General features: G+C 45.0%; 5 protein-coding genes across 6 annotated transcripts in view; 2 read left to right on the forward strand and 3 right to left on the reverse strand.

The window, feature by feature from the left end:
• Positions 1-584: 584 nt before the first annotated feature.
• On the forward strand, positions 585-3385 carry grxcr1a (glutaredoxin and cysteine rich domain containing 1 a; the record flags this gene model as incomplete). Its single annotated transcript, XM_080007828.1, has 4 exons — positions 585-989; positions 1995-2234; positions 2337-2402; positions 3206-3385. 4 exons carry the CDS (start codon positions 585-587, stop codon positions 3383-3385), a joined length of 891 nt encoding a protein of 296 aa, XP_079863954.1.
• A 2592-nt stretch (positions 3386-5977) lies between these two features.
• On the reverse strand, positions 5978-18352 carry slc30a9 (solute carrier family 30 member 9). The gene is made up of 18 exons (XM_080008684.1): positions 18291-18352; positions 17745-17883; positions 16992-17189; positions 16672-16719; positions 16186-16285; positions 14559-14651; positions 14307-14389; positions 14040-14098; positions 13537-13604; positions 12747-12905; positions 11979-12114; positions 11846-11885; positions 11692-11763; positions 11334-11441; positions 8721-8886; positions 8086-8215; positions 7740-7853; positions 5978-7603 (listed from the first exon to the last, which is right to left on the reverse strand). Exons 2-18 carry the CDS (start codon positions 17845-17847, stop codon positions 7559-7561), a joined length of 1722 nt encoding a protein of 573 aa, XP_079864810.1. The 5' UTR covers positions 17848-17883; positions 18291-18352; the 3' UTR covers positions 5978-7558.
• A 956-nt stretch (positions 18353-19308) lies between these two features.
• On the reverse strand, positions 19309-28447 carry gsr (glutathione reductase). 2 transcript variants are annotated; one of them, XM_080007596.1, is made up of 13 exons: positions 28347-28447; positions 27156-27315; positions 25899-25925; positions 25655-25743; positions 24491-24560; positions 24147-24294; positions 23893-23947; positions 23703-23802; positions 23343-23597; positions 21884-21995; positions 21538-21669; positions 21104-21237; positions 19309-19965 (listed from the first exon to the last, which is right to left on the reverse strand). In XM_080007596.1, the coding sequence occupies exons 1-13, from the start codon at positions 28436-28438 to the stop codon at positions 19816-19818; spliced, it is 1524 nt and encodes a 507-aa protein (XP_079863722.1). In that variant the 5' UTR covers positions 28439-28447; the 3' UTR covers positions 19309-19815. The 2 variants fall into 2 exon arrangements, with proteins under 2 accessions (XP_079863722.1, XP_079863723.1); XM_080007597.1 differs by lacking the exon at positions 28347-28447 and adding an exon at positions 28181-28304.
• Positions 28448-56681: 28234 nt separating this feature from the next.
• On the forward strand, positions 56682-65126 carry znf518b (zinc finger protein 518B). The gene is made up of 2 exons (XM_080007879.1): positions 56682-56808; positions 61570-65126. Exon 2 carries the CDS (start codon positions 61639-61641, stop codon positions 64099-64101), a length of 2463 nt encoding a protein of 820 aa, XP_079864005.1. The 5' UTR covers positions 56682-56808; positions 61570-61638; the 3' UTR covers positions 64102-65126.
• A 317-nt stretch (positions 65127-65443) lies between these two features.
• Positions 65444-71228, reverse strand: part of clnk (cytokine dependent hematopoietic cell linker) — a 19189-nt gene continuing 13404 nt past the window's right edge. Inside the window, exons 9-16 of the mRNA XM_080008750.1 lie at positions 66878-66899; positions 66747-66771; positions 66597-66663; positions 66428-66453; positions 66227-66321; positions 66010-66087; positions 65697-65852; positions 65444-65621 (exon numbers count right to left, since the gene is read on the reverse strand). Coding sequence (XP_079864876.1) covers positions 65469-65621; positions 65697-65852; positions 66010-66087; positions 66227-66321; positions 66428-66453; positions 66597-66663; positions 66747-66771; positions 66878-66899 — 622 coding nt within the window. The 3' untranslated portion in view covers positions 65444-65468. The remainder of the gene's footprint in view (positions 65622-65696; positions 65853-66009; positions 66088-66226; positions 66322-66427; positions 66454-66596; positions 66664-66746; positions 66772-66877; positions 66900-71228) is intronic.

Raw genomic sequence — 71228 nt, forward strand, 5'->3', positions numbered from 1 at the left:
TAATTAACGGCAGTCGAAATAAACTTGACTGGGACAACGGAAAGATGGAAGGAAGTAACAAGATACATTTGACAGGGGGTCCAACCATATTATAACGGCGGTTATAGTTTACAGACCATAAACGTTATGAATGGGTCACATTCATTGTAAATAAATAAATACACACATTAATGAGTCACTACTTTATGTTGCACCTGACGTACCAGGGCGGAGCAATGCTGTTTTTTCTACTTCCTCAAATAATGTGGGGCCGTTAAAGCTCTTTTGTCAAACTTTTCGAGAAAACTACGTATGATCTCATGAATAATCCAAAAGCCGCTATCAGTTTACTTGAGGTTGGCTTGCTTTGGTTACCATGGCAGAAATGCATATATTATTTAGTGCCTCTGTAACGCCGACTGTAAGGCAGCTTAGGCTCTCGGTCGTTTTTAGAACCGTTCAAACTGTGAGGATTAAACACTCCCAAGTAATCCATGGGAAGAAAATAGTTTGTCCGTCTGAGCCTCTGCGTTGAGCTCCGAGCGAAGCCGCGAGACTGGGCAGGGCGGCTGCTGCGGGCCATGTAATCTGGGGCCGGTCTTCCGATGGAGGGGACGACGGGGACCGGCGCGGAGGAGAAGCCGCAGAAGCGGGTGCGGTTCCGCGTGGCGTCGGGGAACAGCGGCCGGGTCCTGAAGGAGATGTTCAAGGACGAGGGGCCGTCGGACTCCCTGGACTCGGACTGCACCAGCGGCTCGGACGCGGACCGGGCCAGCACCCCCTCCACCGGCGGAGACATGAACCCGCACTCGTTCGGGCTCCTGGGCTCCGAGCTGGACGACAGCGAGAGCGAACCCGATGAGCTGCTCATGTACGCCGGCGCCGCCAAGGACCGGACGTTCACCGCCAAGAGGGTGAACATCCTCAGCAAGAACGGGACCGTGAGGGGGGTCAAGCACAAAGTGAGCGCGGGGCAAGTGCTGTTCGAAAACCTTCCCAAATCCAGTTCGGTGAGTAAACTTGAATGGATCCCCGTTTGACCCTCGTCCCACAACAGGGCTTTTTTGACAATTCCGTGGAGGGGTGAAGCTGAAGCCAATGACAATTCATTGTCGGTCAAAATGTCTCCCGGGAAAAGGGAGCGTTGAGTCTCCTTGTCGGAAACATCTCTGCGTCGATGATCTAATGCAGTTTCCCTCCTGATACCATTCCACTCGCAGCGACATGTGTCCGACGTGTCGCACGGCGCGACGTGTGTAAGACCGGGCGCGGCGGAGCACGAAAAGAGGAGCGGGTCGCCGGACAGTCAATGATTAATGATGCATTCCGTTAAGTGTTTCAGGAGAAACTCGTCGGGCGGGTGAATTCCCAGCACTTTGCTTTCTAGGTTCCCTTTGACCGAAGGCCCGGTGGCCGTTCCTCGGTGACACTGAGCGTCGCGTGTTTGCACAGGCAGAGAGGGGATTTGTCGGGGGTGTATCCACCCAAAATCAGGATCCAAGTGGAAACGGCCGGCGGCGTTTCTGTCGCTCCATTTCCTTTGGGGACTTTGCCCGTGTTTTTGCCCGACTCTGCAACACCAACGGGACGTTTTCGTTGGGGCCGAGGGCGTTTCTTGAGACTGATGACGACGACCGAGGCTGCCGACAGCAACACGGAGCTGGGGTGGGGTTAGAGGCTGATCCATTAGGGTGGAACGTGTCTCCCGACCGAAAAATGGGTCGTGACGTTGCGCAAGTTTCACTTTGGATACCCGACCTACATTGACTCTCAATGTGATATTGGGGGGGGTTTTGCTCGGTGGAACGTGAGGTACTTTGCCGGAGCACGATTTTCTCGGGACGTTTGTATTTCTAAGTATTAGAATATTAAGTCCATATAAGTATTCGTCACTGCCTTTCATAACGTGTCATAACACACACATGGTTGCAAGGTTTAAAGAAAGGCGTTCAGGTGTCCTCGGGGGAGAGGTCAATGTCGGTCCTGTTAAATTATTTACGATCGTCTCCCCGCAGCAAGAGTTATCCCTGGAGTTTGGGCGGATGGTGATCTACACCACCAGCTTCCGCGTGGTGAGGACCACCTTCGAGCGGTGCGAGCTGGTGCGCAAGATCTTCCAGAACCACCGCGTGAGGTTTGTGGAGAAGAACATCGCCCTGGACAACGAGTACATGAAGGACCTGGAGGAGCGCTGCAGGCGCGTGGGGGAGCCCCCCTCGCTGCCCGTGGTGTTCGTGGACGGACACTACCTCGGGGTGAGTCCGCTCTCCCCCCCCCCACCCCCACCCCCCACACACCCCACCCCCACCAGGGCTCCAGGCGCGAGTCATATCGAGAACACAAATTATGTCTTTCAGGGTGCTGAGAAGATACTGGGCATGAATGAATCGGGAGAACTTCAAGATCTCCTCGCAAAAATCGAGGTAGGTGTCGATCGCCGCGAGGGCGGGGATCGCCGCGGTGAATAACTGATGTCGGGTTATGTGGGGAAAATTCATGGGCTTGACGGTTGGCAATCTTGGGCAATCTGCTTTATCGCCGTCTAAATCCTTGCGCAGTCACACTTGCGGCGTCCAAAAAGACAAACACATTGAAGTAAGCGCAGTCATTGTCCCATTCCAACCAGAATGCATCTTTAGAAGCACGCTTAAGATGCATGCATCGACGTGTATATATGAGAACAAAGGACACGTTTCTCCAGAAACATCGACGCACCTCACTCCCAACGGCGCTCTAACTAAGATCTGCAAACAGATCCCTTTTAAATGAGGCGGCAACGCTGTTCCGACAAGCTACGCCTTTGTCCTTGGGAGATTAGACCCTATGATAAATCTTCAAAACGGAATATAAAACAGTCTGCTGGCATTTAGGCCGCTCCTTCCATCCAGGATGCAACCCTAAAGGGCCATGGTTATGCTAATCTTGAAGAGGCAAAATGAATATGCGATGTTAGTATTTCTTTGCGATTATGCTTCCGAAAAGAAGGCGTAGGTGTTTATGGATGTAGCTGAATTGATAAAGTGTTTCCTCATCTCTAAGCAATTTAATTCCAAAATGATCTGGTGAATATTCATTTCTGAGCCAAACATTGTAACCAAAAGGGCCTTGTTCATATGTTCGACACGTTTAAATCATTTACCATCATATGTCGACGTTTCTGTGACGTAGTCCCTAAGAAGTTGGGTCCACAAGTATGGGACATCATATGCACGTACCTCCTTTCCAGCGGGTTCAGCACCCCCACGCGTGCCGGACCTGTGGGGGCTTCGCCTTCATCCCGTGTCCAATGTGCCATGGCAGCAAGATGTCCGTGTTTCGCAACTGCTTCACCGATTCCTTCAAAGCCCTCAAGTGCACTTGCTGCAACGAGAACGGCCTGCAGCCCTGTCAGAGCTGCAGCCGCTGAGGGATTTAAGTGCCTGACCCGTCACTCTTCCTCCCCTCAGGCCCCCACAAAGGTCCCTGCATCGCACTGCATCACAGTCAGCGGAATAGAGGGCGTGCACGCACGCACGCACACCATGGCATTTTCTCCATGGGCACTGTAAATAAAACAGCATTTGTAAAAAAAAAGAACAAAAAAACATATTCTAATTTTTTTTATTTCCCGAAAGTGTAATTTTGTGATGACAAAGACTCGGGTGGTTCAACACTTCGTGATTTCAATCCGGATTTTATTGTTCCTTTCCATAACAAATAACAGTAACAAGGGATGCCTTTTAGTTTACAGGGAGGTCGTAAAATGATCATAAAAATGGGACTTCCCTACGAAGGGCACAACCATGTCTCACCTATTCGGTGTGTTTTACCGGTCGCTCGCAGGCCCGGTTCAGGTCAGCTTAAGCTTGTTAGATAATTAGTTCTGAGTAGCAGCCCTCATTAAGAATGCTCTCATCACTAATCCCGCATCAGACAGAGGACACCGCACAGGACAGACAGGGAAAGTTTCCAGCTCGGTTTGCAGCCTGTGCAGGACACGAAACGGGATCTTCGTCCGCCGAGGACCGGTTAGCGTCAGTAAAACGCTTGACAAAACATGGAAAATCCGTCAAACGGATCTTTAGCAATATATTCCCACAGCATTAATTGAAAACCAGCTCCGAGGCAAGGCAACCCCATCTCCCAATGCATTACATACCCCTGGATAAAGCAAACCTAAGAGAGAATGGATTGTCTTGCACGAAGAATAGGCAGATCGTATTTCAAGCACATTATTTACAGTATCATCATGTGGGTCGTTTACACTGTCACACCGTCCACTTTGCACTATTTGGCGAAGGCAGTGATAGAATTTGCTGGATGTGGTCCAAGGGGTCCAGAAGAGGCTCTCTCTACGCTGTCATAGCCCTGTACAATGCTGCTTGAACATGATTCGACAAGGCAGCACTGTAAAGAGGCTAAAAGCGCAGAGCATGGGAGGGTGGTGGTGGTGGTGGTGGTGGTGGGCGCATCGTCCATCGGGCCTCCTCCTGCCACCGAACCGCCAGCGCCGTCCTCCCGGCTGTCTCTGCACCTGGGGTTGGAAACAGGACGGACACTGTATGAAACACGGAAACACATCTTGGATGATGTGACTGATGTGGGTGATGGGGCCGTTGTCAGTGAGTTTGCGGTGCACGGCGTGTGAAAGGCTACAACAACAGCAACAACAACAACAACAACCCCCAATGCATTTGACAAACGCACATCACAACGTCGGGAGGAGGGTGATGTGTGTTGTAACCATGGATTGCTGGGGGAAGAAACCCCCCCCCAAAAAAAACCAAAAAAAACCCTGGAGGTCTGTCTCCTGCGCCCCCATCTGTAGGGGGGGGGGGGACAATAAAAAGGAGAAAATGTACATATTTAAAAAAAAATGAAAGCATGCAAACTCTTGATTGAAATGGTATTTCCAAATACAAACATTAATGTCAGAAATAGATGAATGCCAATAAAGCCAGGAAGACAAGGAAAGCCTAAAGGAGGTGGAGGTTTTTTTTTTTAATCTTGGTTGCATGGTCACCTCCACATTTGACAGCTTTAGCTGATGATCCACATTGGGAGCAAAAAAAAAAAAAAAAAAAAAAAGCTGATCACCCAGTGCACAGAGACAGGGCTCGGAAATGGAAAAGGAGACGACATGGGCACACACTGACTTGGGAACGGCGACGGACGAGACATGACACCGATATGTGCGCAACACCCAGATGGCAGAACAACATGGAATGGGGGTTTAAAAACCTGCAGCGGACGGAGTGCGTCCCCACCCGTTAGTCCCTCTCTCCCTCTGTCTCTCCCTCTGTCTCCCTCGCCCCCTCCTCCGGGCTTGAAGAAACATGACATGTCGCGCCCGCCTGGCTCTGAGGCGAGGCTCGGTCCAGCGGTGCCGCGCGTAATGTGCGCAGTGGCGCTCGGGAGCGCAGGCTGCTCGGGGATGACGCGCCTCGTGACGTCACCGCCGCTCCTCTCGCCGCCGCGACGGGCTCCATCTAACGGGCTCCATCTAACGGACTGCGCCTCGAATTCCAGGCAGCGGCACGGCGTCGAGGAGGTGGGGGAAGGCTGGGCGGATTCATTCCCATACAACGCGAGATAACAGATGCATTTCTCCACCCAAACGGACAGGGGGGGGGGGGGGGGGGGCTCTTGGTGTTGATCGAATTGGGCAATAAATGCTTATGTTTATTATTCTCATTGTACAATATTCCCTATTCGGGGCGTTCAGTGTCAAGAGAAAGGGTAATGTTAAATAAACAGCAACAAACACAAATCAAATCCACTTTTGAATCGAGCATGTGGGTTTCACATTTAACCCTTGGAAGTGTCGTGCTTAAAAAATAAAAAAAATAACGTTTTTTGTTCTGCATTAGACTGGGCTTTCTGCAGGCTGGGTTCATCCACAAGTGCAGTTCCAATTCCCAACTCGCACGGTCATATATATGTATTTCTATTCGACAAGATGAAAAAGAAAGTCACCAATCACCAAAAAACGATTAAAAGCAAATAGTTTAATAAATTAAATGAAATTTATTCAAAGTCCTTCAGCATTATTATCACATTGTCATAACCAAAGGGAAAACAACGCCTTTAAAAATATAAACCTGGATTTCCACCCCACTGTTCCTGCACCACTTCAACAGGCTCATCTTCTGTTCCAATGGGCTTAGCTTGAAGACCATCCCAGGCAGCGACGCCCGAAGGCCGCTCTGCGACTCGGTGAGGACGATGCGGCGCAAAAAAGTAAAAACACAAGTCACCCGATGTAATGCAGAGATCAGCGGGAACGTCAAAGACTGACGCGGGTTCACACTGTACGGAACGCCGCGCGTCAGAATGTTGATCTTTCCGCACGCCAGAGGATGACTGAGGCCACACGACTGCGTTATTTCACTACATATATGTACGCTCGTATGTATGCGTGTGTGTGACAAATAAACATCTTGATCTTGGTTAGTATGTTTGTTTCCAGAATTTCATAATTTTCTGTCCACCCGTTTTGTGGTATTTAGCAAGCTGCCCCAGTGCCCAAATAATGAAAAATACAATTTAAATAAAAGCGTTCGCTGTGGGTCTGGGTTATTTACATTGGAAAAGGGGGCACAGCGGCTCGCTCCGTGTGGATGGGCGAACTACGCACTTCGTCTTTGGAACCATACAATCAGTTCGAGATCAGTCCTTCGCTTTGGAGTACGCGGCAACAGTGCTCAGAGAGTGACAACAGCTTTGTTTCGTCCACGGTGCGGGCGCGCTGTTTCTTATTCAGTACCAGTGTTTTTCTTCACATCGTCTCCTTGCAACATAAAGTGCTTCTCTGTCATCGACCGGGTGCCGTGAAGTGCTATCTTGGTTTTCTCAGCACATTTGCATACAATTCCATCATAGGTGCTCCTTTACTCACGCTCAGTCGGTTCTCAACTCTGTCAACTTCATCTAATATAAAGATTAAATGATAATAATGATTTAAAAAAAAAAACAACAAAAAAAAAAAAAGAACAAGATTGCATTTTCTTTTTTCTGTAATTGTAATATAACATGTTCATGATTAGTTTGTGGCTTAAGGGACTTTTAATACAGCTTGCTATCTAGAGTCCACTAACAATGGAAAATATCTTCCTCTTTTCATGTCATAGTCTTAGCACAACCCAACATGTAGAAGAAATGTGGAAAATGTGGTAATAGATTGTGGTCTCCCGTTGGACTTTTAGGAAGTCACCGTTTCAACCAAATCCAAATCGCGTTTGTGCTGGAATGTGAATGAAAGGCGAAAGAAAACCGATTGTGCAATGGCTACCGGCCCAGTTCAACTAATGAGAAAAAAACATTGAAACGTAGAAGAACTGGTGGCGCTCGGGACTGTTGCTAGGGCCTTACCTGTGGCTTTATGAGGTTAATGACAAGAAGTTGAACGAGCGCAAGAGGAAGCTAAATCTCTTGACCAACACTGTGCTTGCACGGTATTCCTACTATTCTACAGTAAGACTGGATGAGGAGCTGCTCGGAGGGGATCGCTGCAGGTGGAGGCGGGGGGTCGCAGACGGCCTGGCCGTCCCTCCGCCCGTTCCCCCGCCAAGAGCTTCAGCAGGACGAGCTCCAGCGGAGATCAGAGGATCTCCAAGTCCACATGCCGGACCTCGGGGTTCCGTTGCTACGGAGCAACAGGGGAAACAGAAACAGTCAAATACGACGTGGAGTGATTTTCCTGCCGCTAAGGTCGCAACAACAAGTGATTCGTTAAAGGATATTATCACCATGGAAACAGAGAGGTCACAGTGTTTCCATACCTTCAGCTCTTTCTCCAAGCGGTCCACCTCGGCTCCCAGGGTGTCGATGATGTTCTCCCCGTGCTTCAGCATGAAGTTCTCCAGCTCCTCAGGGGTCTTCACCTGCTGAATGTCCTGCGCACGCACACACACACACACACCTTACTAACTTATTATTATTACTTATGACCTTATCTTACTAACAATTTCTTCTGAAACTAAATCCATCCCTTTTTCCCGTATGCACTTTCAAACTCGATCACAGGAGCAGAATGTGCCACAGAGCATCCGCAGCTGCTAAATATCTCAAACAGGTTGCGGGACGTGAGGTAAAACACGATGCAGATTAGAAAGACTAAAATCCTACGTTGAGGATCTGATCGATGTCTTGCTTCTCCAGGTAGGACCGCGTCACCACTCGGCCGTCAAAGTCCACTTCGGCCTTGAAGCGTACTTTGCTGAGCCCTATGTCGGTGGCCTTCACGTCGTGGATGGCCCTTCATAAAATGAAAACATCTACGTCAATATCCTCCTCTCTCTCTCTGCGCTTTTAGGAAGACAGCAGTGCATCCATCCACAGCTGCAGTATATCCACGTAACCTTGACAACAGTAGCGCCATGAGAAGTTATAAATGATGGGAACCAACATTTTAATAAGGCCTCGGTTGAAAAATAGCGAACCTATCCTTTAAGGGACGCCAACATTGCGACACATCTTGTTGGTGTGGATTTCCCCGTGAAAGGACGACCAAATTGACAGCTGTATGTAAAAAACAATAAATACCAGGCTGCTGTATTTTAGGCTCGAGTGCTGAGCATAAACATTACAGCGGCCTGGACTGCTGCCACCCGGCTGGCTTTGGGGTGATGGGGGTGGTGGGGGCAGGTTGCAGCAAGTTTTGGGGTGGTGCGTGTTTGATCCAGACCCGACAACAGGACAAGGACCACACAGCATGTGACAGCCAAGAACACGTGAGGGTGCACAGGTGCGGTTCTGCTCACCTCACCGCCGGGTCGTTCTCCAAAAACTCGGTGAGCTTCTGAACGTGCTCTGCCTGGATTGAGCGTCCCAGCAGGGCCTCTGTGTTGGTATAGATGAGGAAGGCCGAGACGGTGCCCAGTAGCGTGCCCACGCCCAGGGAGCCCAGACTGTCGTAGTAGGGGTTACCTAGCAGGGGCCAGACAGAGGAAAGGAAAATAATAAAAAAATAATAATAATAAAAGAAAGAAAGAAAAAAATAAAATAAAATATAAAGAAATATATATATATATATATATATATATATATATATATATATATATATATATATATATATATATATATATAAAAATACAGTATTAGACAGACTCCTGACCAAGTCCCTCTTATCCAAGTCACAAGTCTCAAATCATTTGGTCCAAATCTCAAGCAAGTTCCCAGTGATTTTTCTTTGGGCAAGTCAAGTCAAGTCAAGTCAAGTCGAGTGCTTAGTTAAGGCAAGTCAAGTGATTCTTCTATCCCAAGATACTGCAGTTCTTAGGTATTAGTACCCGTTTAACAATGACATTATGGGCCCATCTAACCTGTTCCACAGGTATGACAATGTACGTTTTATGAATCAGCTAGTTTCAGTTAGTTGCTCGATAGGAATTAGGTAAGCTATCCGGTTCGGTTTAGTAACTTTTGTGCATAATCTCCGGGTGAGTTGCAAAGACATTTCACTGCATATATGTATGAAAGTATGTATATGTATGTGAAAAATAAACCTCTTGAATCTTATTGATATTCAGTGAAATAAATGTAATCTAACAAATCATTTTATAAAAGCTTATATATTTCTGAATTTCTCCTCAATTCAAAGAATATTCCCTCCCCATCACTTTGAGACAGTGAAATACTGACAGCTGGACTTCAACATCAAACATTGCTGCGCCCCCGTCCGTCCGTCCGTCTGCCTGTTTGCAGAATATCTCAAAAGTTATGAACAGATTTGCACAAATAGATGCAATTGAATTAAGTTATTGAATCCGAAAATGTTGACTTTTGGCCCAGTCGTGGCTGCCATGATGATATGATAATACAGTGTGTGTGTGTGTGTAACCAGTGGGAGGGAAACGAGTGCTTCTCGTTGATAAACAAAAAAACGTAATTTAGCGAGGAGCTTGACTGACAGGGTAGTTATCCAATCTTGACAACGCCCATTGTGCGCCGGCATACCACATTACGTTCCACTGACACTTTAAATATATATATATCTCTCTCTCTCTCTCTCTCTCTCTTTTTGGAGCCCGGCCGATGCCACATTGTTAGGTCCGATGCTAATCCCAATTTTGGAGAGTCTGAGCCCAGCGATCAATTTGAAAAACATTTTTATTTAAGTTTCTCTCTCTCTATATATATATATATATATATATATATATATATATATATATATATATATGAGAACATTTATCTTATAACCAAACAAATAAATAAACACACAAAGAATTTTTTGATTGATAAAATAAAAAATGTGAAAGATGATATAAAACAATTATATTTTTTTCCGAGTTCCAGTGAACGCATTGCTTCCAAAGCAAATTAGTTTTCCGGGTTTCCCATGAACGCAGCATCCCTTATTGCTCTGAGAGCCGTGTCTTGTCTAAATGCGAGTGTCAAATAATGATCGATATTGGTCAGACTTTTATATAGTTTTTATCACTATGTCGCATATCAGCGGCAAAACTGCTTTATGGCAATATGTGACCGGATTTGGAGTCACTATGCTTTACGTTATCTGCACGTGGGGAGGAGCTTGGTGCTTCAAGGACCAATCACGGCGCACATAGCTTCACACTGAAAAGAAAAAATACCGTCCCTTGTTCACAACTTACAATTTTCTAAACACCAACTTGTATTTGATAAGGAATTCTCAAATTGCACAATGGCAACATTCATGGATGACTACAGCATCGGTCCGTATGCAACCGAGCCGAGACAACATAAGATGAGGGGGACCCAGCCCAAACAAAGTAACTTTTCGTTTGAGCAATTACAATAGGGTCCAGCCCACAAAGCGACCATGCATTTAAAGTGCAGGTGCAGTGTGTATATTTGTGGAATGAACTTGGCAGAAATATATAAAAATATAATATTAAATTTGTATGTTTTAATTGGTGTATAATCCCGTGAAAATAATAATGGTTATGTTGGCGCTACCTTAGAATGAGCCGTGAGATCTACATAGGGAGCAGGTACGCTTCGCGGAGGCCGCCATGTTTCTTCTACAGTAACCCAGAACAGACAAACCAAACACTGGCACTATAGAAAGGCCTTTAGGATTTTTCGCGAGGTTCGCGGCCGCAAAAATAAATACAATATCCTATTTCATTTTTTGGTCATCAATCTGGACCGAGACATTGAAGGACCACAATCATGTGATGAGCCACAGATTCTTTAATAGGGACTCTTGATCAGTAGTATCAAACAGATGATGTGCATCAATATTATCTAAATTTTTTTATATTTAAGGTGATATACATTTCTTCTGTCACAAGTTTGAAAACCATGCCGTGTGAGAAGATTTAAAGAGGCCTGATAGTGCTTCTCTGCAGAGGTCTTATGCCCTAGTGTTGCCTGTATATGGTGGTGTGTACCTGTGAGGGAGGTGAGCCCCATGCAACTTGCAGCCATGATGACTCCTAGAACAGCAGCGGCGTCCTCCAGCAGAACCACGTTGGTGCTGGGGTCGCGACTCTGCATTACTGCACACACACACACACACACACACACACACACACACACACACACACACACACACACACACACACACACACACACACACACACACCCCAAATGTAAGTCACAAGGCAATTCTGTCATTTTCCCAAACAACGATAGATAAACAGAATACCCAGTTATGATTAACAAGATATTTACTAGATGTGAAAGACTTGCAGCTGGAAGCTATTGACCCGGTAAAATTTTACCTGGAAAAGTAATGCAGTAACATACCATACTCATAGAAGGAAACTTCTTGCTGTTGTGCGCTCTTTTTGATCTCATTGATGGCCACTAGCAGTGTAGCTGAAAAGAAAGACAGTGACACATCAATATCTCTGAGGGAGTAAAACAAGCTGCTTGAATGCCAGTTGCACTTTACACCTACCTCCTTCAGAGACCAGAGAGCCGGCCAGAATACAGTAAGCCTGCGGGCAGGAATAAATGGTTCACTGATTATCAAATGGGCCACCGCCCCTTCAACTTCCACACTTCAGACAAGAGACCGTGCAGCCACTCACCCACAGGAGAGACTCCATGGGCTGCGGGTGGAGCAGCCCCATGATGCCGTGGTACCAGGAAAGACCAGCTCCCATCATGAAGATGCCCACTCCGCTGATGAGGGAGGCGATGTAGCGCATGTTGGAGAAGCCGTACCTAAAAAGAATGAAGCCAGTATTTCAGCGATATTTAATCCTGTTGATGTGTACATACCAAAGACATACAATTGTACATTCAACACAAACTTTTAAGCTCAAGGTCTTGATTTGTGGCCACATTTGTAAATAACTAAATTTGTCAGAATGACTAAGAAGCTCTCCATACTATGAGAGAAACATTAAAATAAAGGACGCTTTTGAGGTTTACTGTAACCTACTTAAAGTAGAAATCCATAAAGTCAAACGTGTTGGGTAGATTCAACTGCAAGTCCCAGAATCCTATATCGACAAGTTTGCTAATCACAACTAGCTGCTGGTTTATCAAGTTCACCACAGCTGCCTTTTTCTTTTTGCATGTGGTGGATCCCGCCACCAACAATGGAAACAGCATATAGATGAGCACATGCATAACGTTAATACATTGAATAAAAGTATGAAATATGAAGAGTGAGATTTTTTTAACCTAAATAATCTTATGGATGAACACCCTCAGCCCTGATTTTAGAACTGTATACCCTCGCTTGCCCTTTAACTCCATGCTCTGACCCTAACCGCCCCTCCAGGACCGGCACTTTATTGATCTTATTACACCATTATTGCCGTAGTAGGAGAAATGTCTCCTGTGCTTACGGGTGCACGGCATCCGGGTTGCGCACAGACTGGCTGATTCCCAGAGCGAGCAGAGCCTGGTTGCAGGTGTCAGCCAGCGAGTGGATGGCTTCAGAAAACATGCTGGCGGACCCAGTGTAGACCCAAGCCAGGAGCTTGAAGAAGAAGTTCAGCCCATTGCTGAAGACAGAGGCAAATGTTAGATCAAACAGCTAACACACACACACACACACACACACACACACACACACACACACACACACACACACACACACACACACACACACACACACACACACACACACACACACACACACACACACACTTCTCTGATTAGCTTGCCATTTTTTTTCCCCAATTCAATACTTAAGGATTTTTTTTTAATCCATATTATATCTTTTTGACAAGCTCTCCGCCTTAGTTGGATTTTGGGCGCCTTGCGTTAAGTAGGAGGTCAATGTGGACGCACACAATGTTCTGCATGTGACTGCTTGTGTCTAACTCAATCATCCAACACAGGAGCCCGCTGAGCCTCATGTGACCAAGGACTTCTTCACATTTTCAAATTCAAGTGTTCATTTGTCATCTATTCTACCATGTTTTTAAAGGTTGATTTGGTGTATTATGATACATGCTTGGAGAACTTGTAGGAATCATTGACATCAACTACCAAAATTGTATATAATATTGCAATAGAGTGGCATCATTTAGGCCTAGATCCAACATGGTTTTGTTTCAGTGTAATCCCATACAGGTTATGCTGTATGAAAAAACGTTATAGAAAGCATAAAAGCAAAGTAAAAATACTTACATGCAAATAGCAACCATCACAACTTTCCCGGGCCCCTGTAGAAAGGTTGCCCTCTTGCGTGATCGAGGCTAAATCAAAACGTGAAAAGAAACAGTGGAGACATTTAATCTTTATTCTAAGAGTTATTGTAATATCATGAGCAATCAGTGGCTGACAAGCATGCTTCCTATCAACCCACTGTTTTGATTTGAACGTTTCATCTTAAGCAAACACTATAACCCATATCTGGCACAAGGAGACATGCTGGCTAAAACAAAACAAACAACCCAACCACTGTATAGAGTATGGAATTCACCAAAACATGCCAGTGAAGAGTGGAGCTATGCTGTATGGGGGAACTGACGTTGCATGGAACAGAGAATGACATTGTCATGCTGATGAACTGACAGTCCAAACAATCCCAGAGAGGGATAAAGGTGGGGACACCAAGGGCGGTGCCACAGGATGAACACAGCAGGTTGTTGCTGGAATTTCTATGTTAATATTAACACTAATGCGCTTACCTTAGTGTTTCCCCAGAAATCTTTGTATTCTTTCAGCAGTTGCTGATTTCGAAAAATATCTGCCAAGAGGGGTAAAAACGGGCATTATAGTGTTAGAGCTAATTTAGAAAAAAATATATGTACATCACAAAGTTTGCGTGATGCAATTTATTCGTTTGGGTTTTTTAGAAAAAACATACACTACAATAAGACATGGTCAAAATGATCTGACGTTTGGTACAAAATGACAATTAATGGAAATGTGAGGAAAAAAAAACCAAAACCTACTCTCTTGGTACTCTCTCTCCACCTCTTTCCTGAGTTTTCTCTCCCTAGCGAGAGCTTCAGGGCTTCCCCACACATCCAGTGCTCTGAAAGCCACAGATAAGGATTGACATGAGGCTCAATAAATATTGTTTAAAAAATAAATAAATAAATAAAAAATAAATAGGTATTTGTATTCTCAGCTACAACGGCTGACACTTGAATGAAATTGAGCAGCGTAACTCTCAGTAACAAGCAGAAGAATTGAACACTCACTTGGCTTCAACATCCGACCGCAGGAACACAGTGAAAGCCTCTGTGTCGTCGTGGGGGCTGCGCCTTCTGATTTTCCTCAACTGTTCCAGGTCACTGAGGCCATATTGGGGGGGGGGGGGTAATGCAGTTTAACATCCAGCATCAGTGGCTCTCCAATACAGCTGTGTTTGCTAGTCCTACTTGAGCTAATCAATGTGGTGAGTTTACTTATTAACTCATTAAAATTCCTGCTGTGGTTTTGCTCTTCCTGCTTTCTAAACTAGCACAAGCCTAAAACCAAGCATCTGTAATACCATAGCCCCAGCCTCAGGTTCCAACAATTGTTTGTTTGGTCAGAATTGAGTAATGCACTGATGGTAATTTCCTTAGCCTATTCCAATTTCTGATTTTTTAATATTGCCAATATCGCAATCGGCAAGCCGGGCGATACTGTTTTTCATTCAATTATATGTCATTATAAAACATTGACTATTAAATAACTTTTACATTGTCGTCCGGTCATTTTGAGTTCATATTCGTGATCGGAGAAATCCCATTTTCTTATCATTTGTTCTCATTGTCTATATCCGCTGTATGTCAATGACAAACACATTGCGTGATCTGATCACGCTAACATGATAGGACAGCTGCACATAAGGACTACAGCTGCAATTTTCAGTTACCACAATAGTGAGAATGCTGATTTTGACACTGTGTGTTTATTATTGTTCATTTTTCACTATGGAACAATAGTAGAACATGAAAATGTCCCTGAGCTCCAATAAAATAAAATACAACATGGAATGCTCACTGAGCTCCAATAAAACAAAATACAACATGGAACGCTCACTGAGCTCCAATAAAATACAATAATGCACTGTCACCAAGTTTCAGTATAATGCGATCTATAACTCTCAATGAGTTTTAGTAGGACACAAACATGGAAATGTACACTTCAGACTTCAAATAAAAGTCTTCACTTTTAAGTGCAAATATACCTTTCTGTTATATTTGGAACATGCCATTCCAAAATAAAAAAAATAAAAAAAATAAAAATAATAATAATAAATGGCCGACTCTTCTCACTCTCGTTCACTGGAAGTCCTCCTTCGCTTGCCGTACATTTGACCAACTGAATCATATCGAACGATTCATTTTACTGAGTGACTCGTCAAGAACAGATTCTCAAAAAGAAGAGAGGAAAAAAAAAAAAAAAAAAAAAAAAGAGTCAAACCTTTCATCATCAACTGAGCTTCGTTGTTGTGACAGCGATAGATACTGCAGTCTGCACAATTTTGGAATATTGTCGGACGATAAATAATTGATCTACTCTTCTATCTTTACCTTTAAGTACCTCCAAACAGCCGACATTTTCTTTCTCTCTTTTTTTTTAACATCAACTAAGCATTTACGTTACATTACGTTGGTATCGGGTTTGAGTAGCTGAGCATTTCTACGAGTATGAGTAAGTGTACATGAGCACTGTATCGGGTGTGTAGAATTGACTGGCACAGAATCGGATATATCTGACACTGATCATGGTCACCGGTCATGGCCGATTAACCTGAAAACCGGCCAATTGAGCCGTGCATCTCTAACTAATACATTGGGGATAATAAAGCAAACAGCTTTTTTTAACAGGTCCCACCTTGGCTTGAGGCAGAACTCGTTCATGGCTCTGACTGCAGTTATGAAGTTGTTTTGGGTGTACTTGGATCCATACTCGCGTTTCTTCAGGACAGCCCGCACTGAGCATTAAGAGGAAATGGAAGACATGAGTTTATCATATGAGGTTAACATTTCTATCGCACTCACGTTTTGATAAATAAAACCCATTTATTATTCTTGTGACTAATAGTGTCATCTCCTTCTCAAGGAGTTGACATTGGTGTCCAATTATTAGAGGTTTGCTCCTGGTCATTATCTCCTGCAGTCATCAGATCCAATGTTCGGCAAGGAAAGTTTGTTTATATAGCACATTTCAATAAAGAAATTCAATCTGCTTTACATAGAAACCCACCCACATTACAAATTGACCGCGCCTAACAGATTTAAAAAGCAACACTGAAAAGCTATGTATGCCATCCAGAATATATATTTTAAATGATCAGAAGAGGATACAGCTCAACATTACCTTTCACCTGAATTGTCTCTGCTTTAGTTAGCCCGTGTGGTGCAGAACCTTAAAAAACATGAAATTAAGTACTTTAAAAATTCAGAAATATGTCCAAGAGATATCTAGATTCAATACAGACGGACAAAATAGCCAGCTACCGTTCCGCTTGGGCTGGCAGACACAATGGGACAGAATGCATTTAGGAAATTACTTTTGAAAACGCCAAGTATCACAAGGAGCACATAATAAGCACATACAGCCAAATATCCCAATAAAAATCTAACTCTGTGACAATGCCAGCATTACAGACAGTGATTAAAATTTGCAAAGACTGTTACCTGATGACATTGAGGAGGGTTTTGTCACCGCAGACAGCAAATTCTCTGCGGTTGGAGTGTCACCTGGCCCTTGTTTGGGGGTACCGTTTTTACCGGTGCCAGAGGTAGAGTAGTGCTGGACCTGGGCCAACCCAAGAGACGCAACACGGCAGTCGGGAAGGCTGAACCAGAAGCTGTGAAGGCCACCACTTTGCCAACCTGTGTAGGAGATGAATGATAGGAGTGACGAAGTCATACAGGTACAGTGCAGTGAAATGATAAAAGGGCAAATTCGACAGGCTGTGCAAAACAAAGTAAACAAAATAATGAAATAGCAAAATTATATATGGTACACAAAAAGAAAGAAAAACATAAGCAAAAAATATAAAAGCAAAATTGAAATGTATGTCGATACATATGTGTAGGGTTCAGCAGGGAATACATAGTTACAGTTTGTAGGGGTGTTATCCACAGATGATGCAATGATGTGCAATTTATATTGAAGAACAGATTAATTGTAATTACATAGACTTTAGACATTATAATAATTTTGTAAACTTGGACCTGCTTATTAGTTATCAGATTAGTAGATCAGTATCAATGTCCATATTATTGTATTTAGACCTTATAGAGCTTATTGTGCGTAATCACCGGGTGTCATGACATTTCACTGCATATATGTAAGACCGTGTGTACGTGTATGTGACAAATAACCTCTTGAACTTGAACTGATATTTATTATTCCGAAACAGAACATCCCATCTATCTTCGTACCATGCTGGTGGGTCCAGGGTGTCCTCTGGGAGAAGCAGGCTCTGTGCTGCAGAGAGACCCTGCAGAGGACAGTCCATGGTCTGTGGACCAGGCCGGCGATCATCCTCACTGTGGCCGGGCTCCGTGCTGGGGGGTCTGGCTGTGGGAGGGCAGCGCGCACACGCACACAAACAAACAAACAAACAAACAAACATTCATACAATTTAGCCTCACTCGCGACTCGCCCGCTGAGAGGATCTGACGCTATCTGAGGCAGGTGCTACTGTCAAACAGTTAATGTGACACATGGACCCAGTGGATCCGACGGAACCCGGTGACTTGAAGAGCTACTCCTCGATGCTACGAGCTAAGCTAGTACATAACATTAGCTCGCTGCGGTACAACCCGGAACGTTAGCTAGCACACTGAGCCACATTGGTAAAACCAGGGAGGGCGGAGAAGGGTCCCTCCTTCTACCCGCGTCGGTATGCGATGAAACGAAAGCGGGAGGGAAAAAACCTAAAAACAACGACGTTCGTTTGGAAGTATTGAGGGGGGAAAACCGACCTTTCTACGGCAGCGCTCGCTCCGTATAATCCGGCCCCATCCCGAGTGCGCGGCAGCAGCCGGGGCAGAGCCGCTGTGACGTCACATGGCCATTCGCGACGACTCGCGACAGTTCTCGCGAGACCCCGGGAGGGACCGCGGGGCCGTCGTCCCGTGCTGCGTTCCGGCGACCCTCGGGAATCGGCCGCGCCGCCGCTCACCGTGTCGAGAGGACGTCAACATCTCCGGAGGGGGGGAAACCTTACGTCGCAATTAGACGCGCTTTCAGAGGAAAACCACTGCGAAGGTCCCGTGCCGCGACATCAGGTGTGTCATCCACCCTGAGCGACCTGTCCCCGGATTTCCGACGTAAATGGCCTCCGGTTGCAGGTCGGTGTTTTCCGAGTTCCGACGTGGCCGGAATGCAACACGGCAGCAGCTTGGACTCCGCGTCAACCAAGTGATTTAAAAAGATAAATATTCTAATTGGGACGTTTCCGCCCCTTCTGCCGCAATCTCACGATCATGCAAAACAGGCGAATGGGAAACGCACATTGATTCTCCGGCGACGTGATTAGACGTATGAAGCAGCAACATGTTGATAATTGGATCACGGGACAATCATAGAGCCTCGTTGAAACTCGTCTGTGGCGTTTGGAACCAACCGAGCGCAACCAACTGTTAATAGTGCATCTCGGCAGGTGACTCTGAACTACCTCGGCGCATTTCTAATTATTTGGCGCACGCTGTGTTTTTGTTTTCCGAGACAGGAGGAAGCCGGGCGTTGCCCTCCTTCACCTCCACGCACCTTGACGCGACGTAAACGCGGAGCTTCGACTGGACGCGTCCCCCCGGCCGGGTCCGAGTGGCCACACTGCCCCCTGCTGACCAAACCGCGGCACTACATTGTCATGTCAATCTATTTATTTTAAATACTGACAATGGCCTGAACCCCAACCAACCAAATACCAAGTAAGCTTTGAAAAAAATATATATAATAACAACAAAATTTAAAAAAAAGCACATTCAGAAACGTAAATTAAGAAAAAACAACTTTAGGTTTATTGAATCTTTACAACAGTACAGCAGATATAGTGTGGCCTGGCATGGGCAGCAAATAATGGCAGCAGTGTTTGCACTGTTGATTTGACAAACGACCAACAAACAACGAACCGTACACATGCAAACCATCGACCATCTCTTGACCACCTCATTTGATTACTTGACAACACCCGTCGAACCACCACCTCCATTTCACAATCACCAACAAAGGAAATTGAATATTTATTAAAAATGTCATATTTTGCTTCAAAAGACCCATGGTACAGTTGAAGAAAACTCAAAGTCGTGCCTTAATCCATTAAGGAAGGGAAAAATAGGAAAAAGAGAAATCAAACACTGCCTACATATCAGGTCACTTAAATGAGAGAAAATGGAAGTAAATAGGTTGTGATATACAGCAAGTCATCAAGCTGTTGCAACTCCGTCCTAGGACACTGATTAAAGTCGCTGGTGTTACCGGGAAAAACAGGGCTTTATCTTTGCATTAACGCATCGTGACAAACTCCTCCGATGAGGTGGGATGAATGGCGACAGTCCTGTCAAAGTCTGCTTTGGTAGCCCCCATTTTTATTGCCACGGCGAAGCCCTGGAGCATCTCGTCACAGCCTATGCCCTGCATGTGCAGACCCACCACCTAGGAAGGGACATGACGTAAAATGAACAAATTACAACAACACATCGGTGAAAAACGCAGGCGAGGGAATCTCATTACATCTACGGTCCTTAAAGCGTCACCAACATTCAACAACACATTGAATATGAACATTGAAAGCCTAACCTCTGGTCGAACACAGGTTAGGTCCTGTATCTGACTGGCTGACAGTGCCAAGTGATGTCCATGGATCTATCAATAGAACCCGATGAGCGACAACAAAATGGGCGCCTTATCATTTCAATGGAAGTTGTTCACCCAGTGCGCGAGCCCCTAATGGGGCCAATCATTTCCCCGCTCTGCTGGATGTCTCAACTCATAGAGATGTTGAGTGTGTTGGCAGCTTGTCCATGAACCACCATGTGAAAGGAGCTTTTCAGGGGACAGGCAGAGCAGCCTGCTGCTCTCATGAAGTCAATTTAAGGATCACCTGACACCCCTCCATACTTCACATACTACGCTCATTGTCAACATGAGAGCATTTTCTTTTTCTCCTTATGGCATTAATATTCAAATAATTTTAACATTGCTATAATGTTCGCTTAAGGAATGTATGATTCATGATGTGTAACATTAGTATTCGCTGAATCACTAACATTAACTGGTGGTAACTGTCATTCTACATAATGCTACTTATCTCCGTTCTCCTTTGATAAACGCTATAAAAGCTGCACAGCGGCTTTACATCACACACACAACTTTGCTTTTGGATTACCTGAAACTTGCCCCAATGATTTAAAATGTTATTCAATTTAAAAATACTTTTTTTCTTTTTTCATTATATTGCATTGCATTGCATGTACAATAATGGATTAAGAGACGCTTGTTAATGTGGCGTCTATGGGAAAAATGCTTTTTGGAAAGTGGAGTAAGGATTCGATAAATGCCAACATCCACGGAGGAGGACTATGAATTTGCCACTTGGAAAATGGCTGCTCAAAATCACTCTTAGGCAATTTGAAGAAAAAAAAAACCCAAACAAAAAAAAAGTCAAATAATGATAGTTTCAAACCGCAGTGATGAAATGCAGCAGTTCCGCTTAGAAGAATAAAGGCTAGACATATGAACCTTTGACAGTCATCTCATTAAGCACTGCTTTTAGGAAAATAAAGAGCCCTACCTTCTCCTCCTTCCCCACACACACCAGCTTCATGATGCACTGGGTCTTCCTGCTCATGATGCCGTAATACATGGGAGTGAAGGAAGTCTTGTAACACTTCACGTTCTCCTTTCCTCGACTTTTAATGGCTTCCTCTGGGAAATCCATGAAACCCATAAAAGAAGGTTAATATTGCCAGTTCTTGTGCAAACATTTCGTTCAATGAGACATCCCGTGCACTCCAAGGACCCTCTTATATAAATATGACAACTAAATAACTGAATGACAGTATTCCCTGTTATGAAGATGTAATTCAGTGCATGGATGGAGGAGTTCGGTTTGCCATCTTGACATTAGAACGTGGTCAGCCGTGGCAATACAGCAAACACCATCCATTTTAAACATGAAAAAGGGCACACAAGACTTGGGTACTTCTGTCATTAAAGCAAACTCACCTTCTGTGAGGCCCACGGTTCCGATGGGGGGGTGGGAGAACACGACGGTGGGAATGGTGGTATAGTCCATTTTGGATTCTGGCTTGCCCTCAAATAGTCTGTGCGCCAGCTTCCTGCCGGCGGCGATGGCAACTGCCCAAGCACAGCAGTATATACATCAATTCAATGGTGGACCAATTGTAATTCAAACATTAAACGACGAACATTCATATAAAGCTTTGTGCAAACATACAAGGCTAGATTGACCTCTTTTGAGGAAAAGGCTCTTTTGTTCTTTTTCTTTTTAAACAAACATCACATAGTTAAACATTTAGACTTGTCTTCTATTTGGGATGCCACGCCCTACCAGGCGTGAGCAGGGCCTTGCCGCACACATCTCCTACTGCGTAGATCCCCAGGCGGCTGGTATTCTGGAACTCGTCCACCACGATGTGGCCCTTCTCATCCGTCTCAATGCCCTGTCAAACAGATAAGACGGTGCATTTGGGCGGGCGGAGGAAGGACGTCAGGAAGCGGAGCCATGAAACATGGCTAACGCGGGACACTAGCGGGCTCTCCGCGTGGAGGAGATCCGCTTCCCTCCCCCCGAGGAGGAAATCAAGCTTCCACTCCCGTCTCTCAGTGTTTCAACGTAAAACCGGCCTCATCGAAAACGTCCGGGGGATTCTTCCCCCAACGACGCCAATTACTGTAATCACCGCCACCCACAAACTATTTCAGAGAACCGTTCAAGTTTTGTTTGCGACAGCCCCCAACGGATACGATCCAGAACGTCCTCACGGCCCTTTCCATCCGCGGTCACAGATGTCCGCCCGGCAGGAGGTGCTACCCACATCAGGCGGGCACGCAATTAAAAGCCCAATTCTACCTTTAATGCACACTCCATAAGCTGTCGATACTGAAACCAGAAGACAAGGAAACGTCTCTCACTGACTTCAGGGCGACGGGCGGTCTTTGATCAACTTTTTAGGCCTGGTTTGAAAAGGTAACAATTAAAACCTAAACTTTGATGACCCTCTTTGGCCACGTCTCCCTTGCTTTGCTGTCCTCGATATAAAGTGCTTGGGTCCTCGAGCTGATCACTGTCAATCTCATGACGCAGCACGTCGTCTGTGGGATTTTTATTATTTTTTTTTTTTTAAGCTCCCCTGGAGCTTAGAGGTTGGTTGGCAGAGAGACGGAGTGCGGGCGAGGAATGGGTCAAGGTGCGACGGCTTTGAAGCGAACTGAATACGGCTGGGTGCTCTGTCCGAGCGATCACGACGCGACGCAGGGGAGGTTCACAAAATGAATCTCAGCACGGCAGAGCAGTGTCGCCGAAAATGGATGCATGCCTCAAAGGAGAGGGAGACAGAGAGAGGGAGAGAGAGAGCTGGGTGTATCCCACAACTTTGGCGCCCAAAATGGGACAGAGCGAAGGAATGCAAAGAATGCGCATCTGATAAGGAGCCTCTGTGCCCGTTGGTACCTTTCAAAGGCTTTATCTCTGCCACACGCACACACACACACACACACACACAAGATGCAGACACAGTAATGGGGTCATTATGGAGCTTTTAAGAATATTATGTGAAGCGTGTGGATATTGATTATATAAGTGAGAGTAAAAAATAAAGGAATCTGAAAATATCTCCTCCGAGTCCTTCCTCAAAGCACTTCTGTGCAGCTTCCGACGCAAGGATCTGACCGTTTACGATCGCCTGCTGAGCAACCGACGCAAAGAAAAAAAAACAACAACAACAACAACAACAACAACTGTTATTTCAAACGCCAGGGAGCGAAATAAGGAGGGGAGCGGCGATCACCATTTGGCTGACGTTGAGTCCCGACGTGTTGGGTTCTCTGCCGATGGCCCAGAGCAGGCAGTCCACCTCCTGGATGGTGCTGATCTTCTCCTCGTCGTTCTTCTTCTCGGGGTCCTTGGTGACAAGGACGACTTCGAGGCCGGCGTCCGTTTTGCTCACCGACTTCACCTGGGTGTTCTTCCACAATTCAATCCCGGAGTTTTGCAATTCTTTCGTGCAATTTGCGCTTATCAAACTGTCGAAGTTCCTCAACACCTGTAGCCAGAACACGCACGGAGGAAAAGCACGTGCGTAATTCGCAGGGACGAAGGGTAGTATCATAAAAAACATATCCGCCTCAAAGGGGATTTTGCTTCTCACCCCTGTCTGTCTAATTATGAGGGACGTTTTTGACCCCAAAGTTGATAAGATCCCTGCCATCTCCACTGCGATATATCCTGCACCCACAATGACACTGCGCCTGGGGGGAGAACAACGGGTAAAATCACAAGGGTAAAACCTGCGCAAGGCCAAAACAAGAACCGGGGCGGAGGTGGGATGAAAATCTTACTTTGGAAGGCTTTCAAGTTCAAAGAAGCCGTCGCTGGTGATGCCCAGACTCGCCCCTGTATTTAAAAAAACAACAACAACACGTTACGTTGGACACAATTTTCGTCTCCCAAAATCTCTATCTGATAATTTCGTGAACAGGTCTGGGATGATGACAATGATGAAGTTTGCACATTCAAACAAATGATGTATTCACACAAATAAACACTTTTAATTATGGGTGTGATGGACGAGGATTCGTTGATCAGGACTTACCTGGAACGTCAAGGTCACTCAGGACGGAGGGGCGCCCCCCAGTGGCGATAAGGATGTGAGGCGCCGTGTACTTTTTTCCATTGACCTCCACGGTCAATTCAGGATCATCCGTAAACCTGGCATGACCGTGGATTGTTTCTATTTTAGCCTTGAAGAGATCAGCATTTATTTCACTAGAGATTAACAGCAAGTCGGGCATAACTGTACCAGTGCATTATACTTACAAGTAAAAAAAATATATACAAAAAAACAAAAAACAAAACTTAAGACATTTGAATTGGATCAAGATGCTCCACCTGATTTCGAGTTAGAAGAAACAATGAATGATATAAGTTGGAACACACCTTATCAAGGTTACTGCGATAAATGTGATTCAGCCGACCGATATAGGCGTCCCGTTTGCTCTTGAGAGTTCTGTAGGCAAAGGACAACAAAACTATTTAAAGGGGACCTATTATGCAAAAGGCAGTTTTTCAGTGCTTGTGCACATACATTTGGATCTCTTATGGTCCTACTAACACACACACACACACACAAACACACACACACACACACGCACACACAGTGAAATAAGACAAGCCAGTCGGTTTTTTTTTTGAGAGCTGTGCATTTCAGAAAACATGTCCTAAAACGAGCCATTCAGCTTTGCTGCCCTAATATACGTCATCGCAGTAATATATGCCACCTCAGCAGAATTAGAGCCGCCCCCCATCTGAGTAACTCCACCCACGCCTGGCGCTCGACCGGACCCGCTAGCATCGAAGATAAGGGCTATGCTAACACTTTGTAGTGTGCTGATAAGGTGAAATCAGTGAAAGTTTACAGAGAAATACAGCGGAATCCGGAGTAAAGCTCAAACCCCATTTGCTCGCATAACCTGGAACTCGTGCTCAAACCCCATTGGCTCAGAGAACCAGGGGCCTCAGGACGGTGGCTCCTCCCAATTAAACAGCCCGTTTTCCGACAGGGTGGATTGGACGCATGTTAGAATGGCTTGACCTATATTAACTTGGTAATAAGGAGCATAATAGGTTAACAAGGAATGTTATTTAATTTAACACCAAATATTTACTGAACTCTCATGTTCTTCAGCCGAGCCGATACAACCACATCATTCTCACTATTACCATTAATCTACTTCTAGCCTACTTGTTTTTTAAATAATGCCTTTATGTCTTCCGCAAATCACTCTAGATTGTCCTTGTGTATGAAATACACTATACAAATAAACTGCCTCATCTTGCCTCGCCTTAAACAAACAGTGCGGGGATTAAAAACTGCCTTTTGTTTCTTCCTCTTGAACATCGACACCCTTCCCTCATTTCTATCACGCACAAGCCCACTGCGCTGAATGCTGCAACCAGTTTAACTGCCCTACATCAAGATAAGAGAAGTAGGCTAAAGGGAAGCAACAAGATAATGAAATGACATCATGGAGAAAGAGGGGTAAATACGGAAATAACTTTCGAGTCCAACAGATTGTCATTGACTCCCTGGAGGAAACTTACTCCCAGCTGAAATGAGCATGTGCACCTTCAAAGCCATAGTCAGAATGATCATGGAGAAATTCTGCATGAACAGCTGCATTCCACATAACCTACGGGAAAAATATTATACATGCGTCTCATTTGACATTTCATAGATTTTTGTTAAGAGAAAAATAAAATTAAAATAATAATCAATGAACTGCTCTGTCTTTACAATGAGTTTAACATGCGCTCTGCACAATAGGGAAGAACAAATAAACTTTACCTTCTTAGGGACACAGCCAACATTGACCTTGAGGGAACAAAATACAGATAAAGAGCAAATGAGAAGAAGAAAACAATAAGATTAAGCAAAGAAAGAGCATTTGAAAGACAGTTGCTGTTTGTTTACAAGCATGTGATATGACGCTGGGCAAGAAAGAATAAATGAAGCGTCATCGGAGACAACACTTAGTCGGGTGCCTGGTTTCAGTGGTGGAAAGTAATGAAGTGTTTTTTTTTAACCGTCCTTTCGAACATTTTTCAACGATCTGTACTTTGCTACGTATATTCAGTTTCTGATATTTTACACTTTCGCTCCACTACATTTTAAAGCAAATAGCTATATTTTTTAGTCAACTACATTTCTTACAGTCACACTTCCACATTACTTGAGCTTTATTTATTATTATTATTATTATTATTATTATTATTATTATTATTATTAATAATTATAATTATTATTAATTATTATTATAATTTATTTAATCAGGGACTGGATCTACCTATTTCTTTGTAAATTGCAATGATTCGCAGAAAGAAATTCAATTTAGCCCTTTATGCCACATTGCAGGCTCTGGCTTTGACAAGTACTGTTAATAATTTAAGTACGAGCAAGTTCCTGTGTACCTTTACATAAAGGACCAGTGTTGAAGATTTCGTCGCATCTAGCGGAACGTACTTGGAAGAAATGGAATATAATACTAGTAAGTATGTTTTAACCAGTGTATAAACCCAAGAAAATAAGAATCGTTGTGTTCTTGATACCTTAGAATGAGTGGGTTTTTTTTTTTTGGTTTTTTTTAATCACCGTAGGGTGCGGCACCTGCACGCTTGGTATGGAGGGGTCGTTCAGTCACCGCTGGACGTCACTAAATCAGACCCACTGGTCCCGCAGACATGCCACCTGCGCTACACTGTCATTCCAGTTACTTTGTGTCGGGGTATTTGTGGGTTAGAAGGTCTTGAGCACTCCTCCCACCACGGAAACCTTGTGTCAAAGAAAACCCTCCATGCATTGTTGCCACAAACAGGACTGAGGTGGTGCGGTGCCAGTTTCACACACACACACACACACACACACACACACACACACACACACACACACACACACACACACACACACACACACACACACACACACACACACACACTCTGGGGGCTTCTCTGTTTACCTGGAAACACCACCACATGACAATGCGCACGGGGGAGCAGTTTAATAATAGCTCGGGACTAGAGCCAGGATAACGTTTGTTTTACTCACGCAGGTACCTCCGAGTTTGTGGCTCTCGATCACCGCGGTGGACGCTCCGAGCTCCGCCGCCCGGCGCGCCCCCGCCAGCCCGCCCGACCCGCCGCCGATCACCACAAAGTCGAAGCGAGTCGCCGCCGAGGCCATTCTCCGACAGATAACCTTGGGATTTCTGGCGGAGGGGGAAAATAAATCAAACAAAAAAAAAAACAACAACAAACAAACTAAAACAAACAAACAAACAAAAAGGAAAGACCGCGGGGAGTTAAAGCGACTGGGATTCGCGATCCGGGGATAACGTGATTTTTATGGCCATAACCAGGAAGCACGGCACACCCCTTTGTGCGGGCGAACGGGGAGGGTCCGATGAAAGCCACTGCTGTGTCATTATGAATTGGAACAATGGTTTGCAAATCCCACAAACCGGTTCGGACAATAGTCACAGTGATCACTCACACGGGCTGGCGGCGTGAGGCTACAGTAACAAAATAATGTCAATCAAAGGCTTTGATTAACATGTATTACTATTAATATTACTGACTTATTTATGTGAGTCAAAGGCAGCGACGTGACGAGGTTAATAAATCAACCAGCGGAGAGAAGGATGTGTTGTTGTGAAATTGGAACTCGGGCGACTTTGGAGGCGCCTGTGATCATGATTAAAACTATTAATGACTATGATTTACCAGAGACGTACGCCGCGTTCCAGTCAAGCTCGGTAACGTCTGCTTCCGAGCCGCTATCGCCCACGTTCCGAGGCGAGTGACCCGCGTTCCGTCGCCTAAGCGCGGTGGGAAGCACGGACGCCCGCAGTCAATGTGCGTGAGCCGGGCAAGACTGTCCTTTCTACCAGCTACAAAACGAACGCTAACATAATTTATCAGGCACGGTAGCTTGGGTCGAAGACAGGCATGTTTTATTAGATTAAAATAATAATAATAATAATAATAAACCTTCCAGCGGTGCCTGTTCGCCGCTGCCGTCAACGCCGCCCGCTGTTGAGACGTCGGGTGTGTAATCTTTGGGGAAACGCGCACCTGAGCGACCTGCCCCGAAATGACCCCCTTCAGTGGCCGCCGCTTTGCACCTTCCCCGCGAAGGTGGGATTCGTCCGACGAACTGCCTTCGAGCGCACAGGGGCCGGCAAGCCGCCTCGACTGCCGGGTTCTTGTTATGGCGTCGCGCAGGTTATACACCGCTCACCTCTGGGTTCCAGGGATCCGGCTGCAGAGCCCCCAGAACAGCATGGTTACCGCTGTGTTTACATGCGTCAAGCCGGGGGTTCGTTGTCGCATCCGGCGGATCGAGCGCCGGACAGCACGCCCCGAGGGTTGGATCACTTCCGGTGCAGGCAGCGGGGTTTGGTTTGGTTTGTTTTGTTTTGTTTTGTTTTTTGTTTTGTTTTTTGTTTTGTTTTGCCTTTTGATTTTTATTGAATGACGTCCCGCAAAAGAACCGTGTCGTTTGTCGCTTCAAATGACAAATGAATACATTATTAAGATGATCAGGAGAAACCAAGACGATAAAGCCTAACAAAGTAAAATGGGGAAGAGAGGGAGAGAAACAAGAAAAAAAGACAAAGGAAACTTGTGGATAAGTTGATAGAAAAGTTCGTATTTACTGCATTTTGTGCTAAGAGATGTAGAAATCATGCTCCATTTCCTCCAAAAACGAAAAAAAAACAACCAAAAACCCCCAAAACAATACATTTAGGGTTTTGGTTAATGAATTTGCATTAATGTTGATGGTTAGTAAGTTTGGACTGGACAGCTGGATGGAGGAGACAAAGATAGCGATTATAAAATGAGTATGCACACAGGGGCGTGTTCATGAAGAGAGCCTCGATCTCTGGGTAGAGCTGGTTATATAGTCTCTGTGGTGACCTTTACTGGCATCTGTCACAAAACTGTATGATAGCGTAAAAGCCGAACATTGCTTTGTGACACAAGTTTACGTTCATCAAAGATCATTATGTTCGGGAAATTCTGGGGATCATCGCTCTGTCGTGGAAATTCCAGCCACTCAGGTGGTTGATGCGTGGGGTGAGATAGTTCAGGTTAAACAGAAAATACAACAATTGTCACTTTGCCAATGTTCATTGCATAGAAGATTAATCAGCGGGAGGCACTTTACAGATCACACAGAATAGCAAAGAGTGTCTCCACCGAAATAAGTTGCTCGAGGGGTTATATCAACTACGTCACATGGGCCGTTACTTCAAAGATGCCTGGGTCACGTCGACAGTTAGCCTGGGTTCCTGTCTAGAGGCCTGTCTGTCTGTAGGCGCAATGTTTTTTGAGATTTACATGTAGATAGGCTGCCAGTTGTCTGAGGGCCCCCTTGATGAAATGTGGGCCATTATCTGAGGAGATTTTCTGAGGAATCCCCCACCTGGGAATGATGGCCGTAATCAGTGCTTTAGCTACCGCTGGCGCATCGGCCTTGGCCGTCGGGAATACTTCTATCCATTTCGAAAATATGTCAATCACTACTAGGCAATGTTGTTTACCTCGGCATGGGTCTAGGGTGACGAAGTCCATCATCATGTGGTCGAACAGTGCATCCGGGACCGGTGTCGCGGACGGTGCCGTTGGTTGGCTGTGGCCAATGTTGTCAGTGGTACAATTAAACATTTTTTACAAAAATTTGTAAAGTAATTTTTAATTCCCCCTCCCATTATGTCCCAATGCTTCTGTATTTCGCCCACCATTCTCCCCTTTGACACATGGTCCTTCCCATGCATGTGTCAATTTTGCATAATAAGGGTACAAACATTTTGGGAGGAAGGGCTTACTATTTTGCCCCTAACATATCCCGTTTACCAGGGTGCCCTTTTTCTTCCATGTGGCTCGCTCTTGTTTCCCTGCGTTTTGTTGGAATTCTTTGAGGTTTTCCCACAAGGGGGTAGTTACTAGGGCCGGCACCTGCAGTGTGTGTGTGGTTGCTTTTTCTTTGTGTGGCATGTTTAGCTGCTTTGTTGGCCAGGTCATTCCCTATGGCAATTGGATCAGTCATCCTGGTGTGCGCCGTGCATTTGCATATGGCCAATGGGGTCGGCAAAGCGATGGCTTCCAGGAGAGCTTTGACCATTTTTTTTCGTACCGGGTTACCGTCTGATTTGAAAAAGCCCCTTAACTTCCACATGGCACCAAAGTCGTGAACGACCCTGAAAGTGTATTGGCTGTCGTGTAGACAGTAAGAAAATGTCAGGCCGCCATGGTGCAGGCTCACATCAGGGCATACAGCTCTGTCTGTTGGGCAGAGAAGTGAGGTGGGAGTGGGTTTTGATTCTACCAGCCCGTTATCATGGACTATTGGGTAGCCTACTTCCGCCTTCCCTGTGTCTGGGTTTCGGGCAGACGAGCCATCCACATACCAGATATGATCACTGTTGGGGAGAGGTGTATCCAGTAAGTCCGGCTAGGGCGTCTTTTCTGACATCACCACTGCGTCTGTCATGTGGTTCTCCATCCTCCTCTGTAGGCAGGAGGGTGGCTGGATTTAGCATAGTATACCGTTCCAGGGTGATATGAGAAAGATATGAGTATGATATGAGTAAGAATAGTGGAGCTGTCTGGTCAGATGCAGATGGGCTGTTTTTTGTTGAAGTAGTATGGTTGTTACCGCATGTGGAACTAATAGCCCCAGAGGGCTGTAAGGCACTGGGCTAGCAGATGCTGTGACCGCTGCTGCTGCAGCGGCTACCGACCACATGCAGACAGGCAGAGCCGTGCTACTGCATCCATTTGTTGAGAGTAATAGGCCACCGGCCTTAATTTGGCTCCATGGGCTTGCATAAGGACCGCTGACATAAAGCCCTCCTTCTCATCCACAGTCATAGTGTATGGTTGGTCTGGGTTTGGGAAACCCAATGTCGGCGCCATGCTGAGGGGCCCCTTTCAGGTCCTCAAACGCCGCGTCTGCCGCGTCAGTCCATTGTACTTCGTACTGGCCCCTCAGGTCATGTCCTGAAGGGGCTGTGTCGGTCTTGCATAGTCAGTTATCCAGCGCTTGCAGTAGCCAGTGCACCTTAGAAATGACATTAACTGTTTCTTAGTGCTGGGACGAGGTATTTTTAAAATCACCTCTACCCTCTCGGGGCCTATTTCCTTCCAGTTTTCTGAGAGGCCGTGACCTTCATAGGTCACTTCTGAACAGGCTATTTGTAATTTTGACCTGCTTACTTTGTGGCCATTTTTTGCAGGATATTTTAGCAATAATACTATGTCTGCCTTACAGGCTTTCTGGTTAGGGGAGCATATTAATAAATCGTCTACATATTGGGTTACTGTACCAGCGTGTTTGAACGTGAAACCATCAAGGATTTCGGCTATTGCCGCACTTAATACTGCTGGAGACTCCGCGTACCCCTGGGGCATGCGGGTCCAGGTGTAACATTTACCTTTAAATGTGAACGCAAACCACTGCTGAGACGTTTCTTCCACTGGTATATTAAAGAACGCGTTTGCCAAATCAGTCACAGTAAACACCTTCATATCGCCGAGTATTTGGGCCAGTATGGTAGTGGGATAAGGGACCACTGGGACACGGCAATGAACAGCATCATTTACCCCCCTAAGGTCTTGTACAAATTGTCAATTTACCCCATCCGCTTTGCGGACTGGGAGTATGAATGCGTTACATGGGGAAGTGGGGCATGGTATCAGATTTCCTCTTTCTAACAGTAGGTCAAAAAGGGGTGCAATGCAGATCTCAGCCTCCCTTTTCAAAAGGTACTGCGCTTTGCATGGCCTGTATGGTGATTTTGAATGTACCTGTAGTGGAGTAGCTCCAGCCATTAGGCCCACATCGTGTTTGTGCCAAGCCCACAGGTGCTCTGGCACCGAGGCTAGGAGCACCTCTTGAGCTTCTGTCAACACGCACTGTGGGGGCCCCGTGGCGGAGCCATAATCTTGTTTACTTGGAACCAGGTGTATGGTTCGGCGGTCAAGGAACACCCAATTCATAGGTTCTCGGTGGGCTCGCCCCTGGGTGACCACGAGGGTCCTCCTGGTGTCGTGGCCTCCCAACATCCCAGTCCGTCCAGCCAATCCATCCACTTCCCCAGATCCTCCCAACCCTGGGCAGGGATTCATCCAATGCTTCACTTGCCGTTACCCGTGTCTCATGCCAATAGAGATATTTAGCCCAAGCCAGGGTTGTCTCTTTCCCTTTCTCAAACTATTTACACTCCATCTCGGGGTCTGCTTTGACAGCTAAAATTTGCAGCACATGTAAATCTTCTGCAGGCATGACATCCCCTCCCGGACATACCCTATGAGCATGTTGTAAAAACTCTGTCATAACTGACTTTGGACCATCCATTTCTAAATCCCAGGAATAATACAACAAGGGGGACCCCAACCAAATTTGGCCATTTGATAAGAGGGGTTCACGTCCCTCCGCTAATGGAGCCCTGCCCCGTTGCATACAACCGAAATACCTAATGCACACATTAAGTCTCAACCACACAGATTTATAGGGCAAACCCCTGACTGTATGAACGAGTGTTTCACTCACCGGCCGGGGCCCTCTCCCTCCCCGACCTCCACGAGAACTGGGATGGTGAAAGGCTCCACCGTCTTGGTCCCTCTGGCCCCGATGGTGCAAATAGTTCGCGTGTTGAGGGCCGGGATGGGCGTCAGCTCAGACAGCTGTATGGCAGAATCCCCTCCCCCGAAATCTACCGAAAACTTTTGTTCTATTCCCAAAAGTGTAATTACAGGCAGCTCGGCGGCTGCAGTTATCATTGGAAAAATACACAAGGCATTATCTTTTTCATTTTCATTTTGTGGGGTCTGTGTGGTGCTGGTAGTATACTGGTTGGTGTATCTCTACCTGGATGGTCTGCTGAGTGGTCGTGCCCGTCGCCCCCTCAACATTTATCCTCACTGCTGTGCTCTCTGTCCCACCGTCCCCACCCGCCATCTCCTCCATCATGCCTCTTCTTTGGTTCCTTGCAGTCCCGGGAAAAATGCACAGGCTTTCCACAGTAACATAACAGGTGTCGCTTCTCACTCTGTCCCCGTCCTTGGCCCCTCACAGGTCTTCGGCTGAGATATGCTCCCGTCAGTTAACCGTCTTTCTGTGTACAGTCCTATACGGTGGACCAATTTATGGTCCGATGGAACAGCCCATTGATTGACACTGGTTGCGTCAGGCTTGGTTGTGTGCACCCTGTCCTTTCTCATCGACCCACGGACCATCCTCCAGGTTTTCCCCCCAGCCACTGTCCCAATCGGCATCAAGTTTGCAGCGCAGAACCACTTTCACTTCTGTGAGGGTGTGTCAATGCATGCAAATCAGGGCGCAAAGTCGCGCATGAAGTCTTCTGGGCCATCTTTCTTTTGGTCTGGGATACCGTTAATTATCGCTCCCACCTCTGCAGCTTTGAATGGGCGGAAGATGTCCATGATGGCCCCGGTTCAGCCAGCGGGATCAGGACAGGAAACCATGGGCATCTGGACGTTGATTGGGGCGCCCGGGTCATTTCGATCAGTCATCTGGTGTCTCCGGGCAGTATGGCTTCTAGTCAGAATGGGTTCGCGGACGTAGGTGTTAAAGGATGGGGCCGGGGACGGTGGTGTGGTCATCAATGCCGGATACAGCGCTGGAATGTTGGGCATAGGGGCCGGCCGGATCACCACTGCAGCCGGTGGGGGCAATGGTCACAGCCCATCTAAACTTGGGTCAACTTTGGGAAACTGGCCAGAGCCAGGGTCATTTTGCTCTGCAGATTTATTCACACATTTCTTCTCTCTTGCTATTGCTTCTTTCTCTCACATACCAAAGATCCTCCAATCAGGGCCTTCTTCCTTGGGCCCTTTAACTTGATCATATTTCTCTAGCTTCATTCTCAACTGGTCAATTTGTCTTGTGCTAAAGCTACCATTTCTGGTGAAATTGAGTTTCTCCCAGAAGCCCAATTGAAATACCACTGTCCCACCATGTTTATCAACTATAATTTTTGCCGGACCCGTCCATTTGGAGGGGCCGTTTAATTTTGACCCAAACTTTCCCATACTGTCCATTTACCGTTTAACACTTACAGCGCTTCCCTGTATTGATTATATTTGCTACCTAAATAATTACATTTAGGACCCTGACAGGGGGAAGTTTAACTTGTCCCTGGGACAATCAATGTGAAACAACCTTTTAGCTGTTTCATGTCCCAGACACCGAAACTTTACATATGTCCCAGACGTATATTCAGTTGTTGTACTCTCACCTTTACACGCATAGTTTGCTTATGGATCTCGTGTCCTAGATTCTGCCTGATCAGCTTGACTCAGGTGCATACTTCTCCCGTTTCAATTACATCACGGGGAGTTAGAGATCCTGTTCGTGATGCCAATAATTGTCGTGTACACTCCAGCCACTCAGGTGGTGGTCTATGCGTGGGGTGAAATAGTTCCGGTTAAACAGAAAACACAGCAACTGTCCCTTAGTCTAAGTTTACTGTGTAGAAGATTAATCAGCGGGGAGCACTTCACAAATCACACAGAATAGCAAAGAGCTTCTCCACCAAACTAAGTTCCTCGATTAATTATATCAATTATGTCACATGGGCTGTTACTTCGAAGAGGGAATGTTGCCTCGGTCACATCGACAGTTAGGCTGGGTCCCTGTCTGGACCAGATTGTCTAGACAGGAACCCAGGCTAACTGGTAGAGTGTGATAAGTCAGAAGTGAAAGGCGACTTCTACTTTCAGTTACAAGGCGGTTATAACAGTTTCACTGTAATCAGCAGTACAAGATGTTTTCCTTGTTAGTGAAGCAGATATGGGGTTACAAGCGTGCATAGGGTTAGTTCAGTTATTTTCAATTCCAAGAAAAATGCACATGATCAATCTTGTGAATGATGTTCTATGTAGGACAGTAGCCTTTTTTGTATGTTGCGTAACTTTTAAACCAGATTGCTTTGGGGGTTTATGAGTCTCTTGGATTTTATATGAAGAGACTGTTTTCTAAACAATGCCTATTCGTCATATTGAAAAAAACAGATCAAATTTCATCCTTACTCAACCTTGTGTGGAGATAAGGGTAACTTGACAGAGCATTGTGTTTTGGTTTTATGGCAGAGTAAGATTATACCTGTGACCTGAGTTTGACTGTTAAACCATTGTATGAGCTTTCATGATTGGTTTGATTTGATCAATTGATGATTAAGGGGGCATAGTCCTGTAAATGACACCTGACAAATGGCACACAACCTTTCATCAGTATAAAGCCCTCTTCGTCAGAAGCAGGAGCAGGCTGGTCAGAACACTGCTTTTGGGCAGATCTGAATCTTTCTCTTTATTCTGCAGAATAAATATATTTTAATACTCACAGTTTTGTTTTCCTGTGGCGGGCAGATTAACCTCACCAACGACGCAGGACAAATTCTCCAACAGGGCGCACCCATATGTAAGTCCAGAAAATATTCTTTTTGTGATATCACACAAGCTGGCACTGGCTATAGGGCTAAATACATTTAAACTATGATATAAAGTATCAATTACTACATTTCCTATCAACAATATAAAGTATTGTTTTTTCTATTGGCAGTACTATTCCATGCAGAAATGGTAAACATGACCTTATATGGTGAAATGGAAAGTACGGAGTAGTTAGAATACAAAATAAAAGGGGGTGAGTAAGGCAATTTCACCATCATTCCCCCCTCGGAGATGGGACATCTCCACAAAAGAAAGAAAACAGGCTAAAACACATCACAACAGAAAAGAAACCAGTAACCAATAGCCAATCTCAAAACACAAACCAAAAACGAAACCAAGCAAAAACAAGACACCAAAACAAATCTTAAACCAATCCAACAACAATAAGTACATGTAAACAACTACTAAGAATAAAGTGGGGACAAATTAAATTAAATAAATAATCGTTACACAAGAAATAAACGGTAGGCCAACAAATAACACGTTGTATAGGGTTATCATAAAAGCCTAGCCCATGGCGTCCGGTAAAACCCAGTGGGAAATGCGGGAAGTTCTTTTGATGGAGGGGCAAGGATCAAAGATGACCATATGACGATGAAGTCCGAAATATTTAAATCTCTCAAATTGAATAATTCCCTCCATGCACAATTTTACTGGGCACTGGGTGATAAAACGATAACGATAATTATCACAATATTTTTTTTTCCTCTATGTCGAAAACAAATACAAGAGCAGCTCCTCCTACAAGAGCAGCTCCTCCCCAGCCACGAGTGTGGACGCCTCCCTAGCCAACGAACTGAACTCCTTTATGCGCGGTTTGAGTCTGGTAAAAGCACTGCTAGCTCGCCGGCTAATTGGAGTTACACCGCTGGGGATTAGCGCGCACTCTCACTGTTCGTGCACGAGGTCAGGAGGGCTCTGATGCGGGTGAACACCAGGAAAGCTGCGGGCCCAGATGGCCTATCTGGGCGAGTACTGAAAACCTGTGCTAATCAGCTAGCTCCGGTGTTCACTACAATATTCAACATCTCCCTGGCTGAATGAGTGGTCCCGTCCAGCTTCAAGAGGTCCACCGTTGTTCCTGTCCCGAAGATCGCCTCTCCTGCCTGCCTAAATGAGTACTGTCTGGTGGCCCTCACCTCGGTGGTCATGAAGTGTTTTGAGAGGCTGATTAAGGATTATATCTGTGCCTCCCTCCCCCGCACCTTGGACCCATTGCAGTTCGCGTACCGGCAGAACAGATCCACGGATGAGGCGGTCTCCCAGGTACTGCACACCACGCTCACACACCTGGATGGCCAGAAGGGGGCCTATGTGAGAATGCTGTTCATTGATTACAGTTCAGCTTTCAACTCCATTGTCCCCACCAGACTGGCTGTCAAGCTGAACGAGCTCAGACTGAATACTCCGCTGTGTGCCTGGATCCTGGACTTCCTCACAGCCCAGCCCCAGGAGGTTAGGGTAGGGATGCACATGTCCAGCTCCCTCACCCTGAATACAGGATCCCCCCAGGGTTGCGTCCTCAGCCCCCCACTGTACTCCCTGTACACACATGACTGTGTGGCCAGGTCCAGCTCCAACACCATCATCAAGTTTGCTGACGACACCGTTGTCGTGGGCCTGGTCACAGACTGCGACGAGAAGGCCTACCGCGAGGAGGTGGCTGACCTGTCACTCTGGTGCCAGGACAACAGCCTACACCTGAACGTCAGCAAAAACTAAGGAGCTGATTGTGGACTTTGGCGAGGATTACAATCGAGGACGCACACGCCCTTGGTGATTAATGGGACTGCTGTTGACAGGGTGAGCAGCTTCAATTACCTGGGAGTCCATATCACAGAGGACTTAACATGGACTTTACAGGCACTCTGGTGAGAAAGGCGAGGCAGCGTCTTTACCACCTCAGGCAGCTGAGGAAATGTTTTAAGCTTAGACAAGGCAACGGTGAACCTTCTATTCAGGGCGGTATTATTGGGGAATAAATGTACAACATTCTTTGCCTAACATGCCACAGACGCCACCAGATTTGGCCAGGATCATGTCAATGGCCATGTGGTTTTGCCGGGCAACTCGGGCAGTGGCATCTATCTGGTCACTGAGAGCAACAAATAGGTAATACATGTTGTTGGTGAACCGTTGGTTATAGTAAATGTAATTGATCCGAACAATATTTTTGTTCATTGTGCACCAGGGACAGATTACGGATGCAAATCCATTCAAAATTTGGTTTTGGACTTGTATTGCTCGGGGAGCCCCCTTGGGACTCCTATCGCGTAAACATAGACACTAGGGGCCTCAAAAAAATGACTGACCGAGCGCCTGCTGACATGACTGGGAGAGGCAGGAGGACTAGTTAGCAGTTCAACGTCATCTGTGGTGATAATGGGCATTTTCTGTGCCACCGCTACGCAGGCACATAGGCCTGACCAATTGGTGGGCAAGGTAGTGTGCAGCTTACGGCTAGCATGGTTCTTTGTCGCCTATGGTCTGTTTAACATTGAACATTTGTTTAGCATACCAGCTGTTCCTTAGCAGTCCCTGGGCACTAATCTGATTACGTGCTTCATCATCTATTGATCGCCTAGTGATTTTGTGCCCTTTTACAGAGGTGCTTTCGTTGCCTATTTTAATGGCGTTAACGCCAGATGGGCTATATTCTATCGGCTGAGCATGATGCTACAGTATCAAGAGTACTATTAATAATATTGTGACTAGTTTCATTGTTTGGGTGCCTCTGACTCTGCAGAATTGTTTAAATGGTTGCCATGTGCATTGCTGGCTCCTGGTTTCTGCTGGGTGTAATCACTTAGGCTTTGGCCGTGGCATTGGCTTCCTCAGTCGATGCAGCGCTGATGCTGTTTTTTTTCGCAGGTTGGCAGAGATGTCGGTGAGTGGGCGAGATGGTTCTGGCCGGGTCGGCCAGACATCTTTATCTCAAACATTCACTGCAGTAGGGGTAAGCAGAGTTATTTGATATGGGCCTTCTCTGCGTGGTTCATTCCATTTTCTTTTGTGTACCCATGGGAACACCCAGTCTCCAACTTGTAGCTGGGCTCACTGTGGGTGTGGCTCGTTGCAGGGGATCGCTGTTTGCCTGGCCTGCTTGAAGATAACTAGATGCAAAGCAGAAAGCTGTTAAGCATCGTTGGTTAACTCATTTGAACATTGTTAGAGCGGTGGTCCCTTCGTGTCATTCCCATACCACGAAGGTATGGGAATGGCATTAGTCGTCCCGTCACCATCATGTGGTGTTAGATGGGTCATGCGGTTGGTTTGGCTTCTCATTCCCATCAGGGCGATGGGTAGGGCATCTGTCCAGGTGAGGCCAGTGCTGCTGCAGATTTTGGCTATATTGGCTTACAAGGCGCTGTTGACTTTCTCTACTATTTCCTGGGACGTGGGGTGGTAGACGCATCCTTTGTGGTGGTGCAACTGAAGTTGTCGGAACACAGCCGGGGTGGCTTCAATCCATCTGGAGAAGACGTTGATGACCACAAACATATATTGTTTGGCTTTTACTGGGGTGATCATTTCGATGTGGTCAATCTGGAGGTCTCAGAATGGTTCGGTGGGCACAGGGATTCCGGCAGTGGGAGTATTTGCAGCTCTCCTGTTGTTGTAGTTGAAACAGGTGACGCAGTTTAATACAAGATTGTCAATGGTGGCGTTCATTTGTGGTGCCCACTGTTGGAGTGTCAGTGAGGTTAACCTGTTCACTACAAGAAAACAAACTGAGAGTATTAAAGATATTTATCCTGTAGAATAAAGAGAAAGATACAGATGCACTTCAAAACAGTGATGCTGGTCAGTCTGCCCTTGCTTCTACTGAAGAGTTTTATACCGATGAAAGGTTGTGTGCCATTGGTCAGGTGTCCTTCACAAGACTGCACCCCATCACCCCCCAAAATCACACCCCCAGATGTTTTTCTCATACATTGATTTAACAGTCAAACTCCGGTCACAGATACAATCTTACTGTGCTATACACAATCCACAATAAGCCAAGCCCCCTGGGGTTATCCTTATCTCCAAACAAGGTTGAGTGAAGATGAAATGTGGTCTTATGACAATACAGTATTATAGTTAAAGAACATTCTCTTCAATGTGAGCTCTAAATGACTCAAGACAACCCAAGACAAAGTATTTTAAAAATTTAGGTAAAATACTAAAAGGCTATTGTCTCATATAACACATTTCTTGGAACCTTTTCTGTACCTCCCCCCTTGCACAATGGTCATTATCATGTGCATCCATTACAAGGGTGTGGAGGAGTTGAGTTGGCATCACAAATTAGTCACAACTGGTGACCCATAAGCCTTTATTGGGTCTGTCCGTTGCTTGGAACGCTCAATGGTGGGCCCAAGCATTTTGTTCGTATATATCAGCGTGGGACTGGATATGTGAAAGATCTGCAGCACGTACCTCGGTGGGGGAGAGTGTGAGGGGATGGTGTTCTGCAGAGTGCACAGCCTTGATGACTGCCTTCTGGTTGTCCCTGTCGAAGCAAGTGTAGAAGTTGTTGAGCTCATCAGGGAGGGAGGTGTCACTGGTTGGGGGGTGGTTTGGTGGGTTTGTATTCTGTGATGGCCTGGATGCCCTGCCACATGCACCGGGGGTCAGAGTTGTTTCTAAAGTGTTCCTCGATCCTTAGCTTGTGGTTGTGCTTGGCTCTCTTAATGCCCCTTTTCAGCTTAGCCCTTGCTGAACTGTAGGCCTGCGTTTCACCTGATCTGAAGGTGACATCTTTCTTCATCCACGGTTTCTGGTTGGGCAATGTTGTGATCTGTTTGAGGGTGGTGACACTGTTGATATTAGAATTGATGTAGTCCAGAACGGAGGCGGCATAGGAGTCAATGTCTGTGTGGGAGTCCAGTGTGGCCTGAGTGGCAAACACGCTCCAGTCGGTGTGTTAGAACCGGTGCTGTCGTACAGAGTCTGCCTGTTCTGGCCATACTTTAACTGTTCTGACTGAGGTTTTCACATGTTGGATGAGTGGTGTGTTTTTGCGGAGTAGGAACAGTGAGAGGAGGTCCGACTGTCCCGGGTGGGGGAGAGGAATAGCTTTGTAAGCTCCAGCCATGTTTGTGTAAACATGGTCCAGGGTCTTGTCCCCTCTAGTGGGGCAGGAGACACGTTGGTGGAATTTGAGGAGTACAGTCTTCAGGTTGGAATAGTTTAAATCACCTGTAGCAATAAAGACTGCCTCCGGGTGTGTGGTCTGTTGTTTGCTAATGGCAGCATGCAGGTCTTTCGTTGCAAGCCTAGCATTAGCATCCAGGGGGATGTATGCTGCAGTCATGACAACAGATCAGATCAGTCATGCACAGTCTACGCTTCACCATGAGTTATTCAAGGTTAGCAGAGCAGTCACTCTCGATGATGCCATTGTCCGTGCACCAAGCTTTGTTAATATAAATGCACAGTCCCTCTCCTCTGGGTTTACCAAAGTTATCAGCTGTTCTGTCCGCCCTGACGATGTAGCACCTCCGAAGCGAGATAGCGCTATTGGGACGCCACTGTTAAGGCACATTTCTTTGAAAAACATGATGTCGCATTCCATAATCCTTTTGTGAGTGGTGATCCACGGACGTAGTTCATCCATTTTGTTTGCCAGATCATACATTTGCGAGGAAAATGCTTGGTATTGTTAGCCGATGAGTTAGCCTTAGCCCTCCTCTCTTCCCTCGCCTTTGTTTACGCTCTGAACGCCGCCTGCGACCTCTTCCGGCCAACGGAGCTGGGTTGGTAGCCTCTGGTGTTTTTATGAGTGGAAATATACAGCATGGCATACAGAATTCAGAGTCTATTATTTCCAGGTTTTCGTATTTAACAAATCATAATGGAGAGAGAGAAGAAAAGCATCACATCTTTAAGCCAGTCAGACCGAGATGGTGAGGTCAGAGATTTCCAGCCAAAAAGTATTCTACGACTTGCCAAAAGAGTGGTAAAAGAAATACTGTCCTTTTCTCTTGTGCCATATAAGATAGGTTTGGCTGGCACTCAAAAAACTGCCAGAAAGGGCATGGTTGTACCTTTATCTCTAGGACTTAAGAGTATCAAAAACATAGCACCAAAAAACTCTTTAAGTTTGGGACAAGCCCAAACCATGTGTACTAAGTCGTCTTGTGGATGATCACAACCATCACATCTTGAGTCCTGATCTGGGAATATGTTAGCTAACCTGCTTTTACTAAAGTGCATCCTATAGACAACTTTGAACTGTATAAGATGTATAAGAAGTCTGGCCCAACATGTAGTTATTTACCTTATACAGTGCACCTACCCACCAATCTTTTGTAAAATACATCTCCAATTTCCTTTCCCATTTAGTTTTGATTACAGGAAAATTATCAATGGTGGTCATAATCTGATAGTAAATATTAGAGATCAGTCCGAACAGACCGAAAGCACAATCTGAGCTATTTGAAGCTTTGTGACATCCCCGGACTTCTACTCGGAGAGGTAATTACTGGAGGTAAGTTAAGGTACGTTTCATTTTGGAGGATTTAAATGTATATTTAATACAATGCAAACAATTTATTCTATTATATAATTACAGAACCCCAAGAGCACCTTGTGTTGATTACGCACATTTTAGTATTTTTAGAGTTTATAGAGCTTATTGTGCATAATCACTGGGTGTCTTGAAATTTCACTGCATATATGTATGACCGTATGTATATGTATGTGACAAATAATCTCTTGAACTTGAACTTCAACTTGAAGGGAACTGCTTCAGCAGAAAGTGACGGATCTGAAAATATCTGAAGAGATTTTAACGGGCCAGATTGTATTTCTTACATAAAGCTGGAAAATTGGTCCCCATCATAAAGGTCTACAAGGTCCTCTTCAAACAATTCAGTCCCCTTCATCTCCGGTGTGAAAAGGTCGCCTCCACTATAGTGGGTGGAAATAAGTGATTTTTACTGATAGGACCCAGAAAGGTAGCTGTATAAAATTTAAAGTGAAGGCAGAATTGAATCCAAATTCTAAGAGTAGTGTAGTTTCTCGATGAATTTGATGTGTTGATGAAGAAGTAGTGACCGCTGACGCTGACTTGAGTAAAATAATAGATTTATTACAAAAGAACAGCATCAGACCAGACTTTGCCTAGGAAGTCCAGGAGAGAACCAAGCCGGAAGGATTCTCTGTTGAATGAGACACGGGCGGTTTCCTTTATACATTGCCCAAAGACAATGTTGATCATCTGGTTCCCCTACATACAGTACGTAGGTCCCAGGTCACATTCCACCACCCTTATCACCAGGACCCCTGGCACCGTCTCTTAGTAATTATCATATACGGTGGGGCTGTTTTGGGACGCCACACATTCCAAGACACCTCAGTAGCAAGGGCAATTGGGTTAGAAGAATGGCAGGATGGTCTTATTGGAAGAGAAGACTATACCAAGGCAGAAAGAGAAGATGAATGGCATGACTGAGCCTCTCAGATATATCAATCTGTCTCAGGAGCATTATCCCAGAATGATATTTTTTGAATGTTAGTTGCCCAGTAATAATACAGTAAATATATTTAGAAAGGGTTAGGACCCCCACGTCCTGGGGCCACTTTGCTAACTCTAGGAATTGTACCTGCCCAAATAAAGTTCAAGATAGCCTTATCAATAGAATGGAAAATATATTTTAGTAAAAATATTGGTAAGCATCTGAACATGTACAGAAATTTTGGGATTGTATTCATTTTTATTGACTATACCCTGCCTGATAGCGATATGGGGCAGACTGTTCCAGAAGATGAGATAATTTTTCATATTCTCAACCAAGGGGGTAAAGTTGGCTATATGGAGAGAGGCAAGACTACGGGTTATATTGACAGCAAGGTACAGTGGTACCTCGACTTACGACTGCATCTACTTATGACTAATCCAAGATACCAGTAGCGATAGTCGCGAAAGTTTGTATCGACTTGCGATCGACTGCTCCAAGATACGACCGTGGAGATTTGCAGTTGGCGTGTCGGTGGCCAGTCAGCAGTCAGTCAGTGGACGGCCTACATGGCGTAGTTCGTGGCTTATCGATAATTTTTTCATATTTACTGTGTTTGTGCTGTGTATTTTGTTTATTTTCACCCTTCATGATTTCATAATTTATATGTGAAAAATTGCTTCGACATACAACTGTTTTAACATACGACCGTTCTTATAGAACCAATTACAGTTGTAAGTTGAGGTACCACTGTACCTGAAACCCGAGCTCGCTAAACAGAAGGGTACCTAAGTCTGATTAATTTGACACCCCAAATCATTTATTTGGTACAATTCACTATTTCGAAAGTTTAATTTGTATCCTGAGAATGTTCCAAATTCCATTAGCCCCGATTCAATCACAGGAAAGGATGCCACTGGTAATTCGGATATAACAAAGGGTAATTTGCATACAGTGACACACAATGTTTTATCTCACCTCGCCGTATTCCCTGTAAAAGTGGAGATGTTTTCAAAGCAATGGATAGTGGTTCTATTGCAATTGCAAAGAGTAAGGGTGACAGTGGGCATCCTTTGCACGTGCCTCTTTATATAAGAGTCTAATCTAAGCCCTTTATTTGAGATAAGTTTACCAGGTTGCCATGACAATCTTTAATATAAGGGATCAGTCGTCATGCTGCTTCTCGCTTTAACTGATGTGCTAACAGCCGACAGCTGTTGCATTCCCGATCACGGGAATGCAACAGTAGCTGCTCCGTTTTTTTTTGTAGGTAGTAAATTAACCTCTTTTTGCAGTTTTTCCCTTTTTTAAGTTCAGACGAGGGATAAGAAAAACACTGCTTATAAATGTTATTAATGGATTCTGTTAAATATTGTAGTTGCTGCTTCTTCATTTTGTTTGAATAAAACATAAATGAAATTTCTTCCCCTCGTAAAACGGCTTTAAGAGTTTCCCACAGCAGGGAGTAGGAGACTGTATTAGATGTGTTACTTTCAAGGTAAAGGTATAAATGGATTTTGAAATTTTATTACCGAAATCTTTATCGCAGAGCAACAAGGGGTTCAGCTTTCATGGTGGGCGGTCTTTCTGAATCAAGGTAAAGGAGATGTCTAATTGTAAAGGAGCGTGGTCCGAATTAAAAATGGGTAGACATTCCACAGACTTAACAAATGGCATGAAAGCTCTGTCTACAAAAAAGTAATCAATCCAGGAGAAGGCGAAAAAAAAGGAAAAAGCCTTCCAGCTTGGGTTAGAGAGCCTCCAAGGGTCTATATATCCATTCTCTTTCATAAATATTGAAAAGGATTTGGACATTTTAGTGGAAGGAATAATTTTAGAGCTTGAGCAGTCCAGACTAGGGTCCATTACACAATTTAGATCCTCTCCAAAGATCAGTTGCTGTGTATTTAAGTTTGGAAGGGAGGCCAAATGCATGTTAGCAAAGTCAACGTTGTCCCAGTTGGGAGCGTACACATTCATCAGCAAAACAGATATGTGGACAGTATGTGGAATAGAGAGCCTGTCACTATCACATATCGGCTGCAAGGGTCCGATATAATATGTGTTGGAGTGAACTGTCATTTTCTGCTGACCAATATTGCAACCCCCCGTGCCCTGGTATTAGAATCGGAATTGAAACACATGACTTTACACAGTCAAGCTTTACACAGTCTAAGCTGATCAGATCTTTTTAAACGTGTCTCTTGGAGAAAAATGACATCAGATTTTAAATTTTTTAGATGGGAAACACTCTACACTACACTATTGGTCCATTTCACCCTTTTGTGTTCCATGAAACAAATGTAACAAGTTATCTCGTACTCTTAAAGCATCACAGGAATTGCTAGTATAAGTCATTTATAGTTTTTTGTTTAAAGTAGGGGGACACTAAAGTAGAGACTAGAGAGAAGGAGTTTAAGAAAATGGTTCGAAGGAAAGGCGTTTCTAACTCTGTCATTTGGTTCTGTCCTTCTCGTAGGTGTATTGATTAGTTTGTCTTTACTACAGTGTAAGTTATAGGCTAAACCCTCATTAAAACAAAACACAAAATATAAAACAAAGGATCCTGGGTCTACTTCCCCAAACAAAGAGAACTGCAGGAAAAAAATTACTCTTTAGCTTCTAGTGCATCCACTCACTTAATACCCCAAATATCACTCAGAATCAGAATCAGAATCATCTTTATTGCCAAGTAAGTTTACACGTACAAGGAATTTGTCTTGGTGTACTGTGCATACATGAAACATAAATGTTAAACAATAAGTAAAATATATCAGAATATGTAAAATAAGGCTGTTTTTTGTTTTTTAATAAAGCTGTACAGTTTGTACAGAAAAAAAAAAGTACAACTCTTTCGTCTAAAGTCTAACCGTATGTGCAATGATCACGGATAATAGTCCAGAAGAATGAGGAATCTGCGTTAATGTAACGCATTGACATACCCATTCAATTTAAGGCGTACAGGATTGTGTAGTGTCTATGGGGGGGGGGAAGGGCTGTTTGAGTGGGGGGTCCCGGACCTTGTTGATGAGGCCAGTTGCAGACGGGAAGAAAGTGTTATTGTGGCGAGAGGTTTTGGCCTTGTTGGACCACAGCCTCCTGCCAGAGGGAAGTGTTTCAAACAGCTTGTGTCCGGGGTGGAAGGGTCACCCACAATCTTACTTGTACGCCTCAGGGTCCTGGAGGCGTAAAGGTCCTGGGGAGATGGTAGATTGCAGTCAGTCACCTTCTCAGCAGAGCAAATTACACACTGCAGTCCTGGGTGGTTGTAGCAGTGTACCAGATGGTGATGGAGGGTGTGAGAATGGACTCAAGATTCAAGGTTCAAGATTCAAGATGATGGAGGTGTAGAGGTGCAACATCATCATCTCACCTCTCATCTTCCTCAGCTGCCGCAGGAAGTATGCCCTCTGTTAGGCTTTCTTGATGATGGAGATGATGTTCAGCTCCCACTTCCTGGGAGAGGTTCCCAGGAAGCAGCAGGACTCCACAGTGTCGACTGGGGAGTCACACAAGGTGATGGGGATGAGTGGGGCTGCGTTCTTCCTGAAGTCCACAACCATCTCCACTGTCTTCACAGTGTTGAGCTCCAGGCTGTTCTGGTTGCGCCAAGTCACCAGATGGTCAAGCTCCCAACTGTAAGCGGACACATCCCCACCAGAGATGAACCCAATGAGGGTGGTGCTGTCCGCAAATTTCAGGAACTTGACAGACTGGTGGCTGGAGGTGCAGCTGTTGGTGTACAGGGAGAAGAGCAGAGGAGAAAGAACGGAGCCTTGAGGGGTCCGGGAGTCAGAGAAGTATTTACCCAGCTTCGACGTGCTGTTTCCTGTCAGACAGGAAGTCTGTGATTGACCTGCAGGTGGAGTCAGGCACGGTCAGCTGGGAGAGCTTGTCCTGCAGAAGAGTCGGGATGATTGTGTTGAAGGCGGAGCTGAAATCCACAACCAGGATCCTGGCATAGGTTCCAGAGGAGTCCGTGCTGGAGGATAAGGTGGAGGGCCAAGATTACTGCATCGTCTCCAGACCTGTTGGTTCTGTTGGCGAACTGCAGGGGGTCCAGAAGAGGGTCTGCATTTGGCTCTGGATTTGAGGTGGGAAAGCACAAGGCGTTCAAAAGACTTCATCACCAGAGGTCAGGGCGACGGGTCTGTAATCATTAAGTCGTGTTGTCCTTGACTTCTTTGGGACTGGGATGATGGTGGAGGATTTAAAGCAGGCTGGTACACGGCATGTCTCGAGTGAGGCATAGAAAATGTCTGTAAACACCGGAGACAGCTGATCAGCACAGTGCTTCAGGGTGGATGGAGAGACAGAGTCTGGTCTGGCTGCTTTGCGGGGGTTCTGCCTCTTGAAAAGCCTGTTGACATCCCTCTCCAGGATCGAATGAGTCATCACTGTGGTGGGGGAGGGGGGGGGGGCTCTGACGTAAGTAGTTGTGAAGAGGTCCAGTCTTCTGCTGTGGTGGGGGAGGTGGAGCTGGTAGGCTGGGGCTGTCGAAAGGTGTCACGGGGGATGGTGTCAGGACTGTCCCATTGTCTTTCAAAGCGACAGTAGAAGTTGTTCAGGTCGTTGGCCAGGCGTGAGTTGTTGATGGAGTGAGGTGTTTTTTGTTTGAGGTTCGTGATTTGTCTGAACCCTTTCCAGAGAGAGGCAGCATTACTGGCTGAAAACTGGTGTTGGAGTCTCTTTGAGTACAGTCGTTTAGCAACTCGCACCTCTTTGCTAAACCTGTACTTAGTCACTTTAAACATTGTCTCTGTCCCCACTCCTTAACGCCTCTTCCTTCTCTGACCTTAGCTGTCTGAGTTTAGCTTTGAACCAGGGCTTATCGGTGTTGTAACTCACCCTGCTGTGTGATGGTGCACAGCTCTCTTCACAGAAGCTGATGTATGATGTCACAGCCTCTGTGTACTTTTCCAGATTTTGGTAGCAGTCCTGAAAATGTCCCAGTGGGTGCAGTCCAAGCCAACTGAAGATCCTCCACATCTTCCCTGGTCCACTTCTTTGATGTCCTCGTCACAGGTTTGCACAGCTTTAATTTCTACCTGTATGCAGGAATCAGGTGGACCAAGACGTAGTCAGAGAGTCCCAGTGCTGCTCGGGGGGACAGCGTGATAGGCATTGCTTACTGTGGTGTAGTAGTGGTCCAAAGTGTTCTCCTCTTCGGTGGGACATTTTATAAACTGCCTATATTTTGGGAGTTCATGGCTGAGGTTTCCTTTGTTAAAGTTGCCAAGAACAATAACCAAGGAGTCCGGGTTTGTACGTTCCCCACACCGTATCTGGTCGACGAGCATGCGCTGTGCGTTCTGCACGTTGGCCCGCAGTGGTATGTAAATACCGACTAGTATGAATATAACAAAATCACGGCGAGAATAGAATGGCTTGCAATAAATGTAGAAAGATTCCAGATCAGGAGAACAGTGCTGTAGAATCACTTTCACATCATTACACCAGCTACTGTTGAGTTACTGAAGAGTTGGAAGCCTGCCAGCTGCAGCGCAGAGTCCGGGATCATTCCATTCAGCCACGTTTCCATAAAGCACAAAACGAAGATGAAGAAAAGTCACTGTTTTTCCCCAACAGTAGTTGAAATTTATCCAGTTTGTTTTCCAGTGAACTCATGTTATAGAGAAATATTTCAGGTAATGGTGTGCAATGTTCACGGAGGCACACAAGCGCACCGCCGCGTCTCCCTCTCCTCCGGCGTTTCACTGCGTGCACAAAGGTAAGCGCACCTTTGACCAGAATGTTCAGTAATTCCACAGATGTGGCTATGAAAAAAATGAGTCAACGCTAGCATTCGCCATCTTGGTCTTAGTGGCTGTTATCTTTCCGGGTGGTGTGGTAGCCGTTCGTCTTTCTTTGTCTGCAAATTATGACTCATTGCTTCGCAGACTGATAGATGAAGGAATGTAGGCAAAAATATTAATGTCCGTTTTTAGTTGATTTATATAGAAGTAGCGAAGCACAGGAGCCTCCCTTCAACACGTCTACCACCCTCACATGCTAACTGGCCTCCGGTGTTCTGATGATCTCAGTGTAGAGCAGGAGATCACTAACAAAACTTGAGTAATCCAAAGTTATCTAAGTTGAGTAATCCAACGTCCAGAAGTTCTTGACAGGTGTACGATAGTTTTGCAAAGCTGTTCCACCAGTTGGTTCAGTTGGGTCAGTCGGGTTTAGTCGGGTTCATTGTGGCAAGGGGTGAGTTTGTTGTGGTTATGCGTGGGTATTGGTTAATAATTACAACAATAATTTACAACACAACTACCAAAGTCTTACCATGCCCTAGACAGTCAACGTTTACACAGATTTCCAAAAACGGCTCTGCTCACCTTAGTTCCTAGGGCCCTGTTGACCGGCCAAGTCATGGGTCGGACGATGGTTCGTGGTTTAAAACATAAAACAAACCTTCACACATTCAGAGATTCAGTTTACACACAAAACACAGCAATGAAATTTACTTTTCACTTTAATATATCACACAACACTTTAAACTAGCAATTCTTGAAAGCACAGCCCCTAAATAGTACTCAGACCAGGGTACTGGAGGGAGCTTGTAGGACATACACCAACCCTCTGATGCAAAATTTTGACATTTTTTGGTAATAGTGATGGGTCATCAAACTTACCCCCATTTCTTTTCACTCCCCATGTAACGTATAGGGGTCATGTTATTTAGTCTCATAGCCAGTGCCAGTGCTATGTCCAAACATAATGATCTTAGTTGGGATGTCAAACTTGTGTCACAAAGCAATGTTCAGCTTTTACACTGTCCACAGAAACTGCACCTTTTGTGACATCTGCCAGTAGGGGTTACCACAGAGATTATATAAGAGATCGGGCTTCCAGAACAGACCCCTGGTGCATGTTCTTAAAACTTTCTTCCAGTACTTAATAAATACTCTTCCATTCACTGTCTTTGTCCTCTCAGTGCAGCCTTCCAGTCCACATTAAAATTAACCATCATCTGGCGAGCCTAGCCAGGAGGTGGCGCTGTCTCCGGAAAGCTGATCGATCCGTGGACCGGACAGTCAACCAAGATCTCAGGACAAAGGTGAACAGAGCCATTTCATAAAATCTGCATAAATTCTTGATTTGACTGTCCGTGTCGCTAAGTGGTGGCGTGTCTGGGACTGCGTACCACCTGAAAAGGACCTAGAAAATTCAGATTCGGACCTGTGATCCAAATTATTGAATTTAAATGTATGATTGGCAAGCACCTAGAAAATTCTGATTCAGACCTGTGATCCAAATTATTTAATCTAAAGTAATGATATACTATTAGACGGACTAAGAGACTGTTGGACAGATTACGCAAGGATTAGACGTCTAATCACTGTCTCGGTCCAAAAAAAAACAGCCACGGTGGGCTGACAAAAATAAGACTGTTGTATAAGGCATAAGACCACGATGGGTCACAATTCGACATAAAGTAATGATATAAGTAAAATAGAGTTGTGATTCTAAAACCCGCCACAGTGGGCCAATTATCTGGATATATAATCAAGTGTGTGATATAGTCTGGCGCCAGCTGCAGTTGGGTTTGGTTGTGATCATCCCAGAGTACGGACTGCGGTCTGGGAAGCACTAAAATAGAGGTTGCCGAGTTGCAGTTTGAAGGTACATGTGTGGGATGCAGTCCAAAACAGCCACAGTGGGCTGGTATTTAAAAGAGAGACGTCCCCAGAGTACGGGCTGCGGTCCGGGAAGCACTAAAATAAAAGGTTGCGGAGCTGGGGTTCGAAGGTACATGTATGGGCTGCGGTCCAAAACAGCCACGGTAGGCTGATATTTGTGTGATTGGAGTGCACTGTGTTGTGATTTGAGTGAATGTGTTGTACCTGCATCTTCTGATCTGAAGTCATACGTGTCTTGCCGGCTCTCCACCTAATAAAGAGGTTTAATGACTGAGAGGGTTGGCGTAAGTACATACGAGCTCCTCCAGTACCCTGATCCGAGTGCTATTTAGTGGTGGACACATGCGGGTCTATATAGTACCTGTGGTTTTGAGAATTGCGGTGTTTGGTTGTGCTGTCTACTGTGTGTGTGTGTGCTACTGTATGTTAGTATGTGTGTGTGTGAGTGAAGTGTTGTGTGATTCATTGCTGTTTTTTTTGTGTAAACAGAATCTGTGAGAGTATGAAGGTTTGTTGTATGGTTTAAACCACGGACCATCGTCTGACCCACGATGCGGCCAGTCAACAAGGCACTTGGGACTAAGGTGAGCAGAGCCATTTTTGACAATCTGTATTTGTGTTGACTGTCTTGGACAGTCAACAGCATTGTTGCTGGAATTATTGTTGTTCGAGTGCTGTTGTGATAAAGACGACGGAGATATTGAATTGTGAGGGGAATAAAACGACACAGAAAAGTGGATGAGAAATGGACTTAAACGTCATGGATGGAGATAGGAGGAAGTGAGTGGCTAGAGTGTTGTAGCGTACTGAGAGAAGTTTCCGGAAGACATTCCAACTGCATGCGCTTTGCTGATGAGGTGTGAATGTGAATGTGTGAACTACACCAACGCCATCAGCGCTGCATCCACCGAGGAAGCCAACGACACTGCCAAAAGCGAAGTACTCGCACCTAGTCCTGAGGTTCTGCGACATCAGACCAAGCAGGTCCCCTATCTATTCTGGCTGTGCGGAGGTTGTTAACTGCGCACGAACTATGGGAGAAATTAACTATATGTTTGAAGGAAATATAATTATTATGTACTATACATATAAAGAAAGTATAAAAAATGATCTTGCCTTTATGTTATAGGAATGAAATTATTGTGGAAAAAAACAACTCTGGAAAATCAACCTAAAACACAGGGAACGTATGCGTACGTTTCAGAGAGGGGAAAGATAAACTACAGCAATGTGCAGAGCATGTGTGTACATTTCACGATGACAGAAGATAAACATGTTCCCAAATAAGGTAACAATGCATGGAAGGTCCCCGAGGAATACGAGGCCCAAAACCAAATTTTGATTGGATTTGCATACATAATCTGTCCCTGGTGCACAATGAACAAAAATATTGTAATTAAATATAATTGATCCAAAACTATATTTTTTTCATTGTGAACAAAAATGTCGCTGGGATCAGTTACATGTACACTAATAAGCAACGGTTCACCAACAACACAGATGACCTGTTTGAGGCTCTCAGAGAGCAGGTAGATGCCACTGCCCGAGTTGCCTGGCAATACCGCATGGCCATTGATATTGTCCTGGCCAAATCTGGCAGCGTCTGTGCCATGTTCGGCGAAGAATGCTGTACAGTTATCCCCAATAATACTGCCCCGAATAGAAAGTTTACCGCTGCCCTGTCTAAGCTTAAAACGCTGTGTAAACAACTTAAGGACAATGCTGGCCATTGCCAGTGGGATATGGATTGGTTTTATTGCCTGGCAGGACAATGGAGCAGCATCATCTCTACATTGTCCTAATGCTCATTGAGTGGTGTGGTCATTGGATGGCTCCGCTGGCTCGAAGTTTCATTATGAACGCTGTGGGGGTGCAACAAATGGCATTAGAAGAAGAAGAATCTTTAATTGTCACGCAAAACACCACGCTACACTACAACACAACACATGCATACACGTGCTTTGGATGGTGGCCGGTGAAATGAGGCCTCTGCATTTGACCCATCCTGGCTTGTCCTTCCTGTGGGGGGGGGGGGGGGGGCAGCCAGGAGCAGTGGGCAGCATTCGTTCACACACCCGGGGACCTGGTACCAAGTGTCCATCGCTGGTCAGATGATGATGTGTGCATGTGGGAGATAACCCTGGGAGATAACCCGCTGGAGCAGGGTGCCAACAGTGCAACAGTGTCCCGAGCCTTCTTGCTGTGAGGCAGCAGTGCAATGCACTGCGCCACCGTGCCACATTAAAAACTCAACATCCCGCTAGATGACCCTCGGACACCACGCCTCTCAAGTCCAATCCCCCTCTGGCCTGGCCATCCCCACCTTGTTATGTGGTCATCTTTTTCCCTCGCCCCTCCATCAATAGGACTTCCTGGGTTTCCCACTGGGTTTTACCAGATGTCAAAGGCTAGGTTTTTCTTATAACCATATACAATGTGTTATTTGTTGGCCTACCATTTATTTCTTGTGTAACGATCATTTATTTTATTGTATTCCTTCCCGCTTTATTCTTAGTACACATTTACAGGCACCTATTGTTGTTGGATTGGTTTGAGGTTTTTCTTTGTACTGTTTTTGTCTTGTTTTTGTCTTGTTTTTAGCTTTTGGTTTGTGTTTTGAGGTTGGATTTATTTTGTTTTCTGTTGTGGTGTGTTTTATCCCATTCTCTTTCTTTTATGAAGATTTCCCATCTCCGAGGGGGGTGGGGGGGGGGTTGATGTACAATTATGCAATTTTTTGGGACTAATGATGGGTCATCATACTTACCCCCATTTCTGTTCGCTTTCCATGTAACCATATAGGGACATATTATTTAGTCTCATAGCCAGTGCAGTGTCTTACGTGCAGGTGCACACGATGTCCAAACATAACGATCTTTGTCAAACTTATCGCACAAAGCAATGTTCATTTTTTACACTATCCACAGTAACTGCACCTTTTTTTGGGGGTTGTAGCAAATGGCTATGATGGCAGAAACTGATCCCCTGCTTTTGTCTCTTCTCCCAGGAGATGACGGCCCTGATACTGCGACTTTGGACAAGGTGATCGACCAATGGCTGTGAGTTGGAGCATCAGTTATAAGCATGGTGCCCTCGGGTAAGATGTGGTTGCAGTTAAGATACAGTACCCACAAGAGCCCCACTGCAGTGCTAATCATTCCTCGACCATCCACCCTGTTGCATTTTCTCCTTGTTATGGGGACATCTTTTCCCCTTTCCCTTTTCATTTGGGTTTTCCTCACAAAGGCTTTTCCCAAACAAATTTTTGTGATGCCCACATACAACACCGACAATATTGTGATTTATTTTACGACATTTGCTTTACTACATTGACTCGTTTTTAAACTCTTACATACATTTGTGCTCATACACTGTGCAATACGCCATACCTGGAAGCATGTTTGTTTTATTTTTAGATGTGTTGATTTGTGGTTGCTATTTTGGTTTGTTTTTGGTTGCTGTTTTTGCGTTTGCGTACTGCATCTCAGTATGTGGATGGTCAAGTTCAAGAGATAATTTGCAATGAAATGTCATGACACCCGATGATTCCGCACAATAAGCTCTATAAGCTCTAAAAATACTAAAATGTGCGTAGACAACGCAAGATGCTCACGCAGGCAGCCGCAAGGGGAGGTGCCACAATTGCGATTCTAGGTTCTATAATTATATAATAAAATTAATTGTCTGTGTTGTATTAAATATACATTTAAATCCTCCTAAATGAAACTAACTTGACCTTACCTCCAGTACTTACCTTATTCGTTCCCTGCTAGGGGAGCACTGGCGATCGGATCTCACTTCCCTGCTCTCCATCCCCAAGAGGGAAGAAGTCTATTTTCTGAGCTCCGTTCAAACTTCTATCTCTTGGATCTCTCTCCCTCTCTCTCCCTCTCTCCCCCTCCTCTCTCTATCTGTCTCTTGAGGTCTGTAACTCTAACTTTTGGTTTCGATATTGTGCAGTACTTTTTAACTCACACTCTGTGCAGCCTTTCCAGTAGTTTTCCACTCATGTGAGTTCTAAAGTTAAGATAGAGTGGGCTCTTTTAGATCAAATCAGAATATCGAGACCAGTGTGCACCATTGCTCTGTACCTGTTCTAATAAATCTACATAAGTACTCTATGAACCCTTTACTGACTCTGTTCTTTCCTCATTCATATTGGCAGTAAATTACAGGCTGTCACTCTCCATGCGGTATTTTCTCGATCTATGTCCTTTTGACTATGACGTCCCACAACGTCTAACCCTTCTGCAATTTGTCCCAACAGTCCCTTAGTCCGTCATATACTATATCATTAATTAGAATAAATAATTTGGATCTGAATTTTCTTTGTCCTTTTCAGGAGGATTGCAGTCTCAGGCACGGCACCACCACAGCCATATAGATGGTCAAAAATCTATGCAGATATCATGAAATGGCTCTGCTCACCTTTGTCCAGAGTCTTGGTTGACTGCCCGGTCTGCGGATTGGTCAGCCGTCTGGAGACAGCACCACCTCCTGGCTGGTCCGCCAAATTATGGTTAATAAGTTTGGACTGGACGGCTGGACCGAGCAGACAAAGACAGTCATTAGAAAATAAGAATTTAGTAAGTACTGGTGCAAAAGTTTGAAGAACATGCACCAGGGTCTGTTCATGAAGAGAGCTGGGGTGAGCTGGTAATATAGTATCTGTGGCGTGACAGTTACTGGCAGATGTCACAAAGGGTGCAGTTACTGTAGATAGCGTAAAAGCAGAACATTGCTTTGTGACACAAGTTTGATGTTCAACAAACTAGGAGGTTATGGATCAATTATGTTTGGGAAATTCCGGGAAACAACATGTGCACCTGCACGTAAGCCTGGAATGTCCTTTTTGTGATGTCACACAAGCTGGCACTGGCTATAGGACTAAATACATTTGAACTACGATCTATTTTCTTATATCAAACATGTAAGTATAAATTATTACATTTCCTATCACAAGTATCAATTATTGTATTCTCCATCAGCAGTACTTTTCCATGAAGAATGGGAAAACATGACCTTATGTGGTTAGGTGGAAAGTATAGAACAGTTAGAATACAACAAAAGAAATGTGGGTGAGTGTGATTAGCTATCATCACAATACAATACAATATTAACATGATCAAGAGAGAATAAGAAGATAAAGTTTAACAAAGTAAAATGAGGAAGAGAAAGAAAAAAATAAAAATAAATGTGTGAACAAGTTGTATGTTGAAAATATTTGTTCATGTTTTTACTGCTTTTTGTGTCAAGAGATGTACAAATAGCAGTATTAATGCTCCATTCCCTCCAAAAACGATAAAAAAAAAACCCCAATGAGTTTAGGGATTTGGTTCTTGAATTTGCATTTATTTGGCCAGTATCAAGATTAGATTTGTAATAATAAACGCAGGCTGGTGAATACACACTGTTCCTTGCGATAGGTTCAAGATCGTATCTTTAAAGATAGTAAAATGTAAAAATATCAACATCATACAATGATAATGATAATAATAATCATCATCATCATCATAACCATAATAATCACAATAACCATAATCACACTATTTTAAATATAACAATCAAAATAAAACCAAATAAATCTCGAATTCCCCTCAGGCTTTTTCTTTCTTGAGTTTTTATGGCGGCCTTCAACGCTAATGTATTCGAACACAGTGGATGATATTGACTCGTTTTGAGCTCATTTTATGTGCTGCTCAGTTATTGGTGATATTTGTAAGTTATTGATGGATATTACAATGCCTTTTTGATTGTTACACTACTACTACTACAAATAATAATAATAATAATAATAATAATAATAATAATAATTACAAATATATATATATTGTAATATAAATAATAGCTTGATGGGGAAATAATACTGGAATATTTATTGTTGCCCGGCGACAAGCGTTACGCCGTTAGCGTAGGTTTTCCTGCCGTCGATCCTAAGCGAATACCATAGACCTACGCAACCCTTTCCAGGGATTCGGGAAGCCGCTGACTTAGAGGAGAGTGGCTGTTCGGCTCGAATGGCCGCGTCGCTAAGCGTCACAATAAGCTCCGTACCAGAAGACGCCGAGTCGTGTTCGATGGGAATCTGAGTTCCATCGATCGAGGGGCGGACGTGGCACGCAGCGGGCGCGAGGTTTGTGTTGTTATCTTGACGCCGTGTTCGCGCACACAAACACACGGTGATGCCGCGGGCCCGGGCCGAGCCCTCGGCCGGCGCGTTTCAGCGGTGTCTTGTTTATCCACGCCCGTGCTTGGGGGCTGGGCGCTGCGGCGCGGTTTGTTTTTGTTTTTTTTGTTGTTGTTGTTGTCGTTGTTTTTTAAACGTGCACCGTGTGTTCGGCTTGAGTTCGTTCGGTATGAGCAACGCACGCAATTTATTGCGCAAATCAAAACGGCTGCCATTTATTTTGATCTGTAGCCGAGAGGGGGCGGCGCTTCACGGGAGCCCCTGCAGGATGTGGATCTTATCGGGTGTGTTCTCTGCGGGATCCGAGTTCTGAAGACCGTATTGTTCCTTCGGAATTCCCCGTTATTCTTGTTATTATTAGTCTTCATTATTCCGGCCGCTTCTTCGGAGGTTTTTGCGCGGTTTCCTGTCGGATAGTGAACGATAGCGACGTTAAGTTTGGCACATGCGTAGATGTCTCGCCAGTGGTTCTCAAACATGAACGATCCAGACCGGCCTGGTGGCGGCGCTCTAATTTATAGTCAACATCGTAAAGTTTAAAAAAAAAAAGGCCACAACTCCCGAAAACTGTCCAAATGTCCTCTAGAATGGGACCAATTCGCTGGATTAATTATTCCGCCATTTTGAAATTTCTGAAAAAGTTGTTTTTTGGGACGGGGCATACAACAGGGGATCGCAGCGTCCATCTAGTCCATTAAAGATTCTTTATGCCACCAAAATCACCCGGTTTCAGTCATGGGGGATATATTTGACAGACCACAGCCCACCCGCGCCCTTTTATCCGTTGAAATACATTCAAAGGGCCAAAACCAGTAACATGCAGTTTTCCCCTTGCCAGAAAAGGATTGCAGCTCCTGTCCCGTGACTGAAAGGTTGTTTGGTGCGTATAGCCCACCCCGCAGGGTCAAATACATGCAATGGGCCAATGCAAGTCTTAAAAGGCAGTAGTGCACCTTTTTCACCAAGAAGGGATCGCAGCTCCTCCCTTGTAAAGGTTGTTTATGACTCAAAATAACTTGGTTTCATCCATGAGGGTCATATTTAACGGCTTGTCGCCCGCCCAGCGGACGGCAATCACTTTTTGGCACGACACGTGGACCCAGCTCCACGAAAGTACAACAAAACATTTATGATCGGATAAGCAATATGGCCGTCACTAACCATTAAACTTGACCACGGTTGTTGTCTGACACAACACATAATTCATTGGCCGTTAGTCCCATCTCAATGGAGATATTAGTTGAGGTATGGGAACCCATCTACCGAATGATGTAGAATCTTAACAGCAAGGGACAACATTTGTTTTAGTAAGGATTGGTGCATTGTTGTACAGACAACTAGCGCGAGCTCACTATACAAAATGTGACTCTATCCACAGGATAAATATTAAAAAGGCAGTGGCGGGTGCACTATGGTTGCTAGTATTGCCTGTGGGCACAAGTATAGATGGAATATTCTGTACAGGATCAATAGATATGAGTACATTAATACAGGCATTGGTAATAATGGATGAGGTCTAAAAATGATGATGTTATGACAAAATTGTCAAAAGCTTCAACGATTACAATTTGATTGTAAGATAAGATGACACTTTATTAATCCCCGGAGGGAAATACAGATGTTACAGCATCTTGTTTTATTTTTGCCAGGTACAAATACTAGGTATTCCTTCTGGTGAGGTTTGACGCGCTTCAGTACAGAACATCAGCATTAAAAAATGTAAAAGCTTTACAGTCGGGGGAAAAAAGAAGAATAACAATAACAAGACAATGAAATAGGATGAGAATAAAAAACGGACAGACAAAACAGAAATCGGCAGATATGCGATACTGTGCACAGGATCAAATATTGTTACATAGGTTAAAAATTATAAATTGTAAAATTAATTATTACTGTGTGCTAACTATCTTATTACAGTGTGTACAGTGTAACACCACCAGTGTTTTTGCATGTGCTTTATTTCACGAGGGGGGGGTTGACCAAGACAGTCAGTGGCTGGGCAGGGGGCCTGTTGGTGACCCCCGCTGCAGTCGATAACCTTCTCTGCAGAACGAGCAAAGCTGAAGTCCACAAACAGGATCCTGGTGTAGGTGCCAGGAGAGTCCAGGTGAGACCTGTTGGCTCTGTAAGCGAACTGCAGTGGGTCCAGCAGGGGCTTGGTGATGGACCTTGGATCTGTAGTCATTAAGACCTTAGCTTTTTGGGGACAGAGATGATGGTGGAGACTTTAAAGCAGGCTGGCACCCTGCAGGCCTTCAATGTGTTGATAAGAATGTCCGTGAACACCGGAGACAGTTGGTCTGCAGTGTTTTAGCATGGAGGGGAAGACAGCATCTGGCCCAGCTGCCCTGCGGGGGTTCTGCCGTGTGAAGAGCCTGCTAATGTCTCTCCTGTATAGGGAGAAGGTGCGATGGGGGTGCTCAGGCTGGATGATTGAGGAGAGTCTGTAGCCCCTTTTACACAGCCCATTCAAAGCGGTAATATTGCGCCATTATTCCACCCCGTCGTTCTATGTAAAAGGTACAAACACGTAATGGGGCCTCTGAGCCAGCAGCAGAAGCAAAAAGGGGGCTGAAAGCTGTCTGTGTAAAAGACACAGCCAGCAAGCCAGGACCGCTGTCAGCAGCTTGACAACTTCCTTACCTACAACGTTTATTCAAATAGATCACTTAAAAATAATTATAATTTAAATATTACATTTATTTAAAGTGTGATTCTGCTCAACTGATGTTATACGTCACACTAGAGGCCGACGCTGTTGTGCTACATGTCACGGCCCCATGATCATGGCATTATGCCGTAAAGTCAGCGTCTATCTAAAATTACTCACGGTGGCGGCATTATGCTGACATTGTTTGTTCGGTGTAAAAGAGCAAGCCGTGTCAGAGATGGATCTTCTTTCTGGCAGTATTGCGGGGTCTTTCTATAAAAGCAGCTTGTGACAGAGCCCTTGGGGAAAGGGGGGCGGGTGAAGATGCTGGGGCTGATGGGCAGGGGAATGGGGAGATGGGGTCCTAACTGTCCCTGGGTCTTCGAAATTGACAGTAAAACTCATTCAGTTTTACTGCAAGATGAAAGTCATTCAGGGCATGGGAAGGTTTGGGTTTGTAGTTGGTGATCTGCTTCAGCCCTTCCCAAACTGAAACAGTCGCTGGCTGAGAACTGCTGTTCTAACTTCTCAGAATACAGCCATTTGGCTTCCCTCAACACCTTGCCAATTGTGTATTTTGACACTTTAACCCCATCCCTGTCGCCACACTTAAATGCCTACTCCTTTATCAGACAAAGCCATCTGAGTATGGCTGTAAACCAGGGCATGTTGTTCTTATAACTCATCCTGGTGCCTGTTGGAACACAGCTGTCCTCGCAGAAGCCAATATATGACGTCACAGCCTCTGTTTATTCTTCCCGACTGTGGGTGGCGGTTCTGAACATCTCCCAGTCTGTGCATTACATGCACTCGTGTAGATCCTCCACTGCTTGCTGCTCGACACAGTTTGACTTTCTGCCTGTTTAGGGGATCAGGTGGACCAATACGTGGTTGGAGTTTCGCTAGCACGCCTCGGGGAACAGTGGGAGACATGTTGGTGACGGTGGTGTGGCAGTGATCGAGTGTGTTCTCCTCTATGGTTGGACAGTTAATAAATTGGTTGTATTTCCTGAGTTTGTGTCTTAAATTCCCTTTTGTAAAGTCCCTGAGGGTGTTAAACCGGGAGTCCGGGTGCTTCACCTCCACATCCAGTATCTTGTCGGCGAGTAGCCGCTGCGGTGGAATGTAAACACTGACCAGAATATGGGATGAACATGTCCGCAAAATCACTGCGCCAGCCATCACTCACGTAGAAACCGATCCTCCACCTTTTAGTTTTGTGCATTAGCTTTTTGTCGCGGTCGGATCAGTAAAGTTGGAAGCCTGGCAGCTGCAGACAAGAGTCCGGAATAGTTCCACACACCCACGACTCGGTGAAACACAAAACCGAAGATGGAGAAAAGTCTCTGATTCTTCACCATCAGCAGCAGCTTGTCCATCTTGTTACACAGTGAGCGCACGTTGGAGAGGAATATCGCCGGCACCGGCTTGCATACTCCCCTGCGCCTGAAGCACACCAGTGTTCCCGAGCGCTTCCCTCCAGTGTCTCACCGCCTAGCCAAGGTCCACAGCACCTTCCACCACAATGTCTCATAATTCCACCGAAGGAGCGAGAAAGGTTGCGAATGAATTCAGAGGAGTAGATTCCCCGATGTTAAGGATCTCTTCTCTCGTGAAGACAATCCGTGTGCGGTCGCAAAAAACAAACACAAAAAAGACTCAAACAGCGCGCACCAATTCACTATGGCTGCTATTTGCGGCGCCATCTTATTGCTATTGTATAATGTGGTTAGAGATCAGGCAATACTAATACAAATATGAAACTAATGTGTTTTCTGGTTCCTGAATCAGGTAATATAATCAAGAGGTGTAAATGGCACAGGGGGTCAAGGAAATGAACGGCAAATGCAAGCTAGATTAATTTGAGACAGAGTAATAACAGGATGGACAGAGTGACGTGCTGATATTCAACATGATCAAAGTTGCAACAAACAAAACTACTAAAATGTGGAGTGGGCACGCCCGCGTCTCATGTCTTCCATGTCAAATCCTGTGAAGGTAATTCCTACCGAACCCTTGTTCTGAACTAATTTTTTTTTTATTATTATTGTCCACAGGAAGAAGACGAAGACGTTGATCACCTGAGGCTTGATTTGACATCTTTGGATGATTTATTTTTTCGCCCCATGAGGAGCAACAGGTCAGAATTTAACTCTGATCAAGTCAAACCTCAGAAGATGGTGCCATCTTTGAACGGTGACAGTAATGAGTTGGGTTTGGATCTACTCAAAACTACGTCCAAAGTGTTGTATTGTGATAAATACAGATTTGTTTCTGCCAAGTCCACAATGCTGAAGAAACACCTGCAGGATCATATGGCAACCCACTTTTACTGTTTCTACTGTAACCACGTCTCATACAGTGAGACAGAGTTACAGGCTCACCTGCAGCAGCACACCAGAAAGTATCCATTCAACTGCCAATACTGTGGACAAGGGTATTTAAGGGGAGAGCACCTTTTAAAGCATGTTCAGCGTTTGCATGGTAAAGACATTGCTCCAGGACTCAGTAAGGCCGAGGTCAGACCGTCTGGCCCAGTTTCTGGAGTGCACAGGACTAAAGCATCCTCACTGAGGCCAACTGTCAAGGTCACAATACCTCCTTCTATAACAACTTCGGCAACTATGGACAAAGAAGAGCGAAGACGGAAAAGAAAACCAGTAGACACAAATGTGCATGGTGTCCCCAAAGTTGTCACAGAGCAAATTGTCTCTTTAAATGAACCCATTCAGCATAATAGGGCCCTAACAGTGCCACTTCCAGAGGAAGTAAGTATCCCTGCTGGCTGCTTGGTTGAATTTATCGAGGTGAAAACTGTTAATGGGACAAAGGAGCTAAAGCTGAGACTCGTCTCTCAACAAGAAAATGATTCTGTATTAGATGATAGTAGGGGAACAATCTCACAAAACATCACACTGGGAAACCCCTTATCATCCACTTTTAACAACTGCAATCCTTTGAAATCAGGGACTATGGGCAAGTGCAGTGTTAATGTTAAGAAATGTGCGACCAAGAACATGAATGTTGAACTCTTACCAACCAACGGTGCTAAAAGCATCCCAAGTGTCACGCCGCAAGAAACTATGAACCAGAATGGTGAATGTCCCTCCGATAATCCTGCCAAGGTTCCCAGAATCATTGTTTATCCAATAAATGAGGGAATAGCTGGAATAAAACCACTGCCGGGGAACGCTTTGAGCCCAAATGCAGGAGGCCCTACCGTTGTCCCCACCAAGATGACAAGCTCTGTACATCAAGAAGCATCGGTATCAAAGAGAAGCTCACACAGGAAAAAAAAGAGTTCTGTCATAGAATGTTGTGGAATTCCTGCAGAGCTTCAGGTAACTGTGAAAGATGAACCCAGAGACAACAGCGGGAAAAACAGTGTTATCCAAGATATAAAGGAAGAGCCCGTGAAACCTGTCTCACTCGACCAGAAACGAATCAGCCCAAAATCTCCCTCCCTCGCCTTGAGTGTTTCCGCAACTGCCTGTAAGCAAGCAATGTCTCAGCATTCAACATTCTCCGACTGCCTGGAAGAGGCCCCTGTAGATCCATCTTATGTCCAATACACTATGTCCAATACTGAGTGTAAGGCTCAGATAAATCTGCTGTCAACAACGCAACCTGATGTGAAAGAATGTTCCCTCTCAGAATCAAACTCCTCCTTTTGGACCCAGTCGGTGACATCCACTGAGCCATCCGAGCACGATACGCCTGAGCCTGAGCGTTTTCCTGTCATTTCCTCTGTTTTTTCCTTAAGCCAACAACCGGACGATGTCACAAGTTCCATTCAGCCCTTAGTAAAGGCCCTACGTGGAATAGTAATGAGTAAAAACATCCAATCTGTAAAAGCATCTCCAGATCACACCAAAACAACCAGTTTGGTCACGATGAAGCAAGAGATGCCAAATCCAGGAAACTGTGCCGAGGTGGTTGAGAAGGATGTTGGCAGCAAACAATGTATTACCCAAGAAACGTGCGAGATATGGAAAATATTAGGTGGCGAGAAATGTCAATACACCCAGACAGAAACTGAGAAGAGTTTTGACGTCAAGGAAGAAGCCAAGGTGGTTCCAAATGACAGGAACGCACAAAGTACACGTCCTTCCCCCGATTATAAACCTTTAGTCGCTCAAGAAGAAGTCATCTCTAACAATGCAACCGAAGTGGATTCATCTGCGGGTATTCAAGGTCAAATGCCACAATCTGCAATCAAGGCGGAAGTCCCCTCAAAATTCCTGACAGTCTCGTTGAAAAGGATACACGAGGATTCGTGGAAGCAAAGCCCAAAAAGGCGAAATCTGTCCAAACCTAAGACTCTGTCCCCGATTGGGAATACGTGGGATGATACGGTTCTGCGCCCTGTGCCACTCAAAATGGATCAGCCAGTGATCCGTCCGAGCCCAAACCAACCCGTGGTGGTGCTCAATCATCCAAACCCCACAGTGGCCAAAAGAACACAAGACAACAGTGTTGGAGACGCCGCTAAGGTGGAGCCCAAGTGCGACATCTTGAAGATGAGACTGAGCAAGGTCGTGGGCCAGAAATATGAGGTGATTGGATGCACTGTAGGCTTGTTTTCCTGAATATGATAAAAAAAATAATAAAACAATGTAGTGCTCATGAAAGTGGATATGGTTTAAATTACTAAAACAATGGGGAGATGCTGATTTAAAAAAACAAAACAAAATACTGCGGGGGGTTTTTTTGTTATAAATTTTACCGTATGAAGATGAGATATAAATGTTTATCCCATTTCTTCTGTGTCTGTGTGTATATATACTAATTTCCAGTGCAATGTCTTACCTTAAATGATGGAATGTGTTAATTTAGCGGCTATAAAAAACAGATTTTAACTTAATTCCAGAAATGAACAATTAAACCGAAAGGTCAGTTATTGCATATGCGGCACTGCGCAAGTCTGTACACTTTATGAAAGTGCTGATTTCTTATACTTTATGTCTCAAGTCCCTTCATCCCTGATGCAGAGACTTAAATTCAATGTTTTCATGACCATTAATGTGTTGGCAGTTGTATGACCCGTGGGGTCTTGCAGTGTATTTAAAGTTCAGTTGTGTAAATTCAAAATTATATGTTGATCAGTGGGAAAATATAAGTTCCTCTTCATGCTGAGAATAACTTCCAGTTTGCGCGTCTCTTACATTGTCCAACAAAACCTTTTAATAGCAGTGTCTTTGCTTGAATATGATGCTATTAAACAATCGATCATGATTCATTTCGTACCCTTAGCTTGTCTGTGGGGATAAACACTTTGGTTATTGTATATAAAACCATTTTTACATGCATTTTCCTGCAATATAGGCCTATGTTGTTTCTTTTTGAGCTGTTCTGATGCTGCCAAATATCCGTTGCTGCCGCAGAGTTGTCCATCTTTGTTTGAAAAGTGCATTTAGACAGTGATTCATAATCTGCTCTAAATGTTTATTGTTGACTAATCCTAAAGTCCTATTCCTGTTTAATAGATGCAGAAGTCAACATTGTAAATGACTAATTTCCAGTGTTCATTGTGTTGCATGTTTTATATTAATATGTGTAACTGTTCATTTTTTATTTCCTTTTTATTATTAAAACAAGGTAAAATATCAACTTTTTCATGTGTAAGCTCTGGTCCAACTTGCGTCATTTGTTGATTCCATTAAAAACATTGTAGCTGTGCCGTACTAAATTCTGTCTGATCGCGAAGGCGTATTACAGCGTGCGTGGTTCTCATTCGGACATGGGGGAGTAAGATCTGAGAGCCACCATGAAGCAGAGGCGCACAATTTATGGGGGGAGCCAAAATCCGGCCAGCTACGCCAGGGTCTGTAGAGCAGTCCAAGGGCAGACTGTCACTTCCTTCCAAATAGCAAATATGTTATTGGGTTGTAGAAGACCAAACAAAACTGATCTGGACAGGATGAAATGCTCAACATTAACAAAAAAAACAAAAGCTTTATTCCAGCAGCTGGTCAACATCTTTTTTTGTGATGGGGCACGTCAACACACAGTTTCTTGGGTTTTGGGTCATTTCCTTATTCCTCCCATTGATGAGAATTATTGGGAATATGGAATGGAATTTGATGATGTCTGCAACAGAGTCGAACATCTGGAAAACAGAACAAAAACAACGTCAAGATAATGTTTCAGCAGTTAGAATAGTCTTTTAAAACCTCCTACTCACATCCTTTGCCCGTTGGCCAGTTCCAAGGGAGTACTTGTTGGTGTGGTCGACAAACCGAATCTTCACATTGTAAACTCTCTTCTCGTGATAGACGGCCAGGACAAAAGGCTCAACGCTGGTGTTCTTTGAGCAGTCTCTCACCAGAAACGCCCCGTCCTAACAGTTAATGCAAATAAATAGAAATTGGGTAGTGTATTGTGGTTCCACAGAATGGTATATTTGTTATTATTATATATTAAATAATATGAATTAATCATATAACATATAATTATTATTATTATTATTCAATGTGTGGTTCGTGTTGAAGTGACACCTTGTTCACCAGGTGCAAGGCGTGTTCGGCGTCCGTGCGATTGCAAGTCCCAACATACCAATCGTCTTCATAGTAGCTCTGACAAAGCAACAAAAACAAAGATGGACAGTGGCAAGTTACATCTGGAGCAAGGAGCATCTGTCTACTGGTCAACTTCATAACATGATTTTAAAATATATGGTTTTATACAATAATTCAATAAATCTCTTATCCATACCGTCTGGGGCTTCTCCTTTGCAACAAAGTCATTTTGTATCAAGTCTTCTCTAGTTTGCGGCCACTCATGGTTTTGATGCCCGGTGGTAGCCTTATCTGATTTAGATTGAAAGCCATTTATATATATGTACACACACACACACATATACATATATATACAGTATATCTAACTATAACTGATATGAGATGTAGCATCACTTACCCTTCTTTGAAAAATTTGGGAGTGACCTTTGTGTAGATGAAACGGTACAGAATTTATTATGGGTTGATTTTCAAATCTAAACGTGAATTTATTGTAATTTGGTGAAATTCACTCAAATTGAATTTAAAATTGTGATATAATTTTACAATGAAGAAAAGCAGAGCTGTACCTTTTGTCTGTATGATGTTCAGTATCCAAATCCAAAGAATGTCTTTGACTTTCATGACTCTTTAAACCTGGAACATTGAACATAATACTATAAAGTCTTTAAACTCTGATATCCTGAATATTACAAAAATTACAATTGAACTGTGCTTACCCTCTGTGACTGGACTGAACTCTACCTATTTATTGCAGAAGATAATGAAGAGATAGAAGCCGTTAAAAAAAAAAAGGGGGATACATTCTGCTTCAAGATCTGTTTTATGTGCTGCTCCTTCTAGTACTTACATCTCTGGAACTGTTCAAGGCACTAAAATAAAAATTTAAAAGTCACAAAAATTTTGATTAGGCATAGAATACATTTTCAGGTATTTTATTTCTGAATTGGTTCAACAAATTCTCTGAAACATTGTCAAGATTCTGCAAAAGAAAGTGCAAATGTGATCCTCCTACTACACTTTATAGCACCATATTGTCAACTGTAAAGGCCCTGACACACCCAAAATAGCCTAATCAAAGTTCCCTTTGTATCATCGATATGACAATGTAACCTAAAAGTTGGAGTACTGTGTGGGGAATAAACACTGTGTGCTGGTATGTGATTAAATTGATTTAGATATATTGTTACACACCCAAGTTTATATGGTCATGGTTACACAACATAGCAAAGAAATTAATAAAATTCCCATCATTTCCCCTCTGTTTATACTACAAAACATAAAACAAAAATATTTTATTAATCCATGAGTTGCACACAAAACAACGCATTTAAAATGATATTTTAACTGGATGAATGTTCTTGAGCATTCTGCAGATGTGGTCATCCATCACTTCAGGAGAAAATAAGAGTAAGGAGTAGTTCTCTGCAATCACTCCGCATCTTACCTTATTCTATGTGAAAGTGTAATCTACTTCCTGTGAGAATTATTGTTTTTTAATAAAAAGGTTCAAACCAATTGTTTAACCTGTCTGGTCTCCCTCTGTGTGTTTGTGAGCCCTGGTTCAAGGTAAACTATCTCGGATCCATCCTTTGCAAGTCAAACTGCTTAGACTGACCCTTGGAGCCTACATCGGTACCTAAAAGAACTAAAACCAGTAAACGCCTTGAATGAAGGCTGCATCCTCAGCTCCTCGAGGCTGCTCTGGTGACCAGTCTGCCTGCAGATGGGAGGTTGACCGCCTTGCTTCTTGGTGCAGCCATGACATCAAGAAGGCCCAGCAGAGGATGTACTCCCTGCGGCAGTTGAAGAAATTCAACCTTCCACAGGCAATGGTGGTGCACTATTATAGCGCCTTGATGGAGTCATGGAGTCATCACCATTCGGTTCACTGCTGCCACCGCCAAGGACGAGGGCCGGCCGCAGCGGATCTTTCCATCTGCAGAGCAGGCGACCGGCAGCAACCTCCCATCCCTCCAGGGCCTGCTGCCTGCAGGACCTGCTGCCTCCAGGACCTGCTGCCCCCAGGACCTGCTGCCTCCAGGACCTCGAGGAGGGCGGGGACGATAGCGACCGACTCTTCCCAATACCCGGACCTTTCTGAGACGCCGCCATCTTGAAAGCGGTTGTGGTCCATCAGGACCAAAACCTCAAGACACAAGCACAGTTTCTACCCTATGGCAGTGGGGCTCACCAACAGGCCCCCCGCCCATCCCGCCCCCACCGGCTCCCTGACCCCCATGCCCCCACCTTTCACTCACTCACATAGACACACGTTGACACATCTTGTGCAATAACACTGGTATTATACTGTACATACTGTAATAATCAAGTTAGTTCATAGTAATAATTCATAATATAATACCTCATTTATACACTATTATACCCATAACAATAATTTATTCTGTGCATAGTATATTCTGTACATTTTTATATGTACACCGTGGCACGGTGGCGCAGTGCATTGCACTGCTGCCTCACAGCAAGAAGGTCCTGGGTTCGATTCCCGCCTGGGGCGCTGTTGGCACCGTGCTCCGGCGGGTTATCTCCCAAATAGGAGCCTTTCTGTGTGGAGTTTGCATGTTCTCCCCGTGTTCACATGGGGTTTCCTCCACCTCACGTCAGTAAGGACCCCCACCAAAAACATGCACCCATCATCGTCTGACCAGCGATGGACACTTATCACCTGGTCCCCGGGCGCGTCCACGTACGCTGCCCACTGCTCCTGGCTGTGCCCCCGGAGGAAGGACAAGCCAGGATGGGTCAAAAGCAGAGGAGCCATTTCACCGGCCACCATCAAGCATGTGCATGTGTGTGTGTGTGTGTGCAAGCATGTGTTGTGGAGTGTTGTGTGACAATTAAAGACTGTTTCTGTTTCTGTTTCTGTTTTTCTGTATATTTGCTGGCAATTTTTCAGGGCCATTATTTCACTTTTTATTCTTTTTCATTTTATTATTATTATTCCCCGTTATTTCAGACCGTTAAGCATTTTTTTTAAAATACTAATGGTCTGTGTTGAAACGCACCAACCCTAAAGTATATGAAAACGTGCCCGACGGAATAAAGTGATTCTGATTATTGTGGCGATCGTGTGTGGAGGATGTGGAGGGATGACGGGTTTAGACTGTCCAAGTACACGTTTGGCAAGACAAAAGGAGGCCAAAACGACAGCACTCTGAGAAGCTGGAACAACAATTCTCAGCCAATGACTCCTCGTCAGTCTGTGAGAGGCTATGGGAGATGACCCCACATCCCCCGCCTATGAATGTCTTGAGGCTGGCAAACGACCTGAATGAGTTCTACTGCATTATTTGACAGACAATGGAACAATCCTTACTTTGACCCACGCGCCCAGCCCCCCTCCGCAGCTATCACACCTCTTCTTTCAAGCCTGGAAAGTGACACTATCCCGCTCAACACAATGGACCCAGACAACCCCCTCCCCCACATCACACCTCTCTCCATCCTGGTGAGACGTTACAACTTTTCAAGAGGCAGAGCCCACACAATGCAGCTCGACCAGACCCCGGCTCCCCCTCTACCCTGAAGCACTCTGCAGGTGAGCTGTCTCCAGTCTTCACGGAGACAGCTCTTAAACACCTCACTGGTTGAAGGCATGGAACCTGTCTGCTTCAGAACATCGGCCATCAACCCCATTCCCAAAAAGCAGAGGATCACAGGCCTCAATGACTACTGACCAGTCGCCATGACCTCTGTGGTAATGAAGACCTTTGAGGGCCTCGTGCTGAACCACCTCAAGGCCAGAACCAACCCCCTTCCTTGAGCCACTGCAGTCCTCCTACAGTGGCAACAGGTCTGTGGACGACGCAGTCAACTTGGGACTCCACTTTGTCATCCAGAACCCAGACTCCCCCAGCACCTATGCCAGAACCCTGTTTGTGAACTATCCTTGCTGAGCGTGCATGAGCCCTCCTGCAGGTTGATCACTCACTTCTTGACAGAGAGGAAGCGGCACATGCGGCTGGGCAAGCCTTTCTCTGAGCCACGGACCATCAGCAATGGAGTCCCACAAGGCTTTGTGCTTTCTCCTCCACTCTTTTCCCTCTACACCGCTACCAGCTGCACCTCTAGCCACCCTTCTTTCAAACTCCTTAAGCTTGCGGACGACATGACCCTCATCGTATTAGTCTCCAATGGGGATGAGTGTGTCTAGAGAAAGGAAGTGGGCCACCTGGCTTCCTGGTGCAGCCAGAACAACTCGGTAGAAAACTGTAGAGATGGAAGCAGACTTCAGGAGGTGCCCAGCCCCAACCACACCGCTCATCGTGTGTGACTCCCCAGTTAACACTGTGAAGTCATTCAGAAGTCATTCAGATTCCTGGGGACAATAATCTCACAGGACCTCAAGCGGGTGGAGAACATCGTCTCAGAAAACATTGCCGCAGAAAACGATGGTCCTGTTCTACACGGCCATCATTGAGTCCATCCTCAGCTCATCGATCAGCGCCTGGTCCGCTGCCTCCTCTGTCAAAACGGCAGACTGCAGCCGATCATCCGGTTAGCCGAGAAGGTCATTGGCTGCAACCTGCTGTCTCTCCTGGACCTGAACCAGTCCAGGAAGAGAGAGCAGGTAAGATCATCGCTGATCCTTCCCATCCCGGTCACCACCTCTTCCAAAGACTTCCATCCGCAAAAGGATGGAACAGTTTCTCCCCCATGACAGTGGGGCTCACAAACAGGACACCTGCCGCTCACTGACTCTTGGACTTACACTTGCCCCCACCCCCTCACACACACACACACACACACACACACACACACACACACACACACACACACACACACACACACACAGATACACACACACACACACACACACACACACACACACACACACACACACACACACACACACACACACACACACACACACACACACAGATACACACACACACTCCTGCACCACCAAAATAACCACGTGCAATACAAATATATATACATACACACATGCAAAGCTATATTTATTCTAATTATAGTGTACATGCCCAATACTCATTTAAGAGCCTCTTATCCTTTTACAGCCTACATAATTTATAGTTCTTACTAACTTAGTGTGCAAATATTTGTCAATTAATATTTTGTTTGATTCTTCTTGTTCATTTTCCTTATATTGTCTGCTTTTTGTATTTTATGCACCAACCTCAAGGTCACTTTCCTTGTATGTGCAAAATAAAATCATT

This window comes from Zeus faber, assembly GCF_960531495.2.
Source record: "Zeus faber genome assembly, chromosome: 10".
NCBI lineage: Eukaryota > Metazoa > Chordata > Actinopteri > Zeiformes > Zeidae > Zeus > Zeus faber.

Excerpts from the sequence above, each read along its gene's own strand:
- slc30a9 (XM_080008684.1), bottom strand. The coding sequence starts at position 17,847 with ATGATCGCCGGCCTGGTCCACAGACCATGGACTGTCCTCTGCAGGGTC. Across the intron at positions 14,652-16,185 it reads GAGTTCTGCCTCAAGCCAAG|TGACCTGGAACAGTTGAGGA; the intron begins GTGGGACCTGTT and ends ATATGGCCTCAG. Across the intron at positions 14,390-14,558 it reads CGGTCGGATGTTGAAGCCAA|AGCACTGGATGTGTGGGGAA; the intron begins GTGAGTGTTCAA and ends TGTGGCTTTCAG.
- gsr (XM_080007596.1), bottom strand. The coding sequence starts at position 28,438 with ATGCGACAACGAACCCCCGGCTTGACGCATGTAAACACAGCGGTAACC. Across the intron at positions 27,316-28,346 it reads CGGATCCCTGGAACCCAGAG|AAATCCCAAGGTTATCTGTC; the intron begins GTGAGCGGTGTA and ends CCCCTCCGCCAG. Across the intron at positions 21,996-23,342 it reads GACTCAACGTCAGCCAAATG|GGCATTGAGACGGATGAGAA; the intron begins GTGATCGCCGCT and ends TCTGTTTGACAG.
- znf518b (XM_080007879.1), top strand. The coding sequence starts at position 61,639 with ATGAGGAGCAACAGGTCAGAATTTAACTCTGATCAAGTCAAACCTCAG.